The following is a 63,299-nucleotide window of genomic DNA, read 5'->3' on the forward strand; positions in this document are numbered from 1 at the left end:
TAGGGAGCTTAAGGTAAAGGAACCCTTCAGAAGCAATGATCATAATATGATAGAGTTCACTCTGACATTTGAGAGGGAGAAGCTAAAGTCAAAGGTATCAGTATTACAACGGAAAAATGGGAATTACAGAGGCATGAGAGAGGAGCTGGCCAAAATTGATTGGAAGGGGTTAACAGTGATGAAAGCAGAGCAGCTACGGCTGGAGTTTCTAGTAACAATTTGTAAGACATAAGATAGATATCAAGGAAGTATTCTAAAGGCTGGAAGACATAACTATGGCTGACAAGGTAAGTCAAATCTAACATAAAAGAGAGGGCATAGAGGAGTGGGAAACTCTTAAAAACTAACAAGGCAACTAAGAAAGCATAAAGAGAAAAAAGATGAAATATGAAGTTAAGCTAGCCAATAATATCAAAGAGGATACCAAAGATTTTTTCAGCTTTATGAATAATTAAGGAGGGGCAAGAGTAAATGTCAGACCATTTGAAAATTATGCTGGAGAGGTAGTAATGGGGGAAAGAGGAAATGGCAATGAACTGAATAAGTATTTTGCATCAGTCTTCACTGTGGAATGCCTAGCAGTATGCCAGAAGTTCAAGCGAGCCAGAGTGAAAAAGTGAATGCAGTTGCTAGGGATAAGGTGCTTGGGAAGCTGAAAGGTCTGAAGGTAAGTATGTCACCTGGACTAGATGGACTAAACCCAGGGTTCTGAAAAAGGTAGCTGAAGAGATTTGTGGAGGCATTAGTAAGGATCTTTCAAGAATCAGTAGATTCTGGCTTGGTTCTGGAGAACTGGAATTATAGGTATCGCTTCACTCTTCAAGAGGGCAGGAGGCAGAAGAAAGGAAATTATAGACCTGTTAGCTAACCTGACTGGTTGGGAAGATGTTGGAGTCAACTGTTAAGGATGAGGTTTCAGGATACTTGGAGGCACATAGTAAAATAAGCCAAAGTCAGCATGGTTTCCTTAAGGGAAAATCTGAGGACAGGGTCATAGACAGGAGAATTGGATACGAGGAATTCTGCAGATGCTGGAAATTCAAGCAACACACATCAAAGTTGCTGGTGAACGCAGCAGGCCAGGCAGCATCTCTAGGAAGAAGTACAGTCGGCGTTTCAGGCCGAGACCCTTCCTCAGGACTAACTGAAGGAAGAGCTACTAAAAAATTTGAAAGTGAGAGGGGGAGGGGGAGGGATGGAGCCAAGACTTGTTCAGGTGAATGGCAAAACGGATATGAGAGGATCATGGGTCAGGAGGCCTAGGGAGAAGGAAAAGGGGGAAGGGGGAAAAACCCAGAGGATGAGCAAGGGGTATAGTCAGAGGGACAGAGGGAGAAAAAGGAGAGAGAGAGAGAAAGAATGTGTGTATATAAATAAATAAGGGATGGGGTACGAGGGGGAGGTGGGACATTAGCGGAAGTTAGAGAAGTCAATGTTCATGCCATCAGGTTGGGGGCTACCCGGACAGAATATAAGGTGTTGTTCCTCCAACCTGAGTGTGGCTTCATCTTTACAGTAGAGGAGGCCGTGGATAGACATGTCAGAATGGGAATGGGATGTGGAATTAAAATGTGTGGCCACTGGGAGATCCTGTTTTCTCTGGCGGACAGAGCATAGGTGTTCAGCAAAATGATCTCCCAGTCTGCGTCGGGTCTCGCCAATATATAGAAGGCCACATCGGGAGCACCGGACACTGTATATCACACCAGCCGACTCACAGGTGAAGTGTCGCCTCACCTGGAAGGACTGTCTGGAGCCCTGAATGGTGGTAAGGGAGGAAGTGTAAAGGCGTGTGTAGCACTTGTTCCACTTACAAGGATAAGTGCCAGGAGGGAGATCAGTGGGGAGGGATGCGGGGGGGACGAATGGACAAGGGAGTCGCGTTGGGAGTGATCCCTGTGGAAGGCGGGGGGGGGGAGGGAAAGATGTGCTTAGTGGTGGGATCCCGTTGGAGGTGGTGGAAGTTATAGAGAATAATATGTTGGACCCGGAGGCTGGTGGGGTGGTAGGTGAGGACAAGAGGAACCCTATTCCCAGTGGGGTGGCGGGAGGATGGAGTGAGAGCAGATGTGCGTGAAATGGGGGAGATGCGTTTGAGAGCAGAGTTGATGGTGGAGGAAGGGAAGCCCCTTTCTTTAAAAAAGGAGGACATCTCCCTCATCCTGAGAGCAGATGCGGCGGAGACGGAGGAATTGCGAGAAGGGGATGGCGTTTTTGCAAGAGACAGGGTGAGAAGAGGAATAGTCCAGATAGCTGTGAGAGTCAGTAGGCTTATAGTAGACATCAGTAGATAAGCTGTCTCCAGAGCTAGAGACAGAGAGATCTAGAAAGGTGGATGTTGTGTCCTTGAATTTTTTTGAAGGTCTTTGACAAGGTGCCACACATGACACTGCTTAGCAAGCTAAGAGTCCATGGTATTAACAGGAAAGATACTAGCATGGATAGAGCATTGGCTGATTGGCAGGAGGGAAAGAGTGGGAATAAAGGGAGCCTGTTCTGGTTGGCTGCCGGTGACTAGTGGTGCTCCACAAGGGTCTGCGTTGGGATCAGAACTTTTTACTTTATATGTCAATGAATTAGATGATGGAATTGATGGCTTTATGGCCAAGTTTTCAGATGATACAAAGTTAGATGGAGGGACGGGTAGTTTTGAGGAAGCAGGGAGGCTGCATAAGGATTTAGTCAGATTAGGAGATTGGGAAAAGAAGTGGCAGATGGGATACTGTATTGAGACATGTATGGTCATGCTCTTATGTAGAAGGAATATAAGTGTATACTATTTTCTAAATAGGGAGAAAATTCAAAAATCTGAGGTGCAAAGGGACTTGGGAGTCCTCGTGCAGGATTCCCTAAAGGTCCCCTAAAGATGAGAGGCATTGATTGTGTGGATAGTCAGAGACTTTTTCCCAGGACTGAAATGGCTAACATGAGAGGGCAATTATCACGCAAGTCCCAAAACATATTATGAATAGTGCTATCAATGGGCACTTACTAATAATCCCTGTTGACCAATGCTAAGTATGTATTTTACCAGAATCGCTCAACCCTTGACCTTAACATAATCTTGGTCCAAATACAGATCAACATGCTAGATTGTGAAGGTGAAGTGAGAGTGATTGTCCCCGAAGTTAATAAAGATCAAGAGCTGTGGTTGTTGATGGTCAACCATTCCAGCCTTGGTACATCATCGCAGAAGCTATTCAGGATAGTTTCTTTGCTTCATCAATGACATAGTTCCCTTTGTTGGGTCAGAAGAGTAATATCTTTGCTAATGATTGCACCATTCATTTGCTACTCCACACTTGCATTCAGCAAATAAAACTCCTTAACATGTTATACGACTGTTTAGAAATCCTGATGCTTCAGCATTTGGCTCTTCTGATTCTATCTCCAACACATCATTTCTGCACTTCCCTTTGCATATTGGGACCTCAAGTTCACCTGGTTACCTATGAAAAGATGCTCTATTTAAATGTACTAGGTTCTCTAGAAAATATTATTATACTGTTTTATAATTGTAAAAAAATAAATTAAATCTGTTTTGGAGTATTAGCAGAAATAACATCTAATATGTTTGCTGGTCTGACACCTTTTAAGTTCCTACATGCTTTGCTGAATTGAGAAAAAGGTTGATAAGTGACAAGGAAAGTGATAAGTGATCAGTTCTGGTCGCCTCACTATAGGAAGGATGTGGAAGCATTGGAAAGGGTACAGAGGAGATTTACCAGGATGCTGCCTGGTTTAGAGAGTATGCATTATGATCAGAGATTAAGGGAGCTGGGGCTTTACTCTTTGGAGAGAAGGAGGATGAGAGGAGACATGATAGAGGTGTACTAGATGATAAGAGGAATAGATGGAGTGGATAGCCAGTGCCTCTTCCCCAGGGCACCACTGCTCAATACAAGAGGACATGGCTTTAAGGTAAGGGGTGGGAAGTTCAAGAGGGATATTAGAGGAAGGTTTTTTACTCAGAGAGTGGTTGGTGCGTGGAATGCACTACCTGAGTCAGTGGTGGAGGCAGATACACTAGTGAAGTTTAAGAGACTACTAGACAGGGATATGGAGGAATTTAAGTTGGGGGCTTATATGGGAGGCAGGGTTTGAGGGTCGGCACAACATTGTGGGCCGAAGGGCCTGTACTGTGCTGTACTATTCTATGTTCTATGTAAGTAAATCAGGTCAATCTTCAACAAGAGTGAATTTAACCACATCTCCTTAACTGTAAATTGCACTATCATTATCAAGATCCCATCATTAGCATTACAGGGTCATGAGCGGGAGATCAAATGGATCAGCTCATAAATTCAGCTGATATAAATTTAAATTAGAGGCTGCATGTTCTGCCACATGATGCTTCTTTCTGAAGCACAAATCAGAACGTGTTGGAATACTCTTAATTTACCTGGATGACTGCAGCTCCAAGAACATTTGCAAATCTCGATGATCGTTATCCCAAGGTTATCACCCCATCCAACACTCTAAATATTTATTCCCTCCACCACTAGGATGTTGCCTGGATTGGGGAATGTGCCTTATGAAAACAGGTTGAGTGAACTCTGCCTTTTCTCCTTGGAGCGATGGACGATGAGCGGTGACCTGATAGAGGTGTATAAGGTGATGAGAGGCATTGATCATGTGGATAGTCAGAGGCTTTTTCCCAGGGCTGAAATGGTTGCCACAAGAGGACACAGGTTTAAGGTGCTGGGGAGTAGGTACAGAGGAGATGTCAGGGGTAAGTTTTTTACGCAGAGAGTGGTGAGTGGGTGGAATGGGCTGCCAGCAACAGTGGTGGAGGCGGATATGATAGGATCTTTTAAGAGACTTTTGGATAGGTACATGGAGCTTAGAAAAATAGAGGGCTATGGGTAAGCCTAGTAATTTCTAAGGTAGGGACATGTTCAGCACAACTTTGTGGGCCAAAGGGCATGTATTGTGCTGTAGGTTTTCTATGTTTCACTGGTTATCATGGATGCAATGTATCCCATCTACTAAATGCACTGCAGTTCCCCAGAGATATTTCCTTTGATATCTGACTGCATCTCCCAAATCTATGTGCAACTGCTACCATCAACAACAGATTCTCTAGCACATGGGAACTCCACTGCCTGAATGTTCCCCTCCAAGTCACACAACACCTTGATTGGGAATATATCAATATTCCTTCAGTGTTGCTATGAATAAATCCTGAATCTCCTCACTCAAAAGCACCGAGGCAGAACTTTCAACAGAAGGATTGCAGTAGTTCAAGAAGGTGGCTCAGCAATGCCATTACACCTGTCCATGAACCAATATCTGTCCATGGGTGCAGGAATGATCTGTGTATATGACTTCATGCAAATATGGAGAAAGGTAGATTTCTGAAAGAACATAGATGTTACAATGTGTGTAAGATGGAAGCAGCTAGAAGAGCAGTCATATGGCCATCAGTCATAGGACCAGAATTAGGCCATTTGGCCCATCAAGTCTGCTCTGTCATTTCATATTATCCCTCTCAAACCTTTGCTGCCGTTAATAATCAAGAATCAATCAACCTCTGCTTTAAATATACCCAATGACTTGGCCTCCATAGCTCTGTGGCAAAAAATTATAAAGATTCACCAACCTCCAGCTAAAGAAATGCCTCCTTATTTCTGTTTTAAAGGGACGTCCTTCTATTCCGAGGCTATGCCCTCTAGTCCTAAAATCTCCCAATGTTAGAAACATCCTCTCCACATCCTCTATACCTAAACCTTTAAATCTTCAATAGGTTTCAAAAAGATCCCCCTTCGTTCTTCTAAACTCCAGGGAGTACAGGCCCAGAGCCATCCTCAAATGCTCCTCAAACGTTAACGTTTTTATTCCCAGGATCATTCTTGTGAACCTCTTCTGGACCCCCTCCAATGCTAGCACATCTTTTCTTAGCTTAGGGATCCAAAACTGCTCACAATACTCCAAGTACGGTCTGAGAAATGCCTTATAAAGATTCAGCATTACATCTTTGCTTTTATATTCTAGTCTTTTCAAAATGAATATTTTGAAATGAGCTAAGGAAAGAACAAACCATATAATATTCTTGCTGACCACAGATCGCTTGGAGATGGAGAGGATACAACAAAGTGTTACCATTACAGAAAAATACAATGGTGGGAGACAATAAAATGCAAGGTTATAATAAGCTACATTGAGATCAAGGGTCGATTTTCTTTTACAGGGGAATCATTTAAGACCATAAGATATAGGTACAGAATTAGGCCATTTGACCCATTGAGTCTGCCTCGCCATTTCATCATGACTGATCCAATTTTCCTCTCAGCCCCTCTCCTACCTTCTCCCCATATCTGCCTCATCTCCTGCCTTCTCCCCATATCTTTCATGTCTTGGCCAATCAAGAATCTATCAACCTCTGCCTTAAATATACATAAAGATTTGGCCTCTACATCTGTCTCTGGCCAAAAATTTCACAGAGTCACCACTCTCTCACTGAAGAAATTCCTCCTCATCTCCATTCTAAAAGATGCCCCTCTATTCTGAGGCTGTGTCCTCTGGTCTTAGACTCTCCCACCATAGGAAACATCCCGTCATGGCCACTCTATCAGGGCCTTTCACCATTCAATAGGTTTCAATCTGGTCACCCCTCATTCTTCTGAATTCAAGCGAATACAGGCCCAGAGCCATCGATCACTCTTCATACTGTAAGCCTTTCAATCCTGGAATCATATTCTTCAACCTCCTTTGAACCCTCCCCAGTTTCGGCCCAAAACAGCTCACAATTCTCCAACACGAGAAAATCTGCAGATGCTGGAAATTCAAACAACGCACACAAAATGCTGGTGGAACGCAGCAGGCCAGGCAGCATCTATAGGAAGAAGTGCAGTCGATGTTTCGGGTTGAGACCCTTCGTCAGGACTAACAGAAAAAAGAGATAGTAAGAGATTTGAAAGTGGAAGGGGGAGGGGGAGACCTGAAGTGACAGGACGGGGAGGAATGAAGCCAAGAGCTGGGAAGTTGATTGGCAAAAGGGAAACAAGGCTGGAGAAGGGGGAGTATAATGGGATGGAAGGCCTTGGAAGAAAGAAAGGAGGGGAGCACCGGAGGAAGATGGAGAACAGGCAAGGAGTTATTGTGAGAGGGAAAGAGAGAAAAATTTTTTTTTAAATAATAATAATAAATTAGGGATGGGGTAAGAAGGGGAGGAGGGGCATTAATGGAAGTTAGAGAAACCAATGTTCATGCCATCAGGTTGGAGGCTACCCAGACGGAATATAAGGTGTTGTTCTTCCAACCTCAGTGTGGCTTCATCTCGACAGTAGAGGAGGCCATGGATAGACATATCAGAATGGGAATGGGATGTGGAATTAAAATGTGTGGCCACTGGGAGATCCTGATTCCTCTGGCGGACAGAGCGTAGGTGTTCTGCGACGGGTCTCACCAATATATAGAAGGCCACACCGGGAGCACCGGACGCAGTATATCACACCGGCAGACTCACAGGTGAAGTGTTGCCTCATCTGGAAGGACTGTCTGGGGCCTTGAATGGTGGTGAGGGAGGAAGTGTAAGGGCAGGTGTAGCACTTGTTCTGTCTACAAGGGTAAGTGCCAGGAGGGAGATCGGTGGGAAGGGATTGGGGGGGGAGCGAATGGGCAAGGAAGTTGCATAGGGAGCGATCCCTGCGGAAAGCAGAAAGTGGGGGGGAGGGAAAGATGTACTTGGTGGTTAGTCTACCACCACTCTCCTCCGTCTAGCAGAATTGGTCCTTACTTTTAATAATTTCTCCTTTGGCCCCTTGCACTTCCTTCAAACTAAAGGAGTAGCCATGGGCACCCGTATTGGTCCCAGCTCTGCCTGCTTTTTTGTTGGCTATGTGGAACAGACCATGTTCCAAGCCTATACTGGTATCCGTTCCCCACTTTTCCTTCGCTATGTTGGCGACTGCATTGGCGCTGCTTCCTGCACGCATGCTGAGCTTGTTGATTTCATTAACTTTGCCTCCAACTTCCACCCTGCCCTCAAATTTACCTGGTCCATTTCCGACACCTCCCTCCCCTTCCTTGATCTCTCTGTCTCTATCTCTGGAGACAGCTTATCTACTGATGTTTACTATAAGTCCACAAACTCTCACAGCAACTTGGACTATTCCACTTCTCACCCTGTTACTTGTAAAAATGCCATCCCCTTCTCTCAATTCCTCCGTCTCCGCCGCATCTGCTCTCAGAATGAGGCTTTTCATTCCAGGACAAAGGAGATATCTTCCTTTTTTAAAGAAAGGGGCTTCCCTTCCTCCACTACCAACTCTGCCCTCAAACACATCTCTCCGATTTCACACACATCTGCTCTCACCCCATCCTCCCACCACCCCACTAGGGATAGGGTTCCTCTTGTCCTCACCTACCACCCCACCAGCTTCCGTATAATTCTCCGTAACTTCCGCCATCTCCAACGGGATCCCATCACCAAGCACATCTTTCCCCCCTCCCCCCACTTTCTGCTTTCTGCAGGGTTCGCTCCCTACACGACTCCCTTGTCCATTCGTCCCCCCAATCCCTTCCCACCGATCTCCCTCTTGGCACTTATCCTTGTAAGCGGAACGAGTGCTACACCTGCCCTTACACTTCCTCCCTCACCACCATTCAGGGCCCCAGACAGTCCTTTCAGGTGAAGCGACACTTCACCTGTGAGTCGGCTGGGGTGATATACTGTGTCCGGTGCTCCCGATGCAGACTTCTATATATTGGTGAAACCTGACACAGATTGGGAGACCGCTTCGCTGAACACCTACGCTCTGTCCGCCAGAGGAATCAGGATCTCCCAGTGGCTACACATTTTAATTCCACATCCCATTCCCATTCTGATACGTCTATCCATGGCCTCCTCTACTGTCGAGATAAAGCCACACTCAGGTTGGAGGAACAACATCTTATATTCCATCTGGGTAGCCTCCAACTTGATGGCATGAACATTGATTTCTCTAACTTCAGTTAATGCGCCTCCTCCCCTTCTTACCCCATCCCTAATTTATTATTATTATTTTTTAAATTTCTCTCTTTCCCTCTCACAATAACTCCTTGCCTGTTCTCCATCTTCCTCTGGTGCTCCCCTCCCCCTTTCTTTCTTCCAATGTCTTCCATCCCATGATACTCCCCCTTCTCCAGCCTTGTATCCCTTTTGCCAATCAACTTCCCAGCTCTTGGCTTCATCCCTCCCCCTCCTGTCTTCTCCTATCATTTTGGGTCTCCCCCTCCCCCTCTCAAATCTCTTACTATCTCTTTTTTCCATTAGTCCTGATGAAGGGTCTCGACCTGAAACATCGACTGTACTTCTTCCTATAGATGCTGCCTGGCCTGCTTTGTTCCACCAGCATTTTGTGTGTGTTTCACAATACTCCAATTATATCCTTGCTTTTATATTCTGGTCCTCTTGAAATGAATGCTCACATTGCATTTGCTTTCTTCACCACAGATTCTTCAACCGCAAATTAACCTTTAGGAAATCCTGCATAAGGACTCCCAAATCCCCTTGTGCTTCAGTTTTTTCCTATTTTCTCTCCATTTAGAAAATAGTCAACCCTTTCATTTCTTATACCAAAGCGCATGACCATACACTTCCTGACACTATATTCCATCTGTCACTTCTTTACCCATTCTCCTAATCTGCCTAAGCCCTTCTGTAACCTACCTACTTCCTCAGAACTATCTGCCCCTCCACCCCTTCATATCGTCTGGAAACTTTGCAACAAAGCCATCAATTCCAGCATCCAATCATTGACCTATAAAGACTCAACACAGACCCCTGTGAAACACCATCAGTCACCTCCCAGAAGAGGCTCCCTTTATTCCCATACTGCCTCCTGCCAATCAGCCACTGCTTTATCTATGCTAGAAACTTTCCTGTGATACCATGGGCTCATAGTTTGTTAAGCAGCTTCTTGTGTCGCACCTTGTCAAAGGCCTTATGTAATCCAAGTCCATAACATTCACTGATTCTCCTTTGTCTATCCTGCCTTTTATTCCTTCAAAGAATTCCAACAGATTCCAGGAAAGATTTTCCCTTGAGGAAACCATGCTGACTACAGCCTATTTTAGCATGTACCTCCAAGTACCTTGAGACCTCATCCTTAATAATAGACTCCAACATCTTCCAACTGACGTCACACTAACTGGCCTATAGTTTTCTTTCTTCTGTCTAACTCCCTTCTTGAAGAGTGGAGTGACATCTGCAATTTTTCAGTCTTCCAGAACTATTCCAGAACCTAGTGATTCTTAAAAGATCATTATTAATGCCTCCACGTTCTCTTCATCCACCTCTTTCACCTAGGGTAAACATTGTCTGGTCCAGGTGACTTACCTACCTTCAGATCTTTCAGTTTCCCCAAGAACCTTCTCTATAGTTATGGTAACTTCACACACTTCATGCCCCCTGATGCCTAGAACTTCCACCATACTGCTAGCATTTTCCACAGTGAGGACTGATGCAAAATACTTACTCAGTTTGTCTAAAAAACTATCATCTAGTGTATCTGCTAATGTGGATAATTGCCCAGCAAAGCCCATGGAATTGGACTGGGCCCAATCAGTGAACGGGAGCACCAAAAGAAGTGGCAATTTCACTTTGGTCCACAATTGAAGACTAAAAAATGCAGCTCTTCAGAACAGGATTCATTAGAAAGGATGAATAAAAATAAGACGAGGCAAGAGGAGCAACCATGTGTGAGTGGGCCAGTGGCTTTGGCTTATCATGCTTGGGTGAGGTAAGTATCTGGTATGTTTGCACCAAACTGCAGCTCTTCTAATAATGTGTTAAGGAACTGGAGCTGCAGCTCGATGATCTTTGGCTCATATGGGAGACTGGGGAAATGATAAATAGGAGCTATAGAGAGGTAGTCACCCCTAGTTTGCAGAAGGCAGGTAACTGGGTGACTGACAGGAGAAGGAAGAGAAATGGGCAAGTAGTGCAGAGTACCCCTGGCCATTCCCCTCAATATACCATGTTGGATACTATTGAGCAGGGATGACGTACCGGGGGAGCTGCAGCTCTGCATCTGGCAGTGTAGCTCCAAAGGTAAGAGAGGTGTAGAGAACTGCAGTAGTGATAGGAGATTCCATAATTAGAGGAATAGAGATGAGATTCTGTGTACACCATAGAGGCACCTGGACAGTACGTTGCCTCCCTGGTGCCAGGGTCAGGCATTCTCAAGTGCAAGGGTGAGCAGTGGAAGTCAGTGGGTGAGCGAGGGTGGCACCAATGAATAGCAAGGAAAATTAAGGAGGTCCTAAAGAAAGGTTTTAGGAAGCTAGGTAGAAAGTTGAAAATCTCTGGATTGCTGCCTGTGCCGCACGCCAGTGAGGGTAACAATAGGATGATCTGATGAATGTGTGGTTGAGGAACTGGTGCAAGGAGCATGGCTTCAGATTTCTTATTCATTGTGATCTCTTCTGGGAGAGGTACGACATGTACAAAAGAGACTTTATACTTTATAGTCGCCAAACAATTGATACTAGAACGTACAATCATCACAGCGATATTTGATTCTGCGCTTCCTGCTCCCTGGAGTACAAATCGATAGTAAATATTAAAAATTTAAATTATAAATCATAAATAGAAAATAGAAAATGGGAAGTAACGTAGTGCAAAAAAACCAAGAGGCAGGTCCAGATATTTGGAGGGTACGGCCCATCTGGGTCAGGAATTCAGCAGTCTTATCACAGTTGGAGGGAAGCTGTTCCCAAACCTGGCCGTACGAGTCTTCAAGCTCCTGAGCCTTCTCCCCGAGCAAAGAGGGATGAAAAGTGTGTTGGCTGGGTGGGTCATGTCCTTGATTATCCTGGCAGCTCTGCTCCGACAGTGTGCGGTGTAAAGTGAGTCCACAGACGGAAGATTGGTTTGTGTGATGTGCTGCGCCATGTTCACGATCTTCTGCAGCTTCTTTCGGTCTTGGACAGGACAACTTCCATACCAGGTTGTGATGCACCCTAGAAGAATGCTTTCTACAGTGCATCTATAAAAATTAGTCAGGGTTTTAGGGGACAGGCCAAATTTCTTTAGTTTTCTCAGGAAGTAAAGGTGCTGGTGGGCCTTCTTGGCAGTTGACTCTGCTTGGTTGGACCAAGTCAGGTCATTTGTGATATTGACCCCAAGGAACTTAAAGCTTTTGACCTGTTCCACTTGCGCAACACTGATGTAAGTTGGGTTGTGCAGTCCGCTACTCCTTCTGAAGTCAACAACCAATTCCTTCGTCTTGCTGACGTTGAGGGATAGGTTATTGTCTTCGCACCATGCCACCAGGTTCTTAATTTCCTCTCTGTACTCAAACTCATCATTACCCAAGATACGGCCTACAATTGTTGTGTCATCAGCAAACTTATATATTGAGTTCGATGGAAACTTGGCTACACAATCATGAGTGTACAGTGAGTACAGCAGGGGGCTGAGTACACAGCCTTGTGGGGCACCAGTGCTCAGAGTGATTGTAGAGGAGAGCTTGTCCCCTATGTTTACAGCCTGGGTCCTGTCTGTGAGGAAGTTGAAGATCCAGCTGCAGATCTGAGTGCTAAGGCCCAGGTTCCAGAGCTTAGGAATCAGTTTATTTGGCATGATGGTATTAAAGGCAGAGCTGTAGTCAATGAAAAGGAGCCTTACGTATGCATCTTTATTCTCCAGGTGTTCTAAGGAGGAATGTAGGGCCAGAGAGATGACATCTGCTGTTGACCTGTTGCTCCAGTAGGCGAATTGCAAAGCGTCAAGGTTGACCAGTAGGCTGTGGTTGATGTGTGCCATAACCAATCACTCGAAGCACTTCGTAGCAATTGATGTCAGAGCCACAGGTCGATAGTCATTCAAGCATGCCACCTTGCTCCTCTTTGGCACTGGGATTATTGTTGCCTTCTTAAAACACTCCAGCTAGCTCACTTGCACAGGCCCGGAGAACCCGTCCTGGGACACCATCTGGGCCCGTCACCTTCCTTGGATTTACAGTATCTTCAGGAAGGCCCTTCTAATGTCCTCCTCGGTGACGATGAATCTTGATGCCACCAGGTTTGGTTCATCTGGAGGGAGCGGGACGCTCCTCTTCCGTTCGAATCTTGCGTAGAATATATTAAGTTTGTCAGGAAGAGAAGCACCATGGTTATTGATATTCCCAGCCTTTTCTTTGCACCCAGTGATCTCATTTAGACCCTGCCATAGTCTACCGTCATCCCTCTGGTTAGCCTGGACTTCCAACTTGGCTCGATATTGCGTCTTGGACGGACTGAATCCAAGAGGGACCGATATCCTAGGTTTGCTAGAGCTGTTCGGGAGGGTTTAAACTACTTTGGCAGGTCAATGGGAACCAGGATGATAGGGCTGAGGATGGGGCAGTTGGTTTACACACAGAGGCAGTATGTAGTGAGACTGCTAGAAAGGAGAGGCTGATGACAGGGCAAAATTGCAGTCAACAGAATGAGTTGCAACATAAAAGGGGGTCAAAATCAAAAAAAAAGGTGATGAATGCAGGACTGAAGGGGTTATATTTGAATGTATGCAGCAAACGGAGTAAGGTAGATGAACTTGTAGCAAGGTGCAAATTGGCATGTTTGATGTTGTGTGCATCACTAAATCATGGCTGAAAGAAGATTATGGCTGGGAACTTAACATCCAAGGATACACATTTTATTGAAAGGACAGGCAGGTAAGCAGAGGGTATGAGGTTGCTCTGTTGGTAAAAATGAAGTCATGTCATTGGAAAGAGGTGGCATAGGATTGGAAGGTGTAGAACCATTGTGAGAAGAGCTAAGAAACTGTAAGGTAAAAAAGACCCTTTATGGGAGTTATATACAGACCTCCAAACAGTAGCAAAAACGTAGGAAGATAGAAAATGCACATCAAAAGGGCAATGTTACAATAGTCATAAGGGATTTCAATATGCAGGTAGATCGGAAAAAAATCAGACTGGTGATAGATCTCAAGTGGGGATATTTGTAGAATGCCAAAGAGAAAGTGTTTTAGAGCAGCTAGATTGAGAGTTGTGCAATGAACTGGAATTGATTAGAGTGCTTAAGGTAAAGGAACCCTGAGGGGTAGAGTGATCATAATATGATAAAATTCACCCTGCAATTTAAGAAGCAGCAGCTAAAATCTGATGTATCAGTATTACTGGGAGTTACAGAGGGTTGAGAGAAGAGCTGGCCAAAATTATTTGGAGGGGAACATTAGCAGGGATGACAGATAAATTGGGAGTAAATTGGAAGGCACAAGATAGATAAATCCCACAGAAGAACTATACTAAAGGCAGAATGACGTGACCGTGGCTGACAAGAGAATTCAAAGCCAACATAAAAGCTAAAGAGAGGGCACATAATAGAGCAAAAATTAGTGGGAAGTTAAAGGATTGGGAAGCTTTTAAAAACCAACAGAAGGCAACTAAAAATGTCATAAAGAAGGAAAGGATGGAATATGAAAGTAAGCTAGTCAATAATATTAAAGAGAATACCAAGAGTTTCTTCAGATACATAAAGTGTAAAAGGGAGGTGAGAGTAGATATTGGACTTCGGGAAAATAATTCTGCAGTAGTATTGAGAACAAGGAAATTGCAACAGTCCTCAATGTGATAGACACTAGCATTATGCTGGAAGTCCAAAAGAGTCAGGGCAGAAGTGAATGAAGTTGCCACTACTAGGGAGAAGGTACTCAAGAAACTGAAAGGTCTAAAGGTAGGCAAGTCACCTCGACCAGATGGTCTTTCGCCCAGGGTTCTGAAAGAGGTGGCTGAAGAGATTGTGGAGGCATTAGTAATGATCTTTCAAGAATAAATAAATTTTGGAATGGTTCCAGAGTACTGGTAAACTGCAAATGTCACTCCACTCTTCAAGAAGGGAGAGAGGCAGAAGAAAGGAAACCAGTTAGTCTGACCTCAGTGGTTGGGAAGATGTTGGAGTCAATTGTTAAGGATGTGATTGAGGTACTTGGAGGCGCATGATAAAATAGGCCGAAGTCAGCATGGTTTCCTTAAGGGAAAGTCTTGCCTGAAAAATATTTTGGAATTCCTTGAAGAAAAAAGCAAGCAGGATAGAGGTTATGGACTTGGATTTTCAGAAGGCCTTTGACAAGGTGCCACACATGAGACTGCTTAATAAGTTAAGAGGAAAGATGCTAGCATTGATAGAGCATTGGCTGATTAGCAGGAGGCAAAGAGTGGGAATAAAGGGAGCCTTTTCTGGTTGGCTGCTGGTGATGAGTGGTGCTCCACAGAGGTCCGTGTTGGGACCACTTCTTTTTACATTATAAATAAATGGATGAAAGAATTGATGGCTTTGTGGCCATGTCTGTGGACCATACGAATTTAGGTGGAGGGGCATGTAGTGTTGAGGAAACAGAGAGTCTAGGAGAATGGGTAAGCAACTAGCAGATGGAATATAGTGTCAGGAAGTGTATGGTCATGTACTTTCTTAGACAAAAGAAGAGTGTGGACTATTTTCTAAATGGAGAGAAAATTCAAAACTCTGAGGTGCAAAGGGACTTGGAAATCCCCATGCAGAATTTCCAAAAGGTTAGTGAGTTGGTGGTGAGGAAGGCAAATGTGATGTTAGCGTTCAATTTGAGAGGACTAGAATATAAAATCAAGGATATAATGTTGAGACTTTATAAGTTACTGGTGAGCCTCACTTATCTAAGAAAGGATGTGCTGACATTGGAGAGGGTTCACAGGAGGTTTATGAAAACGATTCCGGGATTGAAAGCTCATCATACGAGAGGTGTTTGATGGCTCTGGGCCTGCACTCACTGGAATTCAGCAGAATAAGAACATAAGAAATAGCAGGAGTAGGCCATCTGGCCCATTGAGCCTGCCCCGCCATTCAATAAAATTCATGGCTGATCTGTCCGCAAACTCAGCTCCATCTACCTGCCTTTTCCCCATAACCCTTAATTCCCTTACTATATAAAAACATATTTAACTGTATCTTAAATATATTTAGTGAGGAAGCCTCAACTGCTTCCCTGGGCAGAGAATTCCACAGATTCACCACTCTCTGGGAAAAGCAGTTTCTCCTCATCTCCATCCTAAATCTTCTCCCCTGAATCTTGAGGCAATGTCCCCTAGTTCTAGTCTCACCTACCAATGGAAACAACTTTCCTACTTCTATCTTATCTATCCCTTTCAAAATTTTGTATGTTTCTATGAGATCTCCTCTTATTATTCTGAACTCCAAAGAGCATAGTCCCAGGTGAATCAATCTCTCCTCATAGGTTAACTCCTTTATCCCTGGAATCAACCTGTTAAACCTCCTCTGCACTGCCTCCATAGCCAGTATATCCTTCCCCAAGTATGGAGACCAGAACTGCACAGAGGTGCAGCCTCACCGGTACCCTGTATAGTTGCAGCATGACCTCCCTGCTCTTGAATTCAACCCCTCTAGCAATGAAGGCCAACATTCCGTTTGCCTTCTTAATAACCTGTTGTACGAAGGAATTGGTTGTTGACTTCAGAAGGAGTATGGACTGCACAGCCCAATTTACATCGGTGGTGCGCAAGTTGAACAGGTCAAAAGCTTTAAGTTCCTCGGGGTCAATATTACAAATGACCTGACTTGGTCCAACCAAGCAGAGTTCACTGCCAAGAAGGCCCACCAACGCCTTTACTTCCTGAGAAAACTAAAGAAATTTGGGCTGTCCCCTAAAACCCTCACTAATTTTTATAGATGTTCCGTAGAAAGCATTCTTCTAGGGTGCATCACAACCTGGTATGGAAGTTGTCCTGTCCAAGACCGGAAGAAGCTGCAGAAGATCGTGAACACGACGCAGCACATCACACAAACCAATCTTCCGTCCGTGGACTCACTTTACACCACACACTGTCGGAGCAGTGCTGCCAGGATAATCAAGGACACGACCCACCCAGCCAACAGACTTTCTGTCCCTCTTCCCTCCGGGAGAAGGTTCAGGAGCTTGTAGACTCGTACGGCCAGATTTGGGAACAGCTTCTTTCCAATTGTGATAAGACTGCTGAAAGGATCCTGACCCGGATCTGGGCCGTACCCTCCAAATATCCGGACCTGCATCTCGTTTTTTTTTGCACTACCTTACTTCCCATTTTTCTATTTTCAACTTATGATTTATAATTTAATTTTTTAATATTTACTAATTTTAACAATTTTTAATATTTTTAATATTTAATATTTGTAATCCGGGGAGTGTGAAGCACAGAATCAAATATTGCTGTGATGATTGTACGTTCTAGTACCAATTGTTTGGCGACAATAAAGTATAAAGTACCTGCAAGCCAACCTTTTGCAATTCATGAACAAGCACTCCCAAGTCCCTCTGCACAACAGCATGCTGCAATCTTTCACCATTTCAATGATAATTTGCTCTTCTATTATTCCTTCCAAAGTGGATGATCTCACATTTACCAACGTTGTATTCCATCTGGCAGACCTTGGCCCACTCACTTAACCTATCTATATCCCTCTGCAGACTCTCCATATCCTCTGTACAATCTGCTTTTCTACTCAGTTTAGTGTCATCAGCAAATTTTGCTACGCTACACTCAGTCCCCTCTTCCAAATCATCAATGTAAATGGTAAACAGCTGCGGGGCCAGCACCCCACTCACTACTGACTGCCAACCGGAGAAACACCCATTTATACCAACTACCTGCCTTCTATTGGTTAACCAATCCACTATCCATGCCAATACACTTCCTCCGACTCCATGCATCCATATCTTATTTATAAGTTTGTTGTGCGGCACCTTATCGAACGCCTTCTGGAAATCCAAGTATACGACATCCACTGCACTCATTATGTCCTCAAAGAACTCCAGTAAGTTTGTCAAACAGGACCTGTCCTTTCTGAATCCATGCTGCATCTGTCTAATGGTACCGCTCCTTTCTAAATATTTCGCTATTTCTTCCTTAATGACAGCTTCAAGCATTTTCCCTACTACAGATCTTAAGCTAACTGGCCTATAGTTGCCCGTCTTTTGCCTACATCCTTTTTTAAAAAGTGGCGTGACATTTGCTGTCTTCCAATCAGCCGGGACCTGCCCAGAGTTGAGAGAGTTTTGATGGGAATCTCTTTTGAAATCTATCAAATGTTGAAAGGCCTCAGTAGAATGGATGTGGAGAGGATGTTTCCTATGGTGGGGTGCCTAAGACCAGAGGACACAGCCTCAGAATAGAGTGACATCCATTTAGAATGGAGATAAGGAGGTGTTTCTTTAGACAGCAGGTGGTGAATCTGTGGAATTCATTGCCACGGGTGGCTGTGGAGGTAAAGTCTTTATGTTTGTTTAAGGCAGAGGTTGATAGATTCTTACCAATCAGTCAGGGCATGAAGGGATACTGGGAGAAGGCAGGAGATTGGGGCTGAGAGGGAAAATGGACCAAATATGATGAAATGGCAGAGCAGACTTTATGGCCTAATTGTGCTCCTATATCTTCTGGTCTTCAAAAATAGGAATGGCAAGCTTAGTTCAGCTGATTATAACACAACCAGCCTACTCTTAATTATGAGGACGTAGTGGAGAGTTTGGGCTTTGCCAGGTACATTCAATTCCAAACTTCACCACAGCCTTGATTTACACATGGGTCAAAAAGAATCATTTCAGACAGTCTTCGCCATCAACACAGTATTTTACTAGAAAAACTGGTCTTAAATAGGGATGTTCTGTGAGATTGCATAATGCTGGTTAATTTGTTAATTTATTTGTAGTAATATTATTTTATGTGTTATGCATGTGAGTTGTATGTACTGTGTTATGTACCTTGGTTCAGAGCAACATTGTTTCATTAAGCAGTATACATATATAAAGTTGAACAACAATAAACTGAACTTGAATTAGAATACTTAACTCCATTCAAAACTCTTCAAAGGAAGCAATACATGTCTGCAGCAAGACCTAGACAACATTCAGACATGAACAGATTGGTGAACAAGTAACATTTTGCCACAATCTAACTGTCTCCAACAAGAGAGAATCTAAGCATCCATGTTTGGTATTCAGTGACATTGCCAATGCAAACCTCCTTACCATCAACATTATGATTGATCAGCACTGAACAGAAACTCAACAAAACCAAACATATAAATAGAGTAAATAACAGGAATTCTGCAGATGCTGGAAATTCAAGCAACACACATCAAAGTTGCTGGTGAACTCAGCAGGCCAGGCAGCATCTCTAGGAAGAGGTACAGTCGACGTTTCGGGCCGAGACCCTTTGTCAGGACTGATGAAGGGTCTTAGCCCGAAATGTCGACTGTACCTCTTCCTAGAGGTGCTGTCTGGCCTGCTGCATTCACCAGCAACTTCGATATAAATCGAATATCTTCAGGAGCGGGCCAGAGGCTAGACATCGGTGTCATTCTGTCATCTACAAGGCATAGATCAGGATCATGTTGGAATAAACTTCAATTGCCTGGATAGGTACAGTTTCAACAACGATCAAGTAGGTCAAAATCATTTGGGTCAAGAAACCCTGCACTGAGGACAGAATGAGCCGACTCCAACACCTCACAGACTGCTCACATCGTGAGACATCTCCTGCCCCATCTAAAGAGTAAGGCTTCCCCATTGGTTCACCGGTCACCTCGGTGCACAAGCCCAGAGGGGAAGCAAGGCATCTTCGATAGAACTGCCTAAACAATCATGCCAAGCGGAGAAATTAATGTTTAAGACCCCTCTCTTCTTCCTGTCAGCCAGCCCAACAACCATCTTCGCCCATGTTATCTCTTTCATCGTGAACTCTTATTTTCTGCGTAGACCTTAAACTCGACCACCCCTGCCAAAGTGTTTATCAGTCCCTTCAACTATAAATACCGCTTTCAAACTTTAACTGGGTTCCTACCCGCTCGTCACGAGTGAGAATAACTCGGCGCCTTTCCCGCAGGTAGGGGGCGTTGCTGAGCAACCGTGGTGGTAAGGCGCATGCGCCGATCACGCCGCCGTGCCTAGTTGAGCGGTAGTCGGCGGGCATCGGGCCGTTGCTGAGCTACTTCGAGGGTAGGTTGACGGCAATCAGGACCGCGGAGGGCGCGACGCCAGGATGAGCATCCTGCAGAAGATATCGGAAATCGAGGCCGAGGTAATGGGAGGCTGGGGCTGGTCACCGAGAGGGCTGAGACGCCGGGGCAAGCAATTCTAGGGCCTCACCCTGTCCACCGGAGTCTTGGCCCAGTCGGCTACGTTCACGTTGTCCCTCGCTGGCGTTTTACTTTCCTCCTCCTCCAGTTGGGGACACTCATTTTCACGTGGATGTTACTGCGTTTCTTTGGCAGTTAACTGTGGCTGCTCTGATGAACACACGAGACCGATCCCGGTGTTTTGGTGCAGGCTAACTTTATTGCTGGGAGATATAGTCTCATAATCCATTGATTTTTTTTTATTGATAATCTCTTCAAACTAGAATGGTGGCATATTTCCAAGTCGTAATGGTTATTTCGAGTTGATGGGAATCCCTTGCACTTGTTTCTTTTGGGCGCTATTTGGGTGGTACATTTTGCATTATGAAGTTTATTGTCCATTATCCTATCCAGTCTAATTTGGATGACTGCAGGATTGCAGGATGGGTTCACTGCTGACTGCTCCTTGAAATGGTCGATCAAGTCACTTTGCTCATTAGAGTAAAAATCTCAAAAATGGATGAACTCACTCATCCCCTGCTACCCAAAACAAAGCTGAATGAGTCCGTTTGACTTGCGAACATCACCTAGGGCGTTATTCCAAAACTGACAACTGTCCTGTTAACTAAACAAGTAACAGCTGAAGGCCTTCCTTGAGTAATGAATGTTCAACTTCTAAACCCCACTGACTAATGGACGTCTGTAAAAACAGAACCTGTTTGTTATTGAAGAGTATTTCCTTTCAGCCAGACTTTTTCATTGCAGTTCCTGTGTATGACCTGTCCTATCGCTAGGAGAGACCTAGGAGGTGGTGATACACGGTTAGGAGAGGGAAGTCCTTCAGGTTTTTAATAGTTAGTGAGTAAGTATTCTCCTCTCCCTCACTTGATGTAGTGTTAAGTCATGTGCAAGAATTACTGAGAGTAGCAGCTGAGATTTACTCTGTGTTATTAGGGCAGGTGGTGTGGAGTGAAATCCCAAAAATCATTACCTGAAGCAGCTTCTGATTTTATAAAGGCATGCCTGCCTGATTGGTTCCGAGGGAGAGCAGTATGAGGGATGTACTTCATCTCCTTACTGGTCGACCTGTCACAGTGATATGTTGGTTACTGATTAGGAGTGTAGAGATAAAGTTTTGACTTCACTGAGGACAATCTCTGCTGTATGGCACTTTCAGTGGACTAATTGGGAGGAATTCCGAACAAACCCAGCAGTTCAAAGCTGGCCACATATGAGACTTCGTATTCCATCAAAGAGGAGTATGAGGAGTGTTTGATGGCTTTGGCTTTGGGCCTGTACTCTGGAGTTTAAAAGAATGAGGGGGAAATCTCATTGAAACTTGTCAAATATTGAAAAAAATATAATGGATGTGGAGAGGATATTTCCTCTAGTGGGGGAAAAGGGACAGCCTCAGAATAGAGGGATGTCCTTTTATGAAGCAGGATTTCTTTAGCCAGAGGGTGGTGAATCCATGGAATTCATTGCAAGAGGTGGCTGTGGAGGCCAAGCCATTGGGTGTATTTAAAGTGAAGGTTGATAGATTTTTGATTAGTAAGGGTGTTGAGTGTTATGGAGAGAAGGCAAGAGAAAGGGATTGAGAAGGATAAAATATGGGCCATGATGGAACGGTGGAACAGGCTCAATGGGCCAAATGCCCTAATTCTGCTCCTGTGTCTTATGGCCTAAATGCAACAGTGTTGTATTCCACATAACAATCTGATAGGACATATTCAAAGGAATTGTAGAAAATGATACTCGGCATACCAAAACACTGATCTACATACTGGTTGAGCAGTGGAACTATAGATAGTAAAACAATTCCATTAATTGAATGGATTAGTGATCTTGAATTGTCAGATTCAGTTGTGACTGATTTGTAACCACCTTAATTCAGAAGTACCAAGTGAACAGTACACAATTCCCTGAAGTTGTTGCTTTGGTAGAAAATGCTGTTCATGAAATCGGGGAAAGGTTGAAAGCACTGAACTTGGCTAAGACAGCAGTCTCTAACAACATTCTAGCTCCTGGGCTCCTCTGGTTAGCTGTGCTCCAAGCCAATATATTCTAGCACAGCACACACAAAATGCTGGAGGAACTCAGCATGTCAAGCAGCATCTATGGAACTGAATAGACAGTTGACATTTCAGGCCGAGACCCTTCATCAGGATTGAACTTCCAGCATCTGCAGTTTCTCATGTGTTTATATTCTAGTGCAACTGCAATGACATTTGTTCAACCAAGTGAAACATTTTCCAGTAATATTCTGTCCACAAAAAGCATGACAAAGCTAATGTCACTAATATCTTATTTAAATGAGGTGTTTCAACTTATTCTTTCAAAGTGGAAAATGTTGTCAACACTGTTGATCAAGCAACACTGAACTTGCTCATAAGTTAAGTGTTTGGTTTGGGTTTTGCTTTAAACCTCTGTACTAATTTAATGAAATAAGGACAAAAGAGTTGAATTCCGGGGGTATGGTGAGTAGACTATCACTTGTAACAGACTATAGAATCAACAAGCCCTTATTTAAGGTATTTGTTTTCAGTAAGAGGGATTGACTTGGAGAATAAAATGTCACACTTGTTTCAATTAAGCATTACAGTCTTGAAGATTGAATTTGAAGATTTTAAATCCTACAGAACAACAGAAGTTACCTCCCCCATAAATAATTAACTCCTTTAGATAAGTTGGTGATTTTTTCTAATTGGATGATCAATTATCAAAGTAGTATCTGAGTTAGTAGTGATTGTAAAACTACCATCATGTACATATTCACCATTTATTGGTAACAATAACTGAATGATATGATGTAGTAGTTCAATAAATCTCTCCCTTGTTTGTTTTGGATTAGATGGCCAGGACACAGAAAAACAAAGCAACAGCTCACCACTTGGGGCTGCTGAAAGCCCGTCTGGCCAAACTACGTCGAGAGCTCATCGCTCCCAAAGGAGGAGGTGGAGGAGGACCTGGTGAAGGTACTGGATTTGTCTTAGAATTTCTGAGAAAGTGAATTAATGCATTATTATTTGTTCAAATTTAGGATGTTCAGATGTTGATTTTTAACAAGATATTACGTTTAAAGTTCTCAGAGCCATTGTGTATTGTTTAGAGTATCCCACTGTAACTCGTTTCTTGTAGCAGAACAATGCATTTTCATGAGTCATAAAATGAGTGAGGTAATGTACTTGGTGAGAATGTTGTTGGGAAGGACTTTGAAAGAGTAGCTATAGTTGATAAGGGAAGGAATTTGCAGCAGAGTTTAATGATTGAAAGAAGAGGAATAGGACCATGAAAGTATTCCAAAGCAATGTTCAAAGTAAATTTATATTCAAAGTATGTATATGTCACTATATACTATCCTGAGCAAGGCTGGGAATCTTAAGAGAGCGAGTGAAGCTCAGCAAGGGTGGTGGTAAAGGAGGTTGATCAGAAAGTAAACTGCTGGAAGAACTTGGTACTTTAAACAGGATCTGTAGAGGCAAAGAAAGGGCTGATAGTTTGGCTGAGACCCTGCATTGGAACTTGACCTGAAGCATCAACCATCCTTTTGTCTCCACAGACACTGCGTAACCCATTGAGTTCTTCTGGCAGATTTTTCTTTGCTCCAGATTACAGCATCTGCAGGAGTCTTATATCTCCATAATGGAGGCTGACTCTTTCTGTCTCTTTGGGGAAATTAGTAGCTTGGATCAAGCTGCAGTCCCAAGCTTCCTGTCTTCTCGATTTCTCTACCTGCAGTCCCTGAAATCTGCCTGAATGCAGAGGTCTGAATGCTCTTGTCCTTCAACCCCCTGGCAAGGTGTGATGAGGCTTCTGTGGAACTAGGTATATTGCTGAGGTTTTACACAACACCCTTTGAAGGGGAATAAAATCTGATGACCCATGCTGTCTGTCAAAAACTATGGAGGCTTTGCAACAGTTTTTAAATGTCTCATATTAAAATTGCTTTAAATAGTTTGTTTGAATTGCTCTAAAAAAATTATGTCCATTAACACTGAAATAATTTAACACATAAATCTTTGAACATTCAAAGAAAATATCTTGGAAAGTAGGGAAGAACCTATTTGGTAGGGTTGTAAATCCCCACTCAAGTGAATGAAATTGCTGCTCATAAGACGGTGTAAGAGCAGATAGCTCAACGGTGTGGCATTACAAGGAGACGGAGTGTTGAAGAAGGCATTTGGCATGCTGGCTTTCAGTCAGGGTGTTGAATTAAAGAATTGGAATGTTGTATTGCAATTGTTTAAGACATTGGTGAGGCCATATCTGAAGTATCGTGTACAGTTTTAGTTCTCTGTCATAGGAGAGACATTGTTAAGCAGGAACAAGTGAATGATTATTTGAAAGGATGCAGCCAGGATTCAAGGACCTAATTTATAGGAAGAGGTGGGGCAGGTAGGACTTTATTTCTTGGAGTGAGACTGGAAGATTATCTTGCAGAAATGGATAAAATAGTGAGGGGCATAGATAGGGTGAATGCATATTTTTCCCAGGAAAAAGGAATCAAAAATTTGAGGGCGTAGGTTTAAAGTGAGAGGGGAAAGATTTAAAGGGACCTGAAGCACAACTTATTCACGCTGAAGCTTTTATGGAATGAGCCACCTTCGTGTGTTTGGACAGGTATGTGAATGGGAAATATGGTCGTAACGTAGGCAAATGGGATTGGCTTATGTTGGCGAGTTTGATCGCAGGGCAAATAACTATAACAAGTGTTGAGATAACAGAGGTCCTGAACATAACCTGGGAGTAGCTGTCATGCTGGTACTTCATTGAACCACTGGCTGTAGAGAGCTGGAAATGATTTGATAAGTGACAATTTCTAAAACCACGAGGTGATTATGAAATTGATGCAGGTACCTGTAATAGAAACGTAATGTCATTGGAATGAACTGGGGAAGGTACAGCAGAAAGGTGCTCCGCAAGGCTTTATGGTATACAAGATGTTGGTTTTGTATACATTATGGTTTCGTTTAACTACTCATTTCTCAGGGTCTGAGCATCACTGATAAGGCCAGTATTTACTTATTGCCTAATTGTTATTAAGAAATTAGTGGTTCATCACTGCAGTCCTTTTGGTGAAGATACTCTTAGTACAGTTAGGAGTTCTGGGATTTAGAGCCGGTGTTGATGAAGGATTGGCGATACATTTCCAAGTCAGGACACTGACTTGAAGATCACTCCAGAGTTGTTGGTATTTCTTTGATGTCCTTGTCCTTTTCGGTGGTATAGGTTGTGGGTTTGGAGGAGTAGTTGAGTAGTTTAGTCAAGTTAACTACAGGATATAGCCATTGTATGCAAGTGGTGGAGGAATTAATTTTTAGGATGGATTGGATGTCAATAAGTTAGTTGCTTTGCCCTGTGTAGTGTCGAGTTTCTTGAGGATTGATAATGCTGCATTCATCAAGTGAATGCATATTTCATCATGCTCCTGACCTGTGTCTTGTAGCTGGAGAATGACTTTGTTGTCAGTAGGTAAGTAACTTGATGCAAGATAGCTAGTCTCTGACTCTCATTTACAGCTACAAAACATGCAAAGCGGGTTAATTTTTTGGTTTTTTTTTTACCCCCGAGGTATTGATGGTAGGGAACTTGTCAATGGTAATTCCATTAAATGTTAAAGATAGTTAATCAGACTTGTTGGAGATGGCTATTGCCTGCTGCTTTTTTGTGGCACAAATTAAAAGATGTTCTTGTATAATTTTGATGAATTGTTATGCTAATATGTTTTTATTGATCTCTCTTTCTCTTTCTGTTGTTGATGCTAGGGTTTGATGTGGCAAAGACTGGGGATGCCCGGATTGGGTTTGTGGGTTTCCCTTCTGTTGGGAAATCTACACTACTAAGTAATCTGGCTGGAGTGTACTCTGAAGTGGCAGCCTATGAGTTTACTACTTTGACCACTGTACCAGGAGTGATTCGCTATAAAGGAGCTAAGATACAGGTACGATGTGATTTGTAATTGTAGGCAGAGTTAAGTTATGCAATATTTGGTTATATTTCTGAGCTCACTAACAATATGTGAGCTTAGAATTGTAAATGTCGGTTCATTTTCCCCTCTGGTGTGTTTAAGGAGCTTCAGTTTACTACAGTCAACAGAAAGTATTTAGCCATGATAACACATTACCTTTTAACTGTGTGATGGAAGCAGTAACATGAGGGAGAACACTATTAAACATGCTGTATAAACTGTATTTTGTAAAACCATTTGGAAGTTGTATGGAACACAAGCATCTGCTTGAAAACCAGAGATGGTAGATGATGTTGGGACAGAACTTGAAGACACTTTATCTGATTTTGTTGTCACGTACCCCATGACGGGAATAAAGAACCAGCAGAAATGGAAAACACTTTGGAGTCCAGTATTGCTATTAACTAATAATATTTATTAGTAACTACACAATACAGTATTATAAATGTAGATAAATCAGACAGGTTAGCGATAATTATATATAAGTAAGTATATCAGTAAGTGTGAAAATATATGAAAAACAAGTTTCTTCAAGTCTAGGGGTAAAAAGATACAGTCTTACGATGATGAGTAAAGTTCATTTCAGTTCGTGGTATTGAATTGAGTAGTGATGGAGAAGGATTTGAGTCTTCAGGTGAGCTGACGCCGTCGATCTTCTCATTGAACTCCGAAATCCTTTAAAAGTCACTGACTGTGACTTGAACAAAGGGGACCGGTTTTCTGTGGTGGAGCTACCACCCAGGCAAGGGTGGACACATGGAATCACTCTCGACCAGTCAGTGCCTTTTCCTTTCACTGCAAGAGCCACTGATCGATCTGCCTGATCGATCCTCCAAAAATGCACTTTTTCTGCGGGCACAACAAAGCTCATTCAGTGTCCAAAACATGTGTCTGAGGTCTATATCATCTGACCTCCTATTTATCTCACCATACTGGATACCAGCTGTCACTTAAATAACTCCTCCTTCCTCTCTCTGTGTAAGAAATGCAAGCAAGCAAATGTCCTTGAAGGAAGTATAAACAACCTGTGAGCATTGTGCAATACCATAAGATTATAGGAGCAGAATTAGGCCATTTGGCCCATCAATCTGCTCTGCTATTTCATCATGGCTGATCCAGTTTTCCTCTTCAGCCCCAATCTCCTGCCTTTCTTCCCATGTCCCTTCATTCCCTGAGCAATCAAGAATCTATCAACCTCTGTCTTAATTATAGATAAAGACCTGTGGCAATGAATTTCACAGATTTGCCACTCTCTGGCTAAAGAAATTCCTCCTCATCTTCTTTCTAAAAGGATGCTCCTCTATTCTGAGGCTGTGTCCTCTGACCTTCGACTCTCCCACTATAGGAAACATTCTCTACACGTCCACTCTATCAAGGCCTTTCACCATTCAATAGGTTTTAATCAGGTCACCCCTCATTCTTCTAAATTCTAGTGCATACAGCCCAGAGCCATCAAATGTTCTTCATCTGACAAGCTGTTTGATCCTGGAATCATTTTTGTGAACCTTCTTTGAAATCTCTTCAGTTTCAGCACATCCTTTCTAAGAAAAAGGGCCCAAAGCTGCTCACAATATTCCAAATGAGGGCTCACTAGTGCTTTATAAAGTCTCGATATTAAATTCTTGCTTTTATATTCTGGTTCTCTTGAAATGAATGCTAACATTGCATTTGCCTTCCTCACCACAGACTCAACCTGCAAATTAACCTTTAGGGAATCCTGTATAAGGACTCCCAAATCTTTTGCGCCTCAGATTTTCAAATTTTCTCTCCCTTGGGAAAATACTCAACCCTTTCATTTCTTCTGCCGAAGTGTATGACCATACATTTCCCAACATTGTATTCCATCTGCCACTTCTTTGCCCATTCTTCTGTAGCCTCTATTTCCTCAAAGCTACCTGCCCTTTCACCTATCTTCATATTGTCTGAAAACTTTGCAACAAAGCCATCAATTCCATCATCCAAATCATTCACATATAACGTAAAAAGATTTGGTCCCACGCAGACCCATGTGGAACACTACTAGTTACCGGCAGCCAACCAAAGCTTCATTTATTTCCAGTCTTTGCCTCCTGCCAGTCAGACACTGCTTTATCCATGCTTGAATCTTTCCTGTAATACCATGGGCTTGTAGCTTGTCTAACACTTTGGACACTTACCGTTTTAAATGTGCTTGTCTTTCTGCTCAGCTGCTTGACCTTCCGGGTATCATTGAAGGAGCCAAAGATGGCAAAGGCCGTGGGCGACAAGTTATTGCTGGTAAGCTTTAGAAGTTTTGACATATGATTAAAGATCAAGTCTGTCTTAAGAGCAAAAAAAAATGGTCTGAATATTTCTTTATTATTCCAGCATACCTGGTGTGCATAAGAAGGCACAATGTAACCAGTAATATTTTTTTCTTTCAGTGGCTCGAACCTGCAACTTAATCTTGATCGTACTCGATGTGCTGAAGCCTTTGGTACACAAGAAAATAATTGAGAATGAGGTGGAAGGATTTGGAATCCGTCTTAACAAGCAGCCTCCCAACATCGGGTTCAGGAAGAAGGACAAGGGAGGCATTAATCTGACCTCCACGGTGGGTGATAATAATTGATTATGAAGTTTGAAACAGGATCAAAATTCCACAAAGTTGTGAACCAATTTGATCTGCCTGGAGGGTGTGGGATGGAAAAGACCTCAGTGGAAATTGATTGAAACAGTGGTTTGGTGTTTGTTATGGTTGTGATGGGTTACACTGTTCTATTATCCGTGAATATGGTGGTCTTTAAATCTCATAGTGCAATATCAGCAAACGAAGACTTGGAAAGTTCATTTAGAATCATTGAGTTATTCAGCACAGAAACAAGCCTTTTGGCCCAACTGGTCATATCAATTAAGGTGCTTTGCTGAGCTGGTCCTGTTTTCCTGCATTTGGCCCATATCATTTCAAGTCATTTCCATACATGAACCTGTCTAAAAGTCTTTTAATTGCTGTTATTGTATCTGCCTTGATCACTCACTCTGGCATCGTTTAATAAACCCACCAACCCTGGTATGGAAAAACCTGCCTTCTGCATTTCCCCACCATCCACTCCATGCTCAAAGCGGTTTGTACACAAATACTCCTCCCCCACCCCATTACAAAAACAATAAAGTTTCTTCAGCCTGATTGAAGGCCACTGCAATGTTACTGTTGGCGGTCCACATGATAAAGAGGTAGGTGTAACATATTTTTCCTCCTCCTGGAGTATTTCAATTACTGCTTTACAACCCTCGTTGGTGCCTTTCTTGTCATCATTTTTCTGCTCTGCTGTGTTGGGAGCTAATAATTGACTTCTCTTTCTCAAGAATTAAACAAAAATGTAGCAGATCGGCTAGGAAATCTATGGATGTGTATATAATTATACACAAGATTTAACCTCTGACTGTAGTGCTCCTATTTGGAATCCCTAATTCTAAATCATACGCATCTGCATCAAGTGTTTATGGTGAACTTAGCACTTAACACAGCACTTAAGCTTGCAGGTTCAACCAGTTCTATTTTTATGCCAAGCCTTTATGTTCCTTATGCCAAGAAACATTATACAATAGTTACTTACAGGATGATCTCCAGGCTCTGTCTGTGATCAAATGCCCTGATAAGTCACTGAGTCACAAAAAAGGCTAAAGTGGCAATGCCTTTAAGAACTCTTCCAGCAAAAGATTGAGTTAGCACAAACATGTAACTGCAGATGAGCTGAAGAATTAACTGCTGTGATGTTTCATCTTCTGACATCCATCTTTTATTACTTGGCAAAAATGCAAATACAACATCTTGGGATGTGTTTAGTTACATATATACATGTTTTCCTTTGTGTAGTGTGTGCAGTCCGAGCTGGACATGGAAACTGTGAAAAGTATCCTAGCTGAATATAAAATCCACAATGCTGATGTTACATTACGCAGCGACGCAACAGCAGATGACCTGATTGATGTGGTGGAGGGTAATCGGTAAGTGTTATGTATTGACATCTGCATCAGGTGTTCTTGAACTGAAAGACATACGATTATTTAAATAGAGAGGGAATTCAAATGAGGGATCTTGGTGCTGTTGTCTATGATGTATTGACCTTGAGCAGGGATTCCCAATCTTTTTTTATGCCATGAATCAATACCATTAAGCAAGGGATCTGACTTGGAGATTAAAAATAGAGGATCTACATCTGGAGTACAGTGTATGTGGATGGAAATCAAAGACTTGCAGATGCTGGACATCTGAAATAAAGGCAAAAATTGTTGGAAACGTTGTACAGGTCAAGACTGGATATATGGAAAGAGAAACAGAGTTAACACTATGCAGAGGACCCTTATCAGAAACGTGTACATTTTTGGTCCTCATTCGAAAAAGGATATGCTAGAGATGGAAGCTGCCCAGAAGAGATTCACTAGGCTAACTCCTGAAATGAGAGAGTTAGATTAAATACTCTTTGGAGTTTATAAGCATGGGGGATGATCTTGTTGAAACATAAAAGAGATCTTGAGGGGACAAGAGTGTGTAGATGTTGAGATGTTCCTCACTAGGGGGAGGAAATCGAATGAGGGACAATTTAAAAGAAAAGAGGGCAATCATATAAAGTAAGAAGATAAGAAATAGGAGCAGGAGTAGGCCACCTGGCCTGTCGAGCCTGCTCCGCCATTCAATAAGATTGTGGCTGATCTGGCCATGGACTCATCTCCACCTACTTTCTTTTTCCTCATAACCCTTAATTCCAATAAAATTGAATTGGAGAGGGTGGTGAAGCTGTGGAATTCTCTAACCAGAGGGTTGTGGAGGTGAGATCACTAGAGATGTTTAAATAGTAGGTGGATGCATTTTTTTAGAACACTTCTGAAGTGATGGCAATGGAGAGCTTGCATAGGAGTGGAGGCCTAGGGCAGATCAGTGATGAGCATTATGGAATGGGGAGTAGGTTTGAGGGGCTGGGCCTGCTCTTGTTCTGTGTTTTTTATGTATTTGGGTTGCTAACCCAGTAAAGCACTGATTTCATGGTGCATTGTGATCTATTTCACATACCATAACTGACAGACCTTTGTCAATGGCTCATTTGCCTAGGCTGTTAGAAGCTCCAAAGCATTCAGGAGGAAGAATAAGGGAGGTATTGATCTGAAATCCATGTTGAGTGATAAGAATTAATTAAAAAAATGTTGAAACTGGATTAAAATTGCACAAAGGTAAACTAATTTGATCATCATGAACGGTGTGAGGTATAGTGTAAAAGATCTCACTGGAAACTGATTGAAACAGGTCCAGACCCTTTCATCATTGTATCCTAACAAATCTACCCTCGGCCGTCTCTAAAGGAAAACAGTGACAACTTCTCCAGTCTGTCTGTTCAACTGTAGTGCCTCACTCAGGATCCATTTTCATAATTCCTTTCTGGGCTGTCACTAATGCCTTCACTTTACTGATTGTGGACTTCAGGGAGGGTAAGGCGAAGGTACGTATACTAATTCTCATAGAGGGATCAGAAGTGGAGAAACTCAGCATTTTCAAGTTCCTGGGTGTCAAAATCTGAGGACCTAACCTGGTCCCAACATATTGGTGCAGTTGTAAAGAAGGCAAGACAGTGTCTATACTTCATTAGGAGTTTGAAGAGATTTGGTATGTCAACAAATACACTCAAAAACTTCTATAGATGTACAGTGGAGAGCATTCTGACAGGCTGCATCACTGTCTGGTATTGGGGGGGGAGGTGGTGGCTACTGCACAGGACCGAAAGAAGCTACGTAGGGTTGTAAATTTAGTCCGCTCCATCTTGAGCGCTAGCCTACAAGGTACCCAGGACATCTTCAAGGAGCAGTGTTTCAGAAAGTCAGCAACCATTATTAAGGCCCTCCAGCACCCAGGGCATGCCCTTTTCTCACTGTTACCATCAGGTAGGAGGTACAAAAGCCTGAAGGCATACACTTAGCAATTCAGGAACAGCTTCTTCCCCTCTGCCATCAGATTCCTAAATGGACATTAAAAATCTGTTTTTTGCATGATTTTTAATCTATTCGGAATAGGTATACTGTAATTGATTTACTTTTTTTTTCTTCTATATTATGTATGGCATTGAACTGCTGCTAAGTTAACAAATTTCACAACACATGCCGATGAAAATAAACCTGATTCTGATTCTGTTCCTCTAATATTGTGTCCACAATTTGGGGTAGTATAATGACCTTTACTTGGGGCACCACTGCTCAGTACAAGAGGACATGGCTTTAAGATAAGGGGTGGGAAGTTCAAGGGGGATATTAGAGGAAGGTTTTTTACTCCGAGAGTGGTTGGTGTGTGGAATGCACTGCCTGAGTGAGTGGTGGAGGCACTAGTGAAATTTAAGAGACTACTAGACAGGTATATGGAGGAATTTAAGGTGGGGTGTTATATGGGAGGCAGGGTTTAAGGGTCGGCACAACATTGTGGGCCGAAGGGCCTGTACTGTGCTGTACTGTTCTATGTTCTATTTACATTGGTCTGTTAATCTAGCAGCCAACCAGCATGCCTTTGATTCACATCGAAATCAAAGGAGCAAGAGGGCTGTAAAATGGTCAAAGTCTTTCTCCTAGAATACTAAAACTAGGTGACATAAACGTAAGGTGAGAGGTATGAGGAGAAACCTATGTGGTCAACAGGAGAACATGCAAACTTCATATAGACAGCAAAGTCGTTGCTAAGCCACCTTCATTAATCATGGCTTTCAGTACAGGAGTTGGGATGTTATGTTGCAACTGTTGCTTGGAGCATTGTACAAAGTTCTGGTCACCCATCTAAAAGGAAGGATGTCATTAAGTTGGAAAGGCTGCAGAAAAAAATCACAAGGATGTTACCAGGAGGGCTTGAGTTATAAGGAGGGAGTGGAGAGACCAGGGCTAGAGCACGTGGAAGGCTGAGGGATGACTTTGCATATAATCATGAAGGGTATAGGTAAGGTGAATAGTCACTGTCTTAATCCCAGGGTAGGGGTGTCTAAAACTAGAGGACATAGATTTAAGGTGGGAGGGGGAGAAATTTAAAAAGGACCTGAGGAGCAACATTTTCACACAGAGGATGATGGGTAAATGGACTGACCTGCTAGAGGAATCTGTAGACAGGTACAATTCCAATGTTTAAAGGACATTTGAACAGGTATGTGGATCAGAATGTTTCAAAGGGATAAAGGCCAATTGCCAATTAACTCAAAAATTGACAAGAACGAGTTGGGCCTGTTCTAGAAAATCTTGACTTTTATTTATCCTTGTCAGAAATGTGAGATTACATACATTAGGAGTCTTATTTGTAAATCATAAGAATGATGTGACACTGAAATGGGTCCTTCTGCCACCATATCCACGTTGACGATCAAGCACCCATCTATACTAATATGATGTATTGGCCCTTGGTGTTAATAGTTTTGGTGCCTTGCATTTTAAGTGCTCACTTAGATATTTTATACATGTGAGCATCTTCTCTGCAGTGCCTCTTTTCTATAATAATGCCAAGCAGACTTGTGTGCATTTCGCTAGGTGTGGTCTAAATCATCTTCATTTCAGATTTAGAAAAGCTTCCAAAATAAAATGCTCATGCCATAGATCATAAGCGCAGAAAGACCTTCAGTTCACCATGACAATTGCAGGCATCCATCTACATTAATTCTATTTCCAAGCACTTAGTACTTAAAAATGTCATGAGATTCCTATCTCATGTAGTATGTCCCTGATTTCATCAAGGTGAAAAGCTTAACCTTTAAACCTCTTCCCCCTTGCCCTAATCTGGATTCTCACACCTGTTATGTGAAAAGTTTCTCACAATCCTCTTTGAGTCTCATAATTTTTGGAAACCAGTCAGATTCCCATTAACCTCTTCTGCTCCAAGGAAACCAAACTCATTTTATCTAATATTTCCTTATAAGTGAAATGCTGCATCCTTGCCAACAACCTGGTGAATTCTCCTCTAAACCCTGTCCAGTGCAATTACATCCTACCTTAGTGTGGTGACCAGGATTATACACACTGAAACAGTCACTGAAGCAATGTTTTAAAACTGTACTTAGTCTCCCTGCCTTTATATTATGTACCCCAGTTTATGTTATACCTTGTGTGCTGCCACCTTATCTATTTATCTATCCATCCCTCCCTTTGGACTGCAGTAGGAAACTGGAGCACCCAGAGAAAACCCACACATTCCACAGGGAGTAGGTACAGACTCCATAAAGATGACGTTGGAATAAACGCTGAACTTCAGTGCCCCAAGCTATAATAGTATCATAAGACATAGGAGCAGAAGTAGGCCATTTGGCCCATCGAGATGCTCCACCATTCAATCATGGGCAGATCTAATTCTTCCAGTCAACCCCATTCCCCTGCCTTCCAGAACGAGGGGTCACAGTTTGAGGATAGAGGGGAAGCCTTTTAGGACCGAGATTAGGAAAAACTTCTTCACACAGAGAGTGGTGAATCTGTGGAATTCTCTGCCACAGCAAACTGTTGAGGCCAGTTCATTGGCTATGTTTAAGAGGGAGTTAGATATGGCCCTTGTGGCTACAGGGGTCAGGGGGTATGGAGGGAAGGCTGGGTTCTGAGTTGGATGATCAGCCATGATCATAATAAATGGCGGTGCAGGCTCGAAGGGCCGAATGGCCTACTCCTGCACCTATTTTCTATGTTTCTCCCCATACCCTTTGATGCCCTGGCTAATCAAGAACCTATTGATCTCTGCCTTAAATGCACCCAATGACTTGGCCTCCACAACCACTCGTGGCAACAAATTCCACAGATTTACCACCCTCTGACTAAAGTAATTTCTCTGCATCTCTGTTCTAAATGGACATCCTTCAATCATGAAGTCGTGCCCTCTTGTCCTAGATTCCCCTACAATGGGAAATAAATAAAATCAGGAGCCCAAAACTGCATACAATACTGGTCTCACAGGTGCCTTATAGAGCCTCAAGTGTGGTCTCACAGGTGCCTTATAGAGCCTCAACATCACATCCCTGCTCTTATATTTTATACCTCTCGAAATGAATGCCGACATTGCATTCACCTTCTTCACCACCGACTCAACCTGGAGGTTAACCTTTAGAAACATAGAAAACCTACAGCACAATACAGGCCCTTCAGCCCACGAAGCTGTGCCAGACATGTCCTTAGCTGAGAAATTACCTAGGATTACCCATAGCCCTCTATTTTCCTGAGCTCCATATACCTGTCCAGGAGTCTCTTAAAAGACCCTATCGTATCTGCCTCCACCGCTGTCACCGGCAGCCCATCCCACACACTCACCACTCTCTGCGTTTGTAAAAAAAAAACACTTACACCTGATATCTCCTCTGTACCTACTTCCAAGCACCTTAAAACTGTGCCCTCTCGTGCTAGCCATTTCAGCCCTGGGAAAAAGCCTCTGACTATCCACACGATCAATGCCTCTCATCATCTTATATACCTCTCTCAGGTCACCTCTCATCCTCTGTCGCTCCAAGGTAAAAAGGCCGAGTTCACTCAACCTATTCTCATAATGCATGCTCCCCAATCCAGGCAACATCCTTGTAAATCTCCCCTGCACCCTTTCTATAATTTCCACATTCTTCCTATAGCGAGGCAACCAGAACTGAGTACAGTACTCAAAGTGGGGTCTGACCAGGGTCCTATATAGCAGCAACATTACCTCTCAGCTCCTAAACTCAATCCCACAATTGATGAAGGCCAATGAACCATATGCTTTCATAACCACAGAGTCAACCTGCACAGCAGCCTCGAGTGTCCTATGGACTTGGACCTCGAGATCCCTCTGATCCTCCACACTGCCAGGAGTCTTACTGTTAGTACTATATTCTGTCATCAAATTTGACCTACCAAAATGAACCACCTCACACTTATCTGGGTTGAACTCCATCTGCCACTTCTCAGCCTGTTTTTGCATCCTATCAATGTCCTGCTGTAACCTCTGACAGCCTTCCACACTATCCACAACACCGCCAACCTTTGTGTCATCACCAAATTTATTAACCCATTCCTCCAGTTCTTCATCCAGGTCACTTATAAAAAAATCATGAAGAGTAGGGGTCCCAGAACAGATCCCTGAGGCACACCACTGGTGACCGACCTTCATGCAGAATATGACCCTTCTACAGCCACGCTGCCTTCTGTGGGCAAGCCAGTTCTGGATCCACAAAGTAATTTCCCCTTGGATCCCATGCCTCTTTACTTTCTCAATAAGTCTTGCATGGGGTACCTTGTCAAATGCCTTGCTGAAATCCATATACACTACATCTACTGCTCTATCATCATCAATCTGTTTAGTCACATCCTCGAAAAATTCAACCAGGCTCGTAAGGCACGACCTGCCTTTGACAAAACCATGCTGACTATTCCTAATCATATTATGCCTCTCCAAATGTTCATAAATCCTGCCTCTCAGGACCTTCTCCATCAACTTACCAACCACTGAAGTAAGATTCACTGGTCTATAATTTCCTGGGCTATCTCTACTCCCTTTCTTGAATAAAGGAACAACATCCGCAACCCTCCAATCCTCCAGAACCTCTCCCATCCCCATTGATGATGCAAAGATCATCGTCAGAGGCTCAGCAGTCTCCTCCCTTGCCTCCCACAGTAGCCTGGGGTACATCTCGTCTGGTCCTGGTGACTTATCCAACTTGACGCTTTCCCAAAGCTCCTGCACTTCCTCTTTCTTAATATCTACATGCTCAAGCTTTTCAGTCCGCTGCAAGTCATCCCTACAAACGCCAAGATCCTTTTCTGTAGTGAATACTGAAGCAAAGTACTCATTAAGTATGTCTGCTATCTCCTCTGGTTCCATACACACTTTTCCACTGTCACACTTGATTGGTCCTATTCTCTCACGTATTATCCTCTTGCTCTTTACATAGAATGCCTTGGGGTTTTCCTTAATCCTGTCCACCAAGGCCTTCTCATGGCCCCTTCTTTAAGGTATCCTGCACAAGGACTCCCAAGTCCCTTTGCATCTCTGCATTTTGAATTCTCTCTCCATCTAAATAATAGTGTGTCCATTTATTTCTTCCACCGAAGTGAATGAGCATACACTTTCCAACTCTAACTGCTGTGTTACCATGGTGCCTTCGTGGATTTTTGTCTTGTATTCACTGAAGCATTATTATTCATTGTATATGTCCTATCCATATTATTCTTCCCCAAAGTGTTACCTCACTTATCAGGATTAAATTCCATCTGTCTTAGTTTGTCCATTTTATCCTCCTGTAACATAAGATTATCTTCTTCAGTAGAGCAACACCATCAATTCAAAATCAGCTTGAGTTGATATTTTAATTTGTGGTGTACTTGCAATCTGAGAGCATTTTGTTCTTATATCCCACATGGACTCGCATCTACATATAAATAATCTGTATCCCTCTTCTTACTACCAAAATGTACAACCTCAATTGGTTAGTTTATTAATATTCTTTAATGTGCCAGTATAATTGAGTGAATTTACAAGTCACTAATTTGATGATATCTGCAATTTAGACGTGGTGTTCTCGAGTTTAGATTGTTAATATGAGCTGTGGAACACAACTACCATTGCAAATATGGATGAGAGAATCTGAAGCAACCAGGCATCTGCTGGGGGAATACAGTGGGCTGAACAGCATATGGACAGGAGGCTGGTGGTTGGGGGAGGGGTAAGAATTGTTGATTGTTCAGACTGAACCAGGATTGAGCTTTGTTTAGAATGAAGCAGGGCTTTAAGACCTTCCTGGTGGGGGACGAAGGTGCATAAAGACTGAGAGATCTATATTGCAGAAAGAAGTAAATGATGCAGAGCTTTGACTGAAGTGTTGACAGTCTCTTTCTGCCCACATGTGCTACTTGATGTGCTGAGTTCCTCTGGCAGATTGTTGTACCACTGCAAACATCAACCTTTTACTTTCACTCTGTGCATTTTGTTCTTAATCCATTCTGCTCTTTGCCATCTGGCTTTGCAATCTCTGTGATTCATTATCTAAGTCAGTGGCCCCCAACCTCCAGGCCGCAGACCGATACAGGCCGCGAAGCGTGCAGTGGCAGCCGAGACGCATCCAGCACATCTTTAAGAAAAAAGCTGAAAAAAACAAGCTATTTAATTAGGTGCCGCTCGGCACGTAAATGTTGGCCCAGATCAGAGGTGATTGCTGATTTCACTTGCTCTACGCAATCGGCAATCGCCTCTGGAGGTTGGGGACAACTGATCTAAGTGATTGAAAATCTAGAGATAATGCATTATTACCATTGACTACTCCTGTTACTTCAATGTTCAATATGTTTAGTTTTGTAAGATGTTACAATTTGAAATCTATGGAGTTCCTTTGGATTACTTAATGCGCTATGTAAATTATCAAACACTAAAGTTATTATCTGAACATCTAGAATATTAAGAGCCAGTACCTAATTTAAAAATGAATACCTAGACAATTTTAACTGAAGTAATTGCATGTGGCGATAGTGTTGAAACTTTATCTGTAGACTCGATGTCCTATTTTCTCCACTACAGGGTGTATATCCCATGCATATATGTTCTAAACAAAATAGACCAGATCTCTTTGGAGGAGCTGGATATAATTTATAAAATACCACACTGCGTACCAATTTCCGCACATCACCGTTGGAACTTCGATGATCTCTTGGAAAAAATATGGGATTACTTGCACCTTGTTCGGATGTAGGTACCATTTGAATGGGAATAATAATCCAATGCTGTTTTTGTTGGGATTCTTAAATATTAAATGGACTGAAATTTTATTATTTCAGTTACACCAAACCCAAGGGACAGTTACCTGATTACACTTCCCCAGTTGTGTTACCACATCGAAGAACTACAGTTGAGGATTTCTGCATGAAAATTCATAAAAACCTAATTAAGGAATTCAAATAGTAAGTAATCCTTCCTTAATTATCATAGCCAAAGTGTTTGATAAAGAATGTGACACACAAGTTTAGGATTGCATGATGAAAGAAGTGCTATTTGTCTTCTGTTCCAGTGCTCTGGTGTGGGGTTCGTCTGTGAAATATAATCCACAGAAGGTTGGCAAGGACCATGTGCTGGAAGATGAGGATGTAATTCAGATAGTCAAGAAGTAAATTGGGACATTATTTCTATTCTTCAAAGTTCATTTCTTAAATCAACTCCCTGGTGGTAACAGTGTTTTGTCATATGGTGCATGAAACACTTCCGGTTGTGATCGTGTCTGGTACTTCCCTTTATTCAATCTGCAGCCAAAGTGTTTCATTCAAAATAGTTGCATATGTAGAAACAAAAGGTTCTTGACTTTAAACACGTGTATAATTCAGCCAATAAAAGACTATTGGGATAACGGGATTGCATCTAATGATTTGACATTATTAAAATAAGTACTTATGTTTTTATAGCTTCTTTTGGCATGTGGGTTAAAGACATTCAATTGAATTGAAAATTCTTGTTGCTTTCCCTCTCTAGAGGTTCGTTGATGAGAAAAGTGGCTACTTGGTCACTAATTTTCTTTGTAGGATAAGGGGTATCAAAGCTCAATATCTAGTCTTTTCTGTGCAATTAATGGTTTAGTTAGACTGTCATATCCAAATTCGTACATTGATTTAAATGAAGTACAGCTGTCTCTGGTATGAAAACAACGTTTTTTTTAAAAGGGCCTTGTATAATAGTAACAATGCTTGTTAATCTGCCATTTCTTCATGAGGGGTGGCGTGGGGAAGGTAGCAGGCAGTATTTAATGTTGCCTTTAAAAAGATGCTCAAATGTTCTGGAGTTTACTTTCCACAAGTATTCTTGTTCTTATTATTAGCTTAGACCTTGCAGCATAGGCTACTGTTAATCCTTGTAAAACATATTTCTTCCAAGCATTCCCTGGGGGAAAAATCTCTTAAGAAATACAATCAGATTTACTAACTAGCAGTAATTAGATAGTATATTTGGGTTCAGAATTACAGTTGTTTGAGAACTATTTAAAGGCCTGTAACTCCAGGAATTACAGGAAGTATCGAAAAGCATGCATAGGATACCGAATGTAGAAGAGAGCAGATTAATCCCTGACATTGTAAGAAGACGGTCTCTTCAAGCTGTGTAAACAGGAAGCCAGCTAACAGAAAAGGAGGGAATAGAGAGATTAAGTAAAGTTCTAGATGGCTGAAGTATAATGGTTTGAGGATAGGATTCAGGAAAAGGTGTAAGATATTCAATCCTGTCATTCACTACCTTGTACTTTGTGTATGAGGACAGCCCCTAAGTGTAGTCAAAGTGGTTGAATAATTTCAGGAATGTTGGCATCAATAAACTAGTTTATGTAGAAACAATCTACGGGGATTATGGCCAAAGTGTTTCACCCACTCATGAGTGAATTCATCTTCCTGAGTTGCAGGCTCAGTACCAGACCCTTCCTTCCTCCCCAAATGGCCACACAAGAAAAGTCGCCAAGGAGGTTCACTGTTATTAAGGTAAAGGTTATTTTTAAAAAAAAAACAAGTTCAGTGGCACAGAATTCAAAGGCCCATCAATAATGGTAAATCTTAAAGAGGGATTAAACTCGAGTTGGTGTTGCAATTTCAAAAACATTTGAGATAAATTTGGGAGCAAGTGTGAAGGGGCTTTACTGAAATGTTAAAAATAGGAAATACTGTGACTGAAAATTGGACGCCTGAAGCAGTGTACTTAGTTTTAACTGAAATTTTCCTTTAATGACCTCCTTTAAAGTTAATTTTTGGATTCTTTTGAGATAGAATTCATATCCACAATAAATAGTGGATAAATTTATATAGTAACTTGCAAAAGTAAAATCAATATCATGGAAAAGGATAGAATCAGAGAGGACAGGAAAATTTTTAATTGGGGAAGGGCAAATTATGAGGCTGTAAGGCTAGAACTTGCGGGTGTGAATTGGGATGATGTTTTTGCAGGGAAATGTACTATGGACATGTGGTCGATGTTTAGAGATCTCTTGCAGGGTGTTGGGGATAAATTTGTCCCGGTGAGGAAGATAAAGAATGGTAGGGTGAAGGAACCATGGGTGACAAGTGAGGTGGAAAATCTAGTCAGCCGGAAGAAGGCAACATACATGAGGTTTAGGAAGCAAGGATCAGATGGGTCTATTGAGGAATATAGGGAAGCAAGAAAGGAGTTTAAGAAGGGGCTGAGAAGAGCAAGAAGGGAGCATGAGAAGGCCTTGGCGAGTAGGGTAAAGGAAAACCCCAAGACATTCTTCAATTAAGTGAAGAAAAGAAGGATGACAGGAGTGAAGGTAGGACCGATTAGAGATAAAGGTGGGAAGATGTGCCTGGAGAATGTGGAAGTGAGCGAGGTCCTTAATGAATACTTCTCTTCGGTATTCACCAATGAGAGGGAACTTGATGATGGTGAGGACAATATGAGTGAGGTTGATGTTCTGGAGCATGTTGATATTGAGGGAGAGGAGGTGTTGCAATTGTTAAAATACATTTGGACGGATAAGTCCCCGGGGCCTGACGGAATATTCCCCAGGCTGCTTCACAAGGCGAGGGAAGAGATTGCTGAGCCTCCAGTTAGGATCTGTATGTCCTAGTTGTCCACGGGAATGGTACCGGAGGATTGGAGGGAGACGAATGTTGTCCCCTTGTTCAAAAAAGGTAGTAGGGATAGTCTGGGTAATTATAGACCAGTGAGCCTTATGTCTGTGGTGTGTTACGTACCCCGTAACTGGGTTGCCAAACCAGCAGAAATGGATCACTCAGTTGGAGTCTGGATTACTAGAACTAAGGAAGTTTTATTAAAGAAACAAGCAACACAGTACTCTAATCGAAAGGATAATAAATGCAACAGTTCAGCAATGATAAACATACATGTACACAGAATTAAGATAACAGGATCAATCAAGCTCTATCGTTGTCTAGGGGTAAATGACCAGTTTCAAAGTGACGCAAAGTTCAGTTCAATTTAGTTTAGTTCAGTTTGCAGTAATCGCTGCCGTGGGAGATGGACAGTGGGGGGAAGGAGAGAGAGAGCAAAACGAATGAATATTCAAACGGCTTCCACACAGACCTTCGCAGTCAGCTTTCGGGCGAGTCCTTTGTGATGTCATCTGAGGTCACCGACTGTGACCCCTCCGTTTCCAGATACGATCGTTTCCCTGCAGTGAACCCAGCACCCAGGCAAGGGTGGACACACACCGGGTTCCCACCGATCGTGCCTTTCCACCCTGTGCGTTTATGGCCCGGTACTTCCCACCAACTTGTGAGAGACGCACCGCTTCCAGGGTCTTGTTACCTCAGGTGTCGTGTGTGTTGCCTTAGCGAACCTGTCCCTTTTTATCCCCCTGCTGGGGTATCGCCTGTCCATCACTTCAAACAGTTCAGGGTTCAAAGGGGGAGCCGATCTTGACAGCTCTCCTTCCTTCATTAACATCTCCAAATGCTGCTCCATTGTTTTCCTTATCTCTCTCTCTCCTGAAGACAGGTGGCAGACCAACTGCTGTTTCCACTGGTGCCAGCCCAGGCCAGCTACATCTTAATCTATGTGTATTCTTGTCACACTTCCCCCTTTAAGGATTTTTACCGGGGGTAAAAATTACAAACATGAATACATTATTTGATACACACAAATATACATCTTTATCAGCTATTTGGCTAATACAGCGAGTTTGAAGTTGTCAACACCTGACAGACAGTCAGCCATCACATTTTCTGTTCCTTTTATATGTGTTATTAATAATCCCTTAGACCAGGCTCCAACTTAGCAAACTTCATAGTGGCCAAAAACACTGATGAATTGCGATCAATGTAACCTCTCATTGGGTTTCGTCCCAGACCACAATAACAAGGGTCGTCCCATTCCGACTTAGTTTTCTCTCGCAAGGGCTTAGTAGGAGGGGGAGGGGTAGTGACCGCAGAGTTATTGCAAAACTTCCTACAGTACCCCACCATCTCCAAGAGCCTTCTGAGGGCCCTCTTGTCTGTCGGGGTTGGGATGTCAGAGATAGCCCGCACTTTAGCTTGCATCGCTGCCAGCTGCCCCTGTGTCACCACAATTCCCAGGTAAGTGACCTTCGTGTGGCCGAACTCATTTTTTTCAAGGTTCACTATCAAGCTGGCTTCAGACAGCTGTATTACATTGCCAATACACACCTCTGTGTTCGTCAGCCCTTTAGTCACTGAATTACTCATTCTATAGGGATGTTAACAACAGGAATTCTGCAGATGCTGGAAATTCAAGCAACATACGTCAAAGTTGCTGGTGAACGCAGCAGGCCAAGCAGCGTCTATAGGAAGAGGCGCAGTCGACGTTTCAAGCCGAGACCCTTCGTCAAGACTAACTGAAGGAAGAGTGAGTAAGGGATTTGAAAGCTGGAGGGGGAGGGGGAGATGCAAAATGATAGGAGAAGACAGGAGGGGGAGGGATAGAGCCGAGAGCTGGACAGGTGATAGGCAAAAGGGGATATGAGAGGATCATGGGACAGGAGTTCCGGGAAGAAAGACAAAGGGGGGGGTGACCCAGAGGATGGGCAAGAGGTATATTCAGAAGGACAGAGGGAGAAAAAGGAGAGTGAGAGAAAGAATGTGTGCATAAAAATGAGTAACAGATGGGGTACGAGGGGGAGGTGGGGCCTTAGCGGAAGTTAGAGAAGTGGATGTTCATGCCATCAGGTTGGAGGCTACCCAGACGGAATATAAGGTGTTGTTCCTCCAACCTGAGTGTGGCTTCATCTTTACAGTAGAGGAGACCGTGGATAGACATGTCAGAATGGGAATGGGATGTGGAATTAAAATGTGTGGCCACTGGGAGATCCTGCTTTCTCTGGCGGACAGAGTGTAGATGTTCAGCAAAGCGGTCTCCCAGTCTGCGTCGGGTCTCACCAATATATAAAAGGCCACATCGGGAGCACCGGACGCAGTATATCACCCCAGTCGACTCACAGGTGAAGTGATGCCTGACCTGGAAGGACTGTTTGGGGCCCTGAATGGTGGTAAGGGAGGAAGTGTAAGGGCATGTGTAGCACTTGTTCCGCTTACACGGATAAGTGCCAGGAGGGAGATCAGTGGGGAGGGATGGGGGGGACGAATGGACAAGGGAGTTGTGTAGGGAGCGATCCCTGCGGAATGCAGAGAGGGGGGGGAGGGAAAGATGTGCTTAGTGGTGGGATCCCGTTGGAGGTGGCGGAAGTTATGGAGTGTTGGACCCGGAGGCTGATGGGGTGGTAGGTGAGGACCAGGGGAACTCTATTCCTAGTGGGGGGGGCGAGAGGATGGAGTGAGAGCAGATGTACGTGAAATGGGGGAGATGCGCTTAAGAGCAGAGTTGATAGTGGAGGAAGGGAAGCCCCTTTCTTTAAAAAATGAGGACATCTCCCTCGTCCTAGAATAAAAAGCCTCATCCTGAGAGCAGATGTGGCGGAGACTGAGGAATTGCGAGAAGGGGATGGCGTTTTTGCAAGAGACAGGGTGGGAAGAGGAATAGTCCAGATAGCTGTGAGAGTCAGTAGGCTTATAGTAGACATCAGTGGATAAGCTGTCTCCAGAGACAGAGACAGAAAGATCTAGAAAGAGGAGGGAGGTGTCGGAAATGGACCAGGTAAACTTGAGGGCAGAGTGAAAGTTGGAGGCAAAGTTAATAAAGTCAACGAGTTCTGCATGCGTGCAGGAAGCAGCGCCAATGCAGTCGTCGATGTAGCGAAGGAAAAGTGGGGGACAGATACCAGAATAGGCACGGAACATAGATTGTTCCACAAACCCAACAAAAAGGCAGGCATAGCTAGGACCCATACGGGTGCCCATAGCTACACCTTTAGTTTGGAGGAAATGGGAGGAGCAAAAGGAGAAATTATTAAGAGTAAGGACTAATTCCGCTAGACGGAGCAGAGTGGTGGTAGAGGGGAACTGATTAGGTCTGGAATCCAAAAAGAAGCGTAGAGCTTTGAGACCTTCCTGATGGGGGATGGAAGTATATAAGGACTGGACATCCATGGTGAAAATAAAGCGGTGGGGACCAGGGAACTTAAAATCATTGAAAAGTTTAAGAGCGTGAGAAGTGTCACGAACATAGGTCGGAAGGGATTGAACAAGGGGTGATAAAACAGTGTCGAGGTATGCAGAAACGAGTTCGGTGGGGCAGGAGCAAGCTGAGACAATAGGTCGGCCAGGACAGGCAGGTTTGTGGATCTTGGGTGGGAGGTAGAAACGGGAAGTGCGGGGTGTGGGAACTATAAGGTTGGTAGCAGTGGATGGGATATCCCCTGAGCGGATAAAGTCGGTGATGGATATATAGGGATGTTGCTCGCTAGGCTGACCTAGTGTAACAGACACCACCCAACGTCCCAGTTCTTTGTATCGCCTCGGGACAATCAAACACACATGTGCGAGTCGTTTAATTACTTCTCCTAAAGAGTCGCTTTGTTCGGGGATTAAGGGAGAGACCTTATCAGCAGAGTTGGCCAAAACAATAGCCTTCTCCCATCTGGTCGATACCATACTCATCTTTTCAAAATGGTTTTTTTCTCTTATCAGGGGGACCCTAGCTTCATTGATTTCCGCGCTAACACCGACTAGGTTTGTTAGCATATCAAAAGCCTGTGACCGCCTTAGTTCGCGTCGGCCATAATCAATAACATCCTCCCTCCTGGACAGCCGGTAAACCTCTTTCATGATTCCACCAACTGTTTCCTCCAGCACCGCAAAATGTCCACCGGGGGGTACCTTGGGGGCCAGGTTAAAAATCTCATCCCCATAACTCTTTTGCACCACCCCCCACTCCTCATCTGCGGGTACTGTACTTGGTTTCCCTTTCTTCCTTAGCACTTCCTCCTCCACACAATAGCCTACTAGTTCCCTTGTTAATTCTGTGTCAGAGAGAGCTGTCCTTGCCAAAACCATCAGCCCCTTGTCTCGCTCTTGTGCCTGTATAAAGTCCTTCCTGGCTAATGCTAAGTCTACCTCAGCTCCCTCACTACCTCCTGTTTCACTACACTCCTTCTTTTCACTTTCTACCCCCTTCTCGTACAAGGCTGGCAGAAACGTCTCAGCTAAATTTACTACCGCAGTCCCGTGATGAACCTGTGAGTCCATGGGCGGGGCCTCAATGTTGGCAGGCTGACCTGTCAATCTCACTGCTTCGAACACGATTCCCCCGGTGAGGTCATTACCAAGCAAGACTTCCACGCCTTTCATCATTAATTCTGACCTCACCCCGATCGTGACTAGTCCAGAGACCAGGTTGCTTTGTAAGTGTACCTGGTGCAAAGGGACTGTCTCTGTCCCTTCTCCAATACCTTTGACCTTGACCTCCCCAGTCTGGGTCTCTGAGCTAAACTCTAATACACTCTTCAGTATTAGTGACTGACACGCTCCTGTGTCTCTCCAGATCCGCACTGGAACTGGTTTTAACCACTCCTTCACTGACACCAACCCGGCCAAGATAAACTTCTCGCGCCCTTCCTGAACCTTGGCAGACCTGTCCCCTCCTAGCGGTTCGTTTACCAGCTCGATACAGCCAGTCAAAATCGCCGTTTTTCCTTTTCCCGTCTCCTTCTTTTGGGCAAAGCACCTGGACACAAAGTGTCCGACTTTCCCGCAATTATAACAGACGACCCCAGGAGACTTCCTACCAGACTGCTCCCGGTCTACCTTATCCTTCTCACTAGTCCCCGGCTTACTTTCTGATTTTTCTGGCGGACTCTCCCCGCCGTCCTGACTACCCTTCTGGTAGCCTTTACTTGGGGCAAACTTCATTTTATGCGTCAACGCATACTCATCCGCTAACTTAGCAGTTGCGGCTAATGTGGCTGCCTCTTTCTCATCTAGGTAGGGTCTCATACCCTCAGGGACACAACCTTTAAACTGCTCAATCAGGATCAGCTGTAGCAGTCTGTCATAATCCCCCTCTACCCCCTTCGAGGCGCACCAACGCTCACAATATGTCTGCATCTCACGGGCAAACTCTAAATACGTGCAGTCCCACCGCTTCCTCGCATTCCGGAACCACTGCCGGTATGCCTCCAGGACCAACTCATAAATCCTGAGGATGGCCTCTTTCACCACCTCATACCTCTGGGCATCTTCCACGGATAAAGCTGAGTAAGCTTGTTGGGCTTTCCCTTTCAGTACACTCTGAAGCAAAACAGCCCACTTATCCCTCGGCCAGTCCTGACTTGTAGCAACTTTCTCGAAATGGAGAAAGTACCGATCCACGTCGGTATCGTCAAATGGGGAACCAGCCTAACCTCCTGGGTCGCCCTGTACCCTCCACCTTGGTTCGGCACAGGCCCCTGCTCTGCCCTTATCTTTAACTTCTCCAGCTTGAATTCCCTTTCCCTCTGTTTCTCCTCTTGCTCCAGCTGTCTCTCTCTCTCTCTCTCCTGTCTTTCTAACTGTTTCTCTTTCTCCCGCCTTTCTAACTGCTTCTCTTCGTGTTCTAGCTGCCGTACCCGGAACTCATGCTCGAGTCTCAGTTTTTCAAGCTGCACCTGTACCGCGTCTCCAGCAGGTTTTTCAATAGACACCACCTCCAGCTTGTCTTGGGGAAACGCACCTTTAGATACATAGTGCTCTACGATAGCTCTGTGTATCTCCTCTCTCCTCATTGTCGACTTCCCCTTAGCAAGATTCAACCGTTTGGCTGCAGCTACCAATCCCGATTTCCTGGCATCCTCTGATGCCTCCAAGGTCGGCGCCTTTAGAAATTCCTCAATCTCCATTTCTGCTGTTTGTCTTTTCTTTCTTTCGGGAATTTACTCCGTCCCAAATTTAACGTTCAAAATCGCGGACGAGAACCCCGTAACTGGGTTGCCAAACTAGCAGAAATGGATCACTTAGTTGGAGTCTGGATTACTAGAACTAAGGAAGTTTTATTAAAGAAACAAGCAACACAGTACTTTAATCGAAAGGATAATAAATGCAACAGTTCAGCAATGATAAACATACATGTACACAGAATTAAGATAACAGGATCAATCAAGCTCTATCGTTGTCTAGGGGTAAATGACCAGTTTCAAAGTGACGCAAAGTTCAGTTCCATTTAGTTCAGTTCAGTTTGCAGTAATCGCTGCCTTGGCGATGGACAGTGGGGGGAAGGAAAGAGAGAGCAAAACGAATGAATATTCAAGGCTTCCACACAGACCTTCGCAGTCAGCTTTCGGGCGAGTTCTTTGTGATGTCATCTGAGGTCACCGACTGTGACCCCTCCGTTTCCAGATACGATCGTTTCCCTGCGGTGAACCTGGCACCCAGGCAAGGGTGGACACACACCAGGTTCCCGCCGATCGTGCCTTTCCACCCTGTGCGTTTATGGCCCGGTACTTCCCACCGACTTGTGAGAGACGCACCGCTTCCAGGGTCTTGTTACCTCGGGTGTCGTGTGTGTTGCCTTAGCGAACCTGTCCCTTTTTATCCCCCTGCTGGGGTATCGCCTGTCCATCACTTCAAACAGTTCAGGGTTCAAAGGGGGAGCCGATCTTGACAGCTCTCCTTCCTTCATTAACATCTCCAAATGCTGCTCCATTGTTTTCCTTATCTCTCTCTCTCCTGAAGACAGGTGGCAGACCAACTGCTGATTCCACTGGTGCCAGCCCAGGCCAGCTACATCTTAATCTATGTGTACTCTTGTCACAGGTGGGAAAGCTGTTGGAAAAGATTCTTAGAGATAGGATCTCTGGGCATTTAGAGAATCATGTGGTCTGATCAGGGACAGTCAGCATGGCTTTGTGAAGGGCAGATCGTGTCTAACAAGCCTGATAGAGTTTGAGGAGGTGACCAAGCATATAGATGAGGGTAGTGCAGTGGATGTGATCTATATGGACTTTAGTAAGGCATTTGACAAGGTTCCACACAGTAGGCTTCTTCAGAAAGTCAGAAGGCATGGGATACAGGGAAGTTTGGCCAGGTGGATTCAGAATTGGCTTGCCTGCAGAAGGTAGAGGGTCGTGGTGGAGGGAGTACATTCAGATTGGAGGGTTGTGACTAGTGGTGTCCCACAAGGACACCAGGGACCTCTACTTTTTGTGATTTTTATTAACGACCTGGATGTGGGGGTAGAAGGGTGGGTTGGCAAGTTTGCAGATGACTTGCAAGGTTGGCAATGTTGTAGATAGTGTAGAGGATTGTCGAAGATTGCAGAGAGACATTGATGGGATGCAGAAGTGGGCTGAGAAGTGGCAGATGGAGTTCAACCCGGAGAAGTGTGAGGTGGTACACTTTGGAAGGACAAACTCCAAGGCAGAGTACAAAGTAAATGGCAGGATACTTGGTAGTGTGGAGGAGCAGAGGGGTTTGGGGGTACAGGTCCACAGATCCCTGAAAGTTGCCTCACAGGTGGACAGGGTAGTTAAGAAAGCTTATGGGGTGTTAGCTTTCATAAGTCGAGGGATAGAGTTTAAGAGTCGCGATGTAATGATGCAGCTCTATAAAACTCTGGTTAGGCCACACTTCGATTACTGTGTCCAGTTCTGGTCGCCTTACTATAGGAAGGATGTGGAAGTATTGGAAAGGGTACAGTGGAGATTTACCAGGATGCTGCCTGGTTTAGAGAGTATGCATTATGATCAGAGATTAAGGGAGCTAGCGCCTTACTCTTTGGAGAGAAGGAGGATGAGAGGAGACATGATAGAGGTGTACAAGATAATAAGAGGAATAGATAGAGTGGATAGCCAGCGCCTCTTCCCCAGGGCACCACTGCTCAATACAAGAGGACATGGCTTTAAGGTAAGGGGTGGGAAGTTCAAGGGGGATATTAGAGGAAGGTTTTTTACTCAGAGAGTGGTTGGTGCGTGGAATGCACTGCCTGAGTCAGTGGTGGAGGCAGATACACTAGTGAGGTTTAAGAGACTACTGGACAGGTATATGGAGGAATTTAAGGTGGGGGCTTATACGGAAGGCAGGATTTGATGGTCGGCACAACATTGTGGGCCGAAGGGCCTGTAATGTGCTATACTATTCTATGTTCATGTTCTAATATGTCTTGCAGTTATACAGCAGTAATAAGACAAGACTCAGGAAAAGGCAAGCTCTTTCTTCTGCTATATATTTCAGATCACATCTCTGCAGTTAGAGAATCAAAGCTAGTTCATCAACCTAATTTACGCCAAAGAAAGCTAATACGATTATCACTATCATTTGCCCATTCCATTCCAAAACCACATTTGAAACTCCTAAGGTAGTTTCAACACATATGAAGGTATTGTTCCAGAGCCCAGCGAAGAAAATGTATTGATTTGGAATGCTCAAAGAAAGCATGCTGCAAAAGTAATTTTGGAAAAAGCAGGTTATGTGTTAAATCCAATAAGAAATAGATGTAGAAATACATTAAATGGACCATTTGCTATGTTAGTTGGAACAGGAATAACTGAAAATATGAAGCAAGGAGAGCTTGGACAAATCAGGCTCAAAAGGGGTTGCAATTTCACAATCTGGGGAAAATACACTCAGGCCACTTTATTAGGTACAGGAGTGGAACAGTGTAGTCACCTGCTGCTGTAGTCCATCCACTTTGAGGTGCAATGTTTTCTGCGTTCAGAGATGCTCTTCTGCACACTACTGTTGTAGTGGGTGGTTATTTGTGTTACTATCGCTTTCCTGTCAGCTCGAACCAGCCTGGCCATTCTCCTCTGACTTCTCATTAGCAAGGTATTTTCGTCCACAGAACTGGCACTCCTGGATTTTTTTTTTGTTTCTTGCACCATTCTCTAAATTCTAGAGCAGGAGTTTCCACCCTTGTTTATGCCGTGGACCAATACTATGAAGCAAGGGATCCGTGGACTCCACGTTCCAAACCTCTACTCTAGAGCCTGTTGTGCATGAAAATCCCAACTCAGCAGTTTCTGAGATACTCAAACCACCTCACAATTATTCCATGGTCAAAATCAATCACATCATATTTCTTCACAATTCTGATACTTGGTTTGAACAACTGAACCTCTTGACCATGTCTATATGCTTTTATTATATCTAGCTATCTATTCATCGAGTTGCTGCCACATAATGAAAATATCAAATCAGACAATAAACATACAGGTGTTTCTAATAAAATGGCCACTGAGTAGTTTTTGTGAGAACATTCAAATTCAGCATAGAGTCAGAGGGTCATATTTAATATCTGACATGATCCTGGAAGTTATGTTTAAGGGACAGTTAACATGGCTAAGTTGGGAATAAAATTCATCAAAACCTCCATGAATGAGCTTCTTACCTCTTCCTAAGAGACTTGTGGCACAGCTCCATTGTTGATCAGCCTTCAGACTGATCACTATCATGACAATACACAGACTGGCAAAAGCAAGTTTCAAAAGATTAGTAATGCGTTCTATTTACAGTTGTAAATTATAGGAAAGATGTCAATAAAATTGAGAGAGTACAAAGGAGATTTACTAAAATGTTGCCTGGGTTTCATTTCCTAAGTTACAGAGAAAGGTTGAACAAGTTAGGTCTTTATTCTTTAGAGCGTAGAAGGTTGAGGGGGGACTTGATGGAGGTGTTTAAAATTATGAGGGGGATTGATAGAGTTGACGTGGATAGGCTTTTTCCATTGAGAGTGGGGGGGATTCAAACAAGAGGACATGAGTTGAGGGTTAAGGGGCAAAAGTTTAGGGGTAACATGAGGGGGAACTTCTTTACTCAAAGAGTGGTAGCTGCGTGGAACGAGCTTCCAGCAGAAGTGGTTGAGGCAGGTTCGATGTTGTCGTTTAAAGTTAAATTGGATAGATATATGGACAGGAAAGGAATGGAGGGTTATGGTCGGTGGGACTAGGTGAGAGTAAAATTTTGGCACAGACTAGAAGGGCCGAGATGGCCTGTTTCCGTGCTGTAATAGTGATATGGTTATTGTTGTTACGTAACCGGTAACAACGAATATCAATTGAAACAGGGTATATAAAAACAACCAAACTTTTACTAAACACGGATAAACGATAAAAAAAACAAATGAAAACCTTAACCAGAAGTTAACCGCTATGCAGACGTTCAGCAAATCGTCACTCGGCACTGGTTCTTAAAGCATTAAATGCGAGAACAGTTCTTAAAGCAGTAAAGTCAGATATAGTTCTTAAATTGGTAAATTTGAAAGTCCAACAGATGTATATGTTCAATTGGGAGAGACTTCTCTGGAGAAGGATTTCTTCATAGAAGCGACTTTCCTGCTGGTTCTGTCCAAAGGATTCACGATGCAGAAAATAAACAGTTTAAAACAAATGACCTTAAGTTCTTCTAGAGAGCAAATCCCACGTGAACTCCTTGCTCTTTCAGCAAGGATTATCTTCGATGCAGGTCACTACTCCTTCAATGAAGACTCAATAAGGTCGATCCTTTGTTAAACTGCCGAACGATGCTAACTCCTGTCAATCCTTCGGGTCCTGTACTTTGATAAAGTCTTCACTCTCCAGTACTACTGCTGGAATAAGGTACATCAACACATTTAGCAAAAATTTCCAGTCCCGCACTATCGTACCTTGCAACAGAATGTAACAACTGTTTTAAAAATTAAACTGCGTCATAAAAACAAATACGCAACAGAAACGGAGACACAGTATGTCCTAGCTGGAAATCTGAAAACTAAAAGCTAACTGCGTCATCTGGAGTCTTCCCTTATATACCAGTGGTGCACATGTGACCTCACATCGGTGGGAACATTACATCAGGTGACCTCCAAAAGACTATTACATCATTCTCACAAAAAAAAATCTCAGATCTCCTTGAGGCGTGTAACATCGTAGACAGAATATGTATCTGAATTGCAACATACCTAATGTTCTTCTAAATCAAATACCAAAGATTAACAATGTGGTTTACAACCTGATACATGTTCATGCCACAGTTTAGATGTCAAGTCTATAAACATTAATACACAGACCCCATAAACAGTAGTAATAATGTTAGAAAATGGAGAAACTTATAGAAAATACAATTAAGGATAACAATTGTAATCGCACACAGATTGGATTAACCAAATTAGTAAGAAGTCTGGGTGGATACAGGATGACTTTCTGGACCAATACACCGATGAACTAACTGGAGACTGAGCCAACCTGGAACAGTGTTTAGGAAAAAGATAATAAAATTGTTGTCTAAGGGCCCTTCAGGGGAGCAACGTATATGATAATCCATTATGTGCATGAAACTAAAAAAAAATAGAATTTGTACAGTATGAAAAGATCATCTGGTGGTGTAGTGGCATTGGTGCCGGACTTCAGGACGAAAGGTCCCGAGTTCGAATCCAGCCGGCTCCCCTGCACACTTACCATCCGTGCTGGGTTACAAGCTGGTGATCTCTTTGGAAACTCACCCAGCAGAAGGCAATGGCAAACCACTGCTGTAACTTGCCTCATACGCGGTTCCCCACTATGTCAGAGGGGCTTGGAGGCAGCATCCTGATAAATCTCCTCTGTACCCTTTCCAATGCTTCCACATCCTTCCTACAGTGACGCAACCAGAACTGGACACAGTACTGCAAGTGTGGTCTAACCAGAGTTTTATAGAGCTGCATCATTACCTTGCGACTCTTAAACTCTATCCCTCGACTTATGAAAGCTAACATTCCATAAGCTTTCTTATCTACCCTATCTACCTGTGAGGCAACTTTCAGGAATCTGTGGACATGTACCCCCAGATCCCTCTGCTCCTCCACACTACCAAGTATCCTGCCATTTACTTTGTACTCTGCCTTGGAGTTTGTCCTTCCAAAGTGTACCACCTCACACTTCTCCGGGTTGAACTCCATCTGCCACTTCTCAGCCCACTTCTGCATCCTATTAATGTCTCTCTGCAATCTTCGACAATCCTCTACACTATCCACAACACCACCAACCTTTGTGTCATCTGCAAACTTGCCAACCTACCCTTCTACCCCTACATCCAAGTCGTTAATAAAAATCACGAAAAGTAGAGGTCCCAGAACCGATCCTTGTGGGACACCACTAGTCATAACCCTCTAATCCGAATGTACTCCCACCATGACCCTCTGCCTTCTGCAGGCAAGCCAATTCTGAATCCACCTGGCCAAACTTCCCTGGAACCCATGCCTTCTGACTTTCTGAATAAGCCTGTGTGGAACCTTGTCAAATGCCTTACTAAAGTCCATATAGATCACATCCACTGCACTACCCTCATCTATATGCCTGGTCACCTCCTCAAAGAACTCTATCAGGCTTGTTAGACACGATCTGCCCTTCACAAAGCCATGCTGACTGTCAAAAGCCATGCTGACTGTCCCTGATCAGACCACATGATTCTCTAAATGCCTATAGATCCTATCTCTAAGAATCTTTTCCAACAGCTTTCCCACCACAGACGTAAGGCTTACTGGTCTATAATTACCCGGACTATCCCTACTACCTTTTTTGAACAAGAGGGTAACATTTGCCTCCCTCCAACCCTCTGGTACCATTCCCATGGACAACGAGGACATAAAGATCCTAGCTAGAGGTTCAGCAATCTCTTCCCTCGCCTCGTGGAGCAGCCTGGGGAATATTCCGTCAGGCCCCGGGGACTTATCCGTCCTAATGTATTTTAAAAACTCCAACACCTCCTCTCCATTAATATCAACGTGCTCCAGAACATCAACCTCACTCATATTGTCCTCACTGTCAACAAGTTCCCTCTCATTGGTGAATACCGAAGAGAAGTATTCATTGAGGACCTCACTCACTTCCACAGCCTCCAGGCACATCTTCCCACCTTTATCTCTAATCAGTCCTACCTTCGCTCCTGTCATCCTTTTGTTCTTCACATAATTGATGAATGCCTTGGGGTTTTCCTTTACCCTACTTGCCAAGGCCTTCTCATGCCCCCTTCTTGCTCTTCTCAGCCCCTTCTTAAGCTCCTTTCTTGCTTCCCTATATTCCTCAATAGACCCATCTGATCCTTGCTTCCTAAACCTCATGTATGCTGCCTTCTTCCACCTGACTAGATTTTCCACCTCACTTGTCACCCATGGTTCCTTCACCCTACCACTCTTTATCTTTCTCACTGGGACAAATTTATCCCTAACATCCTGCAAGAGATCCCTAAACATCATCCACATGTCCATAGTACATTTCCCTGCAAAAACATCATCCCAATTCACACCCACAAGTTCCAGCCTTATAGCCTCATAATTGGCCCTTTCCTAATAAAAAATTTTCCTGTCCTCTCTGATTCTATCCTTTTCCATGATAATGTTAAAGGCCAGGGAGCGGTAGTCACTTTTCCCCAGATGCTCACCCACTGAGAGGTCTGTGACCTGACCTGACCTGTTTCGTTACCTAATATGGCATTCCCCCTAGTCGGCCTGTTGACATACTGTGACAGCAATCCATCCTGGACACACTTAACAAACTCTGCCCCGTCTAACCATTGGAACTAATCAGGTGCCAATCAATATTAGGGAAGTTAAAGTCACCCATGATGGCTACCCTGTTATTTTTGCACCTTTCCAAAATCTGCCTCCCAATCTGCTCCTCTGTATCTCTGCTGCTACCAGGGGGCCTATAGAATACTCCCAATAGAGTAACTGCTCCCTTCCTGTTCCTGACTTGCACTCATACTGACTCAAAAGAGGATCCTGATACATTACCCACCCTTTCTGTAGCTGTAATAGTATCCCTGACCAGTAATGCCACCCCTCCTCCCCCCCCCCCGCCATCCCTTTTAAAGCACTGAAATCCAGGAATATTGAGAATCCATTCCTGCCCTGGTGCCAGCCAAGTCTCTGTGATGGCCACTACATCATAATTCCATGTATGTATCCAAGCTCTCAGTTCATCACCTTCGTTCCTGATGCTTCTTGCATTGAAGTACATGCACTTTAGCCCTTCTACCTTCCTACCTTTACACCCTTTATTCTGTTTCTCTTTCTTCAAAGCCTCTTTATATGTTAGAGCTGGCTTTACTCCATGCACTGTACTTGCAGCCGGCTAAACCAGGTGAGGGTAGCCGACGGGTCTCAAACCCTCGGTGAGATAGGGAGTTGTCTATCCCAGCATGTAAAGACAGACTCTGGTGGATTGAGCGGATGAGACCAATGGAAGGTCCAACGGACAAGGCGGCAAGTCTCTGCAAGCGTCGTGGAACGTGTAGAGCAGGACAAGACACAGAAGACGTCCTGGTCATCCACTGCGCCTAGTCCCATCTCCAGCCATCTAGACTCTGTCTTGCCACTGAATCCAGACAGGAATTGGGAAGAGAGAGTGAGGCTGACGCTGTGCAACTCTCCCTCACTTAAATCCAAATCACGCTCTAGTCTCGACACCATCATAATGAGGTCCTCATCGACGTCAACGATGGACGAACAACATACTTGCAGTTATCGCATGACCTTTATCCTCCTCCACCTCACTATCTGCTCTAACACTCTGGTTCACCTCCCCCTAATCTAGTTTAAACCCCCTGGAGCAGCACTAGCAAACCTTCCCGCAAGGATCTTAGTCCCCCTCCAGTTCCGGTGCAACCTGTCCCATCGGAACAGGTCCCATCTTTCCTGGAACAAGGCCCAATTGTCCAAACTCAAAGAAATTTTCTTTACCTGAGACAAAAGAATTATGAAGTAGGAGGTAAATCAGCTAGATTATTAGCATATGAATTACGTAAACAATAAGCAGACAATACAATTCATAAAATAAAGAATCCAAAAACAAAGCTTGTTGGGAGTACAATAGGGAAAATTCAAGAGAGATTTGAAACATATTATGGAGAGCTGTACTCCCAACCCCGGGCCTCCAATGAGCCCTATATAGACACTTTTCTGAATTCTTTAGGACTACCCAAGCTCACAGATTTAGAAAATGAATGCCTATTAGAACCAGTAACTGCCAAAGAACTGAACATGGCCATCTCTAGATTAAAGGCCGGAAAGTCTCCAGGCTCTGATGGGTTTACCTCAGAGTGGAACAAATCACTGAAGTCACAGTTAGTTCCATTATTGCTTAATACCTTTAATTGGATCTTACAGAGAGGAGAAATTCCACCTTCCTGGAGAGAGGCGATTATCTCAGTTAATCCTAAAGAGGGTAAAGATAAACTAGAATGTGGTAATCACCGGCCAGTCAGTGTTCTTAATTTGGATTATAAATTACTTACATCTATATCAGCTCGTAGACTGGAAAAGATTCTACCTGGCCTCATCCACTTAGACCAGACTGGATTAATCCAGCAAAGACAAACTCAGGACAACATAAGGAGAACTTTACACATACTAGAACAGGTTACTAAGAACGGGACGGAGACAATGGTGGTGGGATTAGATGCCGAGAAAGCTTTTGATTCAGTTAGATGGGTATTCCTATATAAAGTGTTAGGAAGATTCAGCTTTCAAGAAAAGTTTATTAAAGTAATCCAGACTTTATAAGACAACCCTACAGCTTGAATTAAGATAAACGGGGACCTCTCTGATTCTTTTATTTTAGAGAGAGGAACTAGACAGGGATGCACAATTTCCCCTCTCCTATTTGCACTATACTTTGAACCTCTTGCCCAACTAAAAAGACAGAGTGAATTTGTAAAAGGTATCAAGGTGGCAGGGATTGAACGGAAGGTGGCACTATTCGCAGATGATGTCTTAGTCTGTTTAAGTGAACTAGAAAGATCATTCATAGGATTGTTTACACTGTTGGATGAGTTCGGGAAAATATCAGGTTATAAAATTAATGTAAAGAAAACGCAGGTTATGTCCCTAAATTATACAGCATCAAAAAAACTGCAGTATACATATGATCTTAAGTGGGATGCTAAATCATTAAAATATTTAGGAATAAAGAGCTTTCGACGTTGTCACAGGTAAATTATGGGCCAGATGAGGCTGAGTACAGGGCTACGATAGGAAACTTTGTCACATGGTGTGAGCAGAATTATCTGCAGCTTAATGTGGAAAAGACTAAGGAGCTGGTGGTAGACCTGAGGAGAGCTAAGGTACCGGTGACCCCTGTTTCCATCCAGGGGGTCAGTGTGGACATGGTGGAGGATTGCAAATACCTGGGGATATGAATTGACAATAAATTGGACTGGTCAAAGAACACTGAGGCTGTCTACAAGAAGGGTCAGAGCCGTCTCTATTTCCTGAGGAGACTGAGGTCCTTTAACATCTGTCGGACGATGCTGAAGATGTTCTACGAGTCTGTGGTGGCCAGTGCGATCATGTTTGCTGTTGTGTGCTGGGGCAGCAGGCTGAGAGTAGCAGACACCAACAGAGTCAACAAACTCATCCGTGAGGCCAGTGATGTTGTGGGGATGGAACTGGACTCTCTGACGGTGGTGTCTGAAAAGAGGATGCTGTCCAAGTTGCATGCCATCTTGGACAACGTCTCCCATCCACAACATAATGTACTGGGTGGGCACAGGAGTACATTCAGCCAGAGACTCATTCCACCGAGGTGCAGCACAGAGCGTCATAGGAAGTCATTCCTGCCTGTGGCCATCAAACTTTACAACTCCTCCCTTGGAGGGTCAGACACCCTGAGCCAATAGGCTGGTCCTGGAATTACTTCATAATTTACATACTACTATTTAACTATTTATGGTTCTAGTACTATTTATTATTTATGGCAACTGTAATGAAAACCAATTTCCCCTGGGATTAATAAAGTATGACTATGACTATTAATTTCAGAGATAAAAGCACATATACATAGATGGAATTCTATCCCCTTTTAAACTCTAATTTCAAGGATAAATAACCATAAAAATGAATATTCTCCCTCGGTTACTTTACCTTTTCCAGACTGTGGAGATAGATGATTATCAATTCAGGGAATGGGACAAATGGATTTCCCGCTTTATCTGACAAGGAAAGAAACCGAGAATCCAATTTAACACTTTAGAGTTAGGAAAGGAAGGAGGACGTATGGCACTTCTTTGCTTGGGAAACTATTTTTATGCTTCACAGATAACCCCTCTGTTATATTGGTGTAATGGGGAATAGATGGAAGGAAATAGAATTTGGATTGATTGACAGTTTTCCTCTACAGGCCTCAATTGCAGACCAAAGCATTGATGGCCCAATTGGAAAAGATTAAAAACAGCTGGATAAATCTCACACTAAAAGTATGGCAGAAAGTGGCTAATTCATGTGGGATCTACATGTTAAAACTTTTCAGATGGTGTGCTTATGATACCAAATTCCTTCCCAGCAGAGGGGATAAAAGATTTGAACTGTGGATAAAGAAAGGTCTTACAACCTGCCTTTCATTTACACGTAAGAGTGCATTACAAAGTTTTCAATCCCTGTAGGATAAATACGGCCTAGAACACAAAGATTTATTTATTTATTTATTTATTTGGGTACCTTCAGGTACGACACTACTTTAACCATGTTGCAGATATACAGACTTATCAACAGCAGAATTAGAATTTTTCAAGATTCTGAAATCGGCTTACAGTTCAATACCAAGTAAATCAGTTTCGATTATATAATGCCCTCTCTCAGCCAAAAATGAAAACACATTATATATTAAAGAGAAGTGGGAGAAGGAAGCAGAGTTGGTACTTTCAGAGGAGGCTTGGGGGAAAATATGCAGCTTCCAGTGGTCTTTGACTAATTTTGATTTGGAAAGAACATTGTTGGAAAAATATTATAAGATACTTCAAGACCCCATACCAGGAAAAATATAAAGACACAAACGTGGCGTGTTGGAGAAGGTGTGGCTCCAAAGAGGCAAATCATTTCCATATTTTTTTGGGATTGCCCTAAATTAAGTTTATATTGGGAAGGTATTCACAGAACATTAATTAAGGTATTTAAGACTCAGATACCTCTGAACTCTGAGACTCTCTACTTGGGGCATGTATTGTTTTTGGAACAGAAGAAAGATATAAAGCTGCTGTAGGCCCTTTTAGCGGCAAGTAAGAAATCAATCACCAGAAAGTGGTTAAATCCAACATCACCAAATATTTGGAAATATTTAAAACGGAAAAGATGACTTACTCTGAGAATTCAAAAAGAATTTTTAAAGATCAAATTTGGAATAAATAGATTGAATTTATAACCCCAATGCGAGCAAACTTTAGGTGACTCTCCTAAAGGTTCATACTGCTTTCCTCATCAACATAGTAATAGTGTTAACGTTAGCTCCCTTGGTTCAAATGTTCACTGTTTTATTTCTGGAAAACGTGGAATACAAGTAAAGAAAAAGATTTGGGAAAAAATGATAAAATGAAGCAAATAAGTACACAGGGATTGGATAAGTATGTCCGTGGGTAGGAGCAAACATTAACGTGTACTTGTGAATGTATAATAGTCATAGTCATACTTTATTGATCCCAGGGGAAATTGGTTTTCGTTACAGTTGCCATAAATAATAAATAGCACTAGAACCATAAATAGTTAAATAGTAATATATAAATTATGAAGTAAGTCCAGGACCAGCCTATTGGCTCAGGGTGTCTGACCCTCCAAGGGAGGAGTTGTAAAGTTTGATGGCCACAGGCAGGAATGACTTCCTATGACGCTCTCTGTTGCATCTCGGTGGAATGAGTCTCTGGCTGAATGTACTCCTGTGCCCACCCAGTACATTATGTAGTGGATGGGAGACATTGTCCAAGATGGCATGCAACTTGGACAGCATCCTCTTTTCAGACACCACCGTCAGAGAGTCCAGTTCCATCCCCACAACTTCACTGGCCTTACGAATGAGTTTGTTGATTCTGTTGGTGTCTGCTACCCTCAGCCTGCTGCCACAGCACACAACAGCAAACATGATCGCACTGCCCACCACAGACTCATAGAACATCCTCAGCATCGTCCGGCAGATGTTAAAGGACCTCAATCTCTTCAGGAAATATACGGCTCTGACCCTTCTTGTAGACAGTCTCAGTATTCTTTGACCAGTCCAGTTTATTGTCAATTCATATCCCCAGGTATTTGTAATCCTCCACCATGTCCACACTGACCCCCTGGATGGAAACATGAGTCACCGGTACCTTAGCTCTCCTCAGGTCTACCTCCAGCTCCTTAGTCTTTTTCACATTAAGCTGCAGATAATTCTGCTCACACCATGTGACAAAGTTTCCTACCGTAGCCCTGTACTCAGCCTCATCTCCCCCGCTGATGCATCCAACTATGGCAGAGTCATCAGAAAACTTCTGAAGATGACAAGACTGTGCAGTAGTTGAAGTCCAAGGTGTAAATGGTGAAGAGAACGGGAGACAAGACAGTCCCCTGTGGAGCCCCAGTGCTGCTGATCACTCTGTCGGACACACTGTGTTTCAAGCACACGTACTGTGGTCTGACAGTCAGGTAATCAAGAATCCATGACACCAGGAAAGCATCCACCTACATCGCTGTCAGCTTCTCCCCCAGCAGAGCAGGGCGGATGGTGTTGAACTCACTGGAGAAGTCAAAAAACATGACCCTCACAGTGCTCACTGGCTTGTCCAGGTGGTGTAGACATGGTTCAGCAGGTAGACGATGGCATCCTCAACTCCTAGTCAGGGCTGGTAGGCGAACTGGAGGGGATCCAAGTGTGGCCTGACCATAGGCCGGAGCAGCTCCAGAACAAGTCTCTCCAGGGTCTTCATGATGTGGGAGGTCAATGCCACCGGTCTTTAGTCATTGAGGCCGCTGGGGCGTGGCGTCTTCGGCACAGGGACGAGGCAGGACATCTTCCACAGCACAGGAACCCTCCGGAGCCTCAGGCTCAGGTTGAAGACATGGTGAAGTACTCCACATAGCTGAGGGGCACAGGCTTTGAGCACCCTGGTACTGACACCATCTGGTCCTGCAGCCTTGCTTGGTTTGAGACGTTTTAGCTGTCTTCTCACCTGTTCAGCTGTGAAGCCCACCATGGTGGTTTCATGTGGGGAAGGGGTATAGTCATGAGAGCAGGGTGGGGGACTGTGAGGAGGGGTAGGAGGGGAGAGTGGAATAAGTGTTGGTTGTGGGCTGACAACAGATGACTCATGTGGGGGGGGGATGGGCAGGGGACAAACGTCACATCTGTTAAAGAAGTTTGTTGGCCCTGTCCACACTCCCTTCAGCTCCTCTGTTGCTAGTTTGCCGGAACCCAGTGATGGTCCTCATCCCCCTCCAGTCCTCTCTCATGTTGTTCTGCTGGAGTTTCCACTCAAGCTTCCTCCTGTACCTGTCTTTAGCCTCCCTGATCCTGGCTTTCAGGTCCCTCTGTATTGCCCTCAGCTCCTCCCTATTTCCATCTCTAAATGCCTTCTTTTTAGCGTTCAGCATGTCCTTAATGTCCTTTGTTACCCATGGCTTGTTATTTGAATAACAAAGGACAGTTCTTGTCGGAACATTGCAGTCCACACAGACGTTGATGTAATCAGTGATGTACTCTGTGAGCCCATCAATATCCTCTCCATGTGGCTCACAGAGTGCCTGCCAGTCTGTCACCTCAAAACAACCCTGGAGCGCCTCATAAGCCTCCTCCGACCATTTCCTCACTGTCCTCGAGGTTGCAGGTTTACTCTTCACCAGAGACACGTAGCAGGGTTTTAGATGCACCTGGTTGTGATCTGACCTTCCCACTGGGAGGAGGGGAGTGGAACTGTATATAGATTTATAAATGTATATAAGTTTATACAGATAAAAAATACTATATAAACATATAAAAAAAATGAAAAAGGTTTAATATGTAAAACAGTTTTCTGTAATTCTTGCGACTACCTTATCCAAATAAAAATAACATTAAAAAAAAAGGAATGCAGCTATTCAGAAATTCTATTATTGATTCTAATGAAGGAATTAAGCACAATAAACCCCAAGATTGTAAATGAAACAATGCTGCCAAGGAGCCATGAGCTATGAGATGCAGAGAGGCACAACTGCAATTTGGACAGGAGGGCAAATGCATGGTAGATGCATGGTATAATGTGGATAAATGGAGGCAGACTGTTGGTAAGCAGGAGCATGTAGGTGGTTAATAACCTGTGTAGCCCACTGAGATTGCCACTCACGTTGGGGGAATCAGTTTTCAGCCCCACCAAACAGGGCATCCAGGTTTGGGTGGATGCTGTGTAATGTACCCCAGTACAAACTCACAATGCCAAATATCAGATAGTACACAATAGGAAATTAAATAGTTACAGTTTATAACTCTTACTTTGCTATGTGGTTAGTAGAGAAACAAAATATAATAGAAAAAGGTGCCACTTTATTAAATAGTTTGTGCACAACAATCGTTGGAGCTTATGCCTCTGGTATTCCTCTGTAAACGACCTCTGCCGAAATGTTGCAGACCTCCGGACCCTCAAATTCCTGTATTTGCCATCCAGTGATCACCAAGTGTCCTCCGCACTCGTGCTTCCTCTTCACTCACCTCCACCAAAAGCCCGTGAAAAACCCCGGCTCCCAGACATACAAGAAAAAATAACATTTCTCCCACTGGTTAGCTATCCATTATCTGTAGTTATA

The 63,299-nt window shown here is 43.5% G+C and overlaps 1 protein-coding gene across 1 annotated transcript; it reads left to right on the forward strand.

Annotated features, from left to right (window-relative positions):
* The first annotated feature begins 19,885 nt into the window (after window positions 1-19,885).
* On the forward strand, window positions 19,886-39,342 carry drg1 (developmentally regulated GTP binding protein 1). The gene is made up of 9 exons (XM_063031376.1): window positions 19,886-20,033; window positions 22,922-23,045; window positions 25,836-26,011; window positions 28,225-28,294; window positions 28,441-28,610; window positions 29,874-30,004; window positions 38,523-38,690; window positions 38,780-38,902; window positions 39,010-39,342. Exons 1-9 carry the CDS (start codon window positions 19,995-19,997, stop codon window positions 39,107-39,109), a joined length of 1,101 nt encoding a protein of 366 aa, XP_062887446.1. The 5' UTR covers window positions 19,886-19,994; the 3' UTR covers window positions 39,110-39,342.
* The last annotated feature ends 23,957 nt before the right edge of the window (window positions 39,343-63,299 follow it).

Source organism: Mobula hypostoma, chromosome 23, assembly GCF_963921235.1.
Source record: "Mobula hypostoma chromosome 23, sMobHyp1.1, whole genome shotgun sequence".
NCBI lineage: Eukaryota > Metazoa > Chordata > Chondrichthyes > Myliobatiformes > Myliobatidae > Mobula > Mobula hypostoma.

Excerpts from the sequence above, each read along its gene's own strand:
- drg1 (XM_063031376.1), top strand. The coding sequence starts at position 19,995 with ATGAGCATCCTGCAGAAGATATCGGAAATCGAGGCCGAG. Across the intron at positions 28,611-29,873 it reads GCATTAATCTGACCTCCACG|TGTGTGCAGTCCGAGCTGGA; the intron begins GTGGGTGATAAT and ends TCCTTTGTGTAG. Across the intron at positions 38,691-38,779 it reads TACTTGCACCTTGTTCGGAT|TTACACCAAACCCAAGGGAC; the intron begins GTAGGTACCATT and ends TTATTATTTCAG.